This window comes from Dipteris shenzhenensis, chromosome 14, assembly GCF_047967505.1.
Source record: "Dipteris shenzhenensis isolate YYH24624 ecotype China chromosome 14, Dip_SZ_1.0, whole genome shotgun sequence".
NCBI classification, from domain to species: Eukaryota; Viridiplantae; Streptophyta; class Polypodiopsida; order Gleicheniales; family Dipteridaceae; genus Dipteris; species Dipteris shenzhenensis.
Window position 1 is genome coordinate 7636049 of NC_141609.1, and position 72089 is coordinate 7708137.

Here is a 72089-nt window from a genome sequence, read left to right on the forward strand (position 1 = left end):
TGTGTTTCCATGAATGTTAAATTTAACTCCATACTTTGCTTTATTAGCCAAATTCCAATATTTGCCATGTGATAATCCTGTAATAATGCGATATGCATTATTGCAAACACTTTTTCCATTTATAAGAGGCCTTATCTATTGTCGTGAACTTTGCCTTCTCTTATCAATTACAAGAAAGCAAGACAATCTCGTGAGTAGGTATTCATTTCTTTTGCTCCCTTTCCTTTGCCAAGCATGTTCTCTATAGCCCTTGATGTCATGTAAGTTAATGGATCACATACATCTACGCTTACAGTATGTAGATCGCATTGCTTTTAGCATAGCATCTTCATTCATTACTCTTATTCTCTTTGGTTGCTTTTCTAGATCTGCCTGGACTCGTTGTCGTTTCATGCATCTGTATGTCCATTTTGGGACCTTCTATCTATTTGGATTTGTGCAGTTCTCCTTGTAAGATTTATTTATCATGTTGTTTTTATGGGATGTTGCATACTTGATCTTATCACTTTAATAGTCAAATACTGGATAGTCCTTTGTTGATGTCATCCTTGCTTTTGATACATTCGTCAAACCATTTGTAACATTAACTGTTTCACAATCAAAGTCAAATACCGAATAGTCCTTTGATGATCTCATCCCTACTTTTGATACAATCATAGAACCACTTGTCACAGTGGCATTAGAGTGTCCAGAATGATCTTCAAACTCATCTATTCCTGAAAGAACATCACTCATTGATGCACTTTCTATGGATTTCATAACTCCATAGTCAGTGGTGGCAATAGAGTGTCCTGAATAATCTTCAAACTCATCTATTCTTGAGAGAACATCACTCATTGATGCACTTTCTATGGATTTCATAACTCCATAGTCTTGAAACTCCTCTACTCCAAAGAGAACATCACTGATTATATCATCGTGCATGATTTCCATAATTCCATTATTACTTGGTTTGACTCCAAGAACTTTATCAGTATCCATGAAGCCATCCATGCTTGAAAAGATATCACTTTTGACATCTTTACCCAAGTTCTCAATGTGCATGGACTCATCCACCCTGGATTAGGCATCACTTGTGAAATCTTTTTCTTTCTCAGTACCAATGAACTCATCAACTCCTGATAAGACATCAGTGCTATAGTTGAGTGCATTGGAATCATCCATCTCTGAAGGAATAGAGCTTGGTACATTGGCATATTCTTTCAATTATTTGATGTTGTAGTATACATTATGTTTATCATTAAAAACCACATGCCAAGTCTTTCCAATCTTTAAAAATTGCATGATCCATCTCAAATCCTTACCTACCTCATAGTAGGGACCATCCAATGAGATTGAGTTATCATCCATACCATCATCAGTAACTTTTTGAATTCTCATCTGCGCAAATGTCCAGTGTTCCACTTGTTCAAATCCCAAGACTTGACCTTCTGCTACATTCTTATGTGCAAATGATAACATTTGTAAAATATTTCCCACTCTAAAATCCAAAAATATGCACTTTGTATTTCTGATGATGTGTTGGATAAGTCTCATCTCTGTCCCATCCAATAAATGCTTTGTTGGAAGTAATATAGGGCATAATATCTCCAAGGATTTCCATATCCCCACACTTATGCTTTAGCTCAACATGTGCACTAAGAATCCTTGATACGATAACCGCCACCTTATCTTCGCCAAGTCTTCTAAAGTGATACGATAACCCCTAATCCCTAATCCCAAAACCCTAATCTGAAAATCCTAATTCTTAAACCCTGACCCTTAAACCCTAAACCCTAATACCTAAACCTAAATCATAAACCCCTAAATCCTAATTTGTAAACCCTAACCCCTAATCCCTAATCTCAAAACCCTAAACCTAAACCCTAACCCCTAATTCCTAAACCCTCAATCCTAATCCTAGACCTTTAACCCCTAAACCCTAAACCCTAAACCCTAAATCCTAAACCCTAACCTCAAAACCCTAAACCTAAACCCTAACCCCTAATTCCTAAACCCTCAATCGTAATCCTAGACCTCTAACCTCTAAACCTTAAACCCTAAACCCTAAATCCTACATCCTAAATCCTAAACCTTATCCTCCAAACCCTAATTCCCAAACCCTAACCCCTAATCCCTACATCCTAATCCCTAATCCCTAATCCCTAAATCTTAAACCTCTAAACCCTAAACCCTAAACCCCAATCCCTAAACCCTAACCCCTAATCCCTAAATCGTAAATGTTAATCTTGACCCTCTAAACCCTAAACCCTAACTAGTAAAAACTAATCCCTAATCTCTAAACCCTAAACCCTAAACCCTAACCCCCAAATCCTAAATCCTAATCCCTAAACCCAACTTGCAAACCCTAAACCCTAACCCCTAACCCCTAAACCCTAAACCCTAAACCGTAAAGCCTAACCCCCAAACCCTAAGCCCTAACTCACAAACCCTAAACCCTAAAGCCTAACCCCCAAACCACCAAACCCTAAACCTTAAATCCTATGAGTATTTTCAGTAATATCATTTATTTAAGTAATAGTTTTAATTAGGATTCATAAGTAGAAGTGGAATTGATAGTAAGAATGTGGGAATGGGAGTGGGAGGTGGGAGGGTGGGAGTGGGAGAAAGGGAGAGTGGGAGTGTGGAAGTGGGAGTGGGAGTGGGAGTGGGAGTGGGAGTAGGAGAGGGGAGCGTGGGAGTTGGAGAGGGAGTGGGATTGGGGGAGGTGGGGGTTGGGGTGGGGGTGGGGGTGGGAGGATGGGAGTGGGAGTAGGAGTGGGAGTGGGAGAGGGAGTGGGAATAGGGGAGGTGGGGGTTGGGGTAGGAGAATGGGAGTGGGAGTGGGAGAGGGAGTGGGAGGGGTGGGGTGGGAGGATGGGCATGGGAGTGGGAGAGGGAGTGGGAATGGGGGAGGTGGGGGTGGGAGGATGGGCGTGGGTGTGGGAGAGGGAGTGGGAATGGGGGAGGTGGGGGTGGGGGGGGGGTGAGAGGATGGGAGTGGGAGTGGGAGGGGTGGGCGTGGGAGTGGGAGAGGGAGTGGGAATGGGAGAGGTGGGGGTGGGAGAATGGGAGTGGGAAATTTCCCATTGAGGAAGCAAGAAAAATGCAGTCAAAGATAATCCTTGAATACTTTCAAGGTGTCATTGAACAAGGTTCAACTTCATTGTGGAGGGACCTAAGGTGCAAAAACCCACACATGAGAAAGGAAGTGATGAGACATGCCATGTAGACCTAGTTCATGGTAATACAAATGAGAGGAACTAGAGTGGATGAGACAAAACACATTGTAGCATTGGATGAGGGTCTTATACACGTGGATGCTTACAAGGGATCTACTTTTGAGACAAGAATTGAATTGGCTAAGACACGACATGCATCAGATGATACAGAACATGCACATGCATCTTAGAGAGGAATTGAATTGGCTAAGACATGACATGCATCAGATGAGAAAAGACATGCACATACATCTCTCATTCATGGTATTACTCACTTAGATGGTGTAACTCATGAAGTTGATGGAATAATAGAACAAGTGCAACCCTTGAGTATACTTGAAGTAGTATACTTGAAGTTGAGGCAATAAAAGAAGAAGTAGGGCGATCTAAAGCGGTTCACATAGAGCTCCTAAAAAATAAACCCCGACGTCAAATCAAAAGGCGAGTACTTCACGAGCTATAGTTCCAAGTCCTATAACTCGAAAAAGAGGTCGTTCATATACAAAGAAAGGGCAAAGAAGAGGAGGAAGAACACGAAGAGGATGCGGAGGATCTTGAAATGGAGTCAGATTCAGAAGTAGAAATGTTATCAATGAAGAACTTAAATCTTTGCTTGAACGAGGCTGTGATAGATGAGGATCCATGATATATATGGGGACGGAAGACTCAAGTTATACATGCTTCAATGGTGGTCAAAGCAAGCATCTTCACCAACAATAGGACCTTAGATATTGTCTATGCTGAAAAGATTTTTCAAGCTTTGAATTTTTCAAGCTTTGATTGATGGAAAAAAACCAGTTGTTTCTAATTCGGTACTCCGTCCAAGGGCATTTTGGCCAATCAGAGGAGATTCTAATCAATTCATTAATTTCTCTCAGCCTATAGATTTTGAGATGCAATTCACTAAGTTCCTTGAAAAACAAGTTCCCTCACTTCAAGAAGGACAGAGTTCAGTGAATGATCCAAAACGACATATAAAGGATGCCAAGAGAAATTTCTTAGCTCATTGTACATTTGAGGCAATAGATGGTCAGCACTATGCCTATGCTTGTAATGAGCATTCTAGAGAGGCATACAACAAAGGAGAAATTACTTATCCAACCTTCGCGAGTGTGCCTCAATTCCACTACTATTTTGCATGCATTTGTATCTTCAAGAACGAGAAAAAATATTTGATTGAGTCAGAAAGTCTTAATCATGACATTCATGCACTACGAAAGATCACCTCCACTTCAGAGATGTTGCTCAAAGCTAGGACCATATGGAGAACTTTTCATTCTCCTATGACCACTCTCAAAAGAGCTACAACTAAAGTGGAAGCGAATAATCTTGTTGACTTCTACACATGCTTGAGTGCCATTGTACCAAGGGAAAAGCAGGAAAGAATAGAGGTGATTACAAGCTTTAAGACAGTAAGGGACAAGTATCAAGACTACACAAGCATACTTTTTCATAGTGATGAAGTTTTTCATCAGATAAAAGACATGTGTCTTGCATGTGAGAAGGGAGATGTCACATATGAGGCTTCATAATTGATTAAAGACAAGGCAAAGAAGATTGAGAAAAAAGAGATGACGGCTCAGATGTGGATGCCTCTAAGAAACTTGGCAGACAAATATGCAAGTCTTGCTACATAGAAATTAATGTCCAAAGAATGGTTTTTTGGCAAAAAGGATAAAGATCATTGCATGGAAGGTTGCATCATCCAACAAGTCAAGTGTGATGCAGTAAAGAGTGCAATTGAATATTTGCTAGTAGAAAAAAATATTCCAATTAGCCAATGTAAAATTGATTATAGCATTGTGAGGCAAATGGCGTCAGCTTTACCGTCGGCTAAACAGAAGGCTTGGGCGCATAAATGGGTGAAGGTAGAGGATGATGGATCTGAAATTACTCCTTCTATGGCAAGTGACATTCCGGAAAATGTGTATGCATATGCACAAAAAGTCATCAATAAGCACACTCTCAGAAAGCAAAAACTTTGAATAAAGGCTTTTTTTTTCATATATGAGATCATTTTAGAGTGTGGAAAGAGTGTTGAGTGCAAGGGAGTTTCATTGAATGATTTTTTGTCCGACGACACTGCTTGGGAGAGGCCTCATCTTTTCTTTGTCTATGAAATATCACCGAATGACATTCGTCAACTCCTTGATAGAATATTACATACCACCATTGGTAGAGTGGGACTATGTAACATAGTCATATTTGCTGATAAAGATGACAAGGAAAAAATGTCTGCTACTACCCTAGAAAAACAATATGGCAATGAGCTTAAGATTTACAAAGGTATATACTCAAGAAAGAGGGACAAGAGAGAATGTGGTCTCAAGATACAGAGTCTTGAAACCTTTTTCTTGTGCATGAAGAGCCCTTACAATGATCACTCCTTACAGAACAACATAAGAGGGAATGCAAAGAGATTGCAACTAGTGCTGAAAGAGCATGAAGCTCCAAGTCCCCTCCATCGCAATGCAAATCACTATGAAAGGCCAGCAAAAAGTGCAGATCTTTTAGTCAGTATGATGGAATTTTTGCTGCCGTCCAGATGGGAAGTCACATTGTGTCGAATGGGACATTTGTTTGAAGCTCTTATCAAAAAAGGACACCATGTAAATATTATTAAGACTCCTACTTGCTTGGAATACCTTGATACGATAGCTTCTCTCACAATAAAGTATGATAAAAAAGGTCTGATCTCACATGAAGAGGATGCTGACATAGAGATGGCCATGTATGATGAGAGCAAGAAAGATGATGAAAATGCTGAAAGCTCTAGATATGATAGTAAGGACACCAGCGATAGTAAGGAAGCTGAAGGAGATGGATATGACACTGACCTTGCCTCAGAAGGTTACATAAAAAGACCACGAAGATATCTAGAGGTATGAAAACTTATCTTTAATTTTCTTTATTTATTTAAAAGCCTTTTTTTAATTATAATTAATTTAAATTTTTGAATCCCATAATTATTTTATCCATAGCTGGAGTAGAGAATATAGGAATGAGGAGGACATAGCTGGAGTAGAGAATAGCTGGAGGAGGATGGAGAGGACATAGCTGGAGTAGAGAATATAGGAAGCTCATCTCAAGAAAGCAAAGCTGCTTTGGCTATCCATCGGATGAGTCTAGAAAATAATCATACCTTGCAGCAAATGGAGAAGTCATTTCAAGTTAGGTTTCAAGTTCGAGAACAACCACTTACTTTTCTATTCGATGAAGAGGACATTTCAATCCTTTTAAACTTCAAGAAAGAGTTAATGGACAAGGTCATAATAGCCATCCTTAGGTTTGGCACAAACTTTTTCTTGACTTTATGCTTTTGTATTTCCATTGGATCAAATGAACTAATATTCTTTTCTTTTTATTGTAGTATGGTTTTAGAACAGCTTCCCCTATATATACAGAGATGTGCATATATGGTCGATCCTCTTGTCTCTAATGTACTTAGCGGAATAAGTAAAAGACCATAGATGATGTTTTTAAGTGGTTGCAACCTGTTGATTTGATTATGGCGCGAGTTATCTTTACTGCATATCACAACGAGTGAGTGTCAATCCCTGCTTAGATTATCTCTTACATTGTGGAGGATTATATCAAATAATTATTATTCTTAATTGATAATGCAGCTCGCATTGGAGCTTGGTGACTGTGGACATCTTAGCCAAGCAACGTTTCTTTGTCAATTCAATAGCATCTATCCATGGTAGTGTGTCAGAGTAAGTATAACCTACCTGTGTCACAATTATGTCAATGAGATGCATCCTATGCAATGTGCACATTCATTTATGTTATCTATTTTGATGTGTAGATCGGCTCGGAAGTTGGTAGGTGCTATAGATGCACTTATGCAAATGGAAGGTGACTTATGTAACATGCCCCGTAGCAAAGCAAAATGATGACCACAGTTATGGGTGGAGAGTCAGATATAACTGTTTCTTGCTCCTTGCTTAAATTTTTAATTTAAGCTACGGTGAAACCTCATTGTTGACATATACAGACTTGCATTTACACGCATTTATGTCATCTATCATTAAGGCATTTATTGATAACATGGTGGAGCATCCAGAGGAAACATTGGTTGCTACGCCCATAAGTTGTCCTAATGTAACCGCTATATTAGACGAAATGGGGAGCTCTTTTGAGGTCAGGGTTATCATTAGCAAGTGACCTCATGTTCTGACATTTGGTAACGAGGAAGTTACAATCCTCTCCGACCCTTTGAAAGAGGCTAATGAGACAAAGTCATGATGGCCATCCTCAGGTTTGATATGAACATCTCTTGGCTTGATACTTCAATCATTTGATTCAATTTGCTTCTAACATTTGTTTATTTATTGCTGCAGTACAGTTATATCTTACTATCAGTACAAAATCGTGTGTGTATGCTCGATTCTCTTCTTTCAGCTATACTTAGTGATACCAAGAAGATGGTAGATGATGTTTGTTCAATGCTACAACCTTTAGACTTAGTTGGCATGCTACTCGTCTTTATGCCATATTATGAGAAGTATCATCTCAATCTTTCTTTTACTCTTTTATTTGTAATATTGTGTCAATTAATACTGAATATTGTGATAAATCTCATCGCTCTTTATTGGTGATGTAGCTCACATTGGAGCCTGATAGTATGGGATCTTGATGACAACCATTGTTGGTCTGTTAATTCATTTACAAGCTTTCACAGGGTGTTCAAGTAAGTGTTTTTTTATCATATCATTATGAACATGCATCTTACTATTTACTAAACAAATTCACTTTGTCATATGTCATGATGGACAGGTCTACAAACAAGTTAATATCTGCGATTATGAAAATTAGGGAGCATCAAGACCAACCAAATTTCCAGACACACCTCGCAGTGGAGCAGAAAGACAAGTTTAATAATGGATGTAGAGTTGCCTACAACTTCATGTTGTTCCTCAATGTAATTTTTGAACATGTCTCAACAATAGAAGCATATACAAAGCTCGAGCTACAAGATTTTATGGCTAAGATTGTTCACTACCTAACTGCTACCATTGGGAAACAACATGATGGACTCAATGAAGAACCTAAGGGAGCCAAAGAAAAACAAGAGACAATTCAGTCTCCTTCTGCATCACAACCTCAAGTAGAAGCATTACAGTCTCCACTTGAATTAGAGACTCAATGCATTCTTCCTACACAAGAAGTAGAGACTCAATGTGCATCTACAACATCACATCTTGCAAAGGAGGAAGAGATTGAGTCTATCCCCATTGCACCAGAAGTAGAAACTCAATGTACACCATCCACACAAGAAGTAGAGGCTCAATGTACTCTTAGAGCATCACAACCTCAAGAGGACTCATCAGACTCTATTCAGTTGTAAAGCATGTAGAAACAAACATGAGTCCTTGAATATTTTTATCTTGTTTGTGTTGACTAATGAGTGTTTTTTTAACTTATGTTAAATGTTACAATACATTAGGATATTTACTTATGATATTTATTCTATTTGTATTATTATTGTATTAGCAATTCTAAAAAAATAAATTATATCTGCTCAGCCCTACCAGGCTTGTTGCAGAGAATACAAAACTATTACAAGCCACAGAGGCCGAGATTACACTAGAAGATCTCATCATTAGCATCTCTAATCTTCTCAACAATCGAATCTTCCACAGACTCCACGTCCATATCCTCAACATAATTACAATGAAGGAAGAAATTCAAGCAATCATGATGGACAGGCCACAGACATCGAGATCACACTAGAAGATCTCATCATTAGTATCTCTTATCTTCTCAACAATCCAATCTTCCACGGACTTCACTTCCGTATCCTCAACATAATTATAATGGATGGGCCACAGAGGCCGAGATCACACTAGAAGATCTCATCATTAGTGTCTCTTATCTTCTCAACAATCCAATCTTCCACGAACTCCACTTCCGTATCCTCAACATAATTACAACAATGAAGGAAGAAATTCAAGCAGTCACAGATTGTTTCTTTATAATCTCTTTGGGAGGCCTTTATTATTCTTTTAGCATCTCGATTAAATCGACCATACCGAGTGCTTCAATAACATAGGTTGCTTAAGAAGTCCAAGAGAACTTGTCGTGCTTTTATAATACATTGTAAAAGTCTTTCGTTCTCTGCTATCTTCTGAGTCTCCTCCCTCTCTGTCCACCTCTGTGCATCGAATTTCTCTCTCCATCCGTGTCAGTGGAGAGCCTTGTCAAATTCTTGCATCTCTCCTTGCTCCTTGGTCAGCAACCCATTGTTTGAGACAATCGATTCTAGACTCCACGTCTTCGACGATGCCAAGGACATCCATGGTGGGTGGAGAGATGATAAATTAAGAGTGATAAACGAAGAATGTTCTTGTAGAAGGACTAGGATGGACAAAAGAAGGGAGTCTAATTATATTATTCTTGTCTTCAATCACTTTATTTCATAGATTTAAACCGATTCAAAATCTATCATCTCATGTGTCTCTCACATTTACGGTCTTTTATTTTTTACTTCACTCAATGGACAATTCACCTCTCTAAATTTATTAAATCGGTTTTACTTTTTTCGAAGTCTAACTTATTATATACAATAAATATCTTATGATGAGAATCTAATAATTATATCATTCTTGTGTTCCATTACTTTATTTTATAGATTTCAATGTACTCAAAATCTATCATCTCACATGTCTCGCATTACGGTCTTCCATCAGCAAGTCTAACTTATTATATTTAAAAAATATCTCATGATGAGATTCTAATAATTATCATTCTTGTGTTCCATCATTTTATTTTATAGATTTCAATGAACTCACTGTCTTACATGTCTCGCATTACGGTCTTGCATCCCATCATTTTATTTTATAGATTTTAATGTACTCACTATCTTACATGTCTCACATGTCTCGCATTACGGTCTTGCATCTATTACTTCAGGCAATCTAGTCATCTCAGCCTCTATCAATTCTTTATTCTAAATCTTTCATCTCACATTATGAGTCTGCAGTTCTAAAAATCCCTTAGTAGTCGTTCATCTTCTATATCTCGCCCGCAGCAAACACTTCTTCCACTCTTACCTTACTCCTCTCCTCAAGCTTACTCCTTCCATCTTGCCCACAGCCTTACCTCCTCTCCTCAAGCATACTCCTTCCATCTTGCCTTACCTCCTCTAGTTACCTTCCTTGCTCTCGTTACCTTCCTCCTCTCTTTTCCATGGATCTTTTTGAAGTAATCGATTCCGTCGAGCAAGCCATTAGCAGCACCAAACTATGGATTGTTGAGAACCAGGAAAAGAGAGAGGTCCAGCTCCGTTAACCCAGTACAAGAAGGATGACTTTGCTTACCAGAAGGGCTTAGAGAAGGAGGAGAAAAGAAAAATAAGTATGGCTACTAGTGAAATAGATAAATTGCAGTCATATAGGAGAGAGCTTATAGACTTTTAAAGTGAGATATCTTCGCGTGTGGCTCGTTATGGAAGATTTCCACCCTAGGAAGTGCAAGCCATTCGGAATAAACAAAGTGTTATGCAGGAGAAAATTCATCAATCCTTACTTCTCTTCTGTAATTTTAACTACATCGATGAGGATGAGATGAGCTCAATGGGTTGAATTTAGGCTAGAGAGAGAAAATAGATTTGCCTTCCAGTGAGAGGCTTATTGTAACTTTTGGTGTTTTTCAACACCTTTATAAATATTGTGAGAGTTTGCTACTTCCACTTGTAACTTTTGAAAGTGTTTCACTATTATAAATATTAAGAGAGTTTACAATTGGTGAATCTTTTTTTTTTGTGTAACTTATCTCAAGCTTATTGTAACTTTTGGTGTTTGTCAACACCTTTATAAAAATTGTGAGAGTTTCCTTAATACTGTAACTTTTGAAGGTGTCTATTAACACCATTAAATATTAAGAGAGTTTACAACTGTTGAATCTTTTTTTTCATGTAGCTTATCTAGGCTGCATTAAATTTTATAATTTTAGTTTCATCTCCTTTAAAAATATATTAAAAAATGCTTGTTTTTATGTTTTTATATGTGCTTTGAAGATTGGGTTTTTCTTAAATTTTATCCAAAAACTAGTCCAAAAGTATATGTAAAAATGAATTTGTACATTGACAAGTCCAAAATTAATGAAATAAGTGTTCTTATCTTGTGGAAACACATTACAACAATCCGAGAGCTACTTGAGTGACACTTGCATATGGCTCATGCTTTGCATTGCTCTCACAAGGAGTAGCTTGGAGCGGAGGCTCCATTGGCATTCCTTCAAAATCCCCATGACACGTGAGTCACCGTCGAGACCACACATCTTTGGTGCTGCTCTGCCAGGGAGTTCAAGGTATGATTTTGCTTTGCACTTACTTTCTCTCATCATCAACCCATTGCTTATTGCTTCAAGCTTAACTAGGAGCATTGATAGTGGAGTTGTAGGAGAGAAATGAGTGAATAAGTGTGAGTTTTGGAAGGGAAAAGAAGAAGCTATCATTTTTTGTTAGAAAGCATTTAGGATCATTTGAAGCTTGTTGTGTTAATGTTTTTTAGTGTTTTGAATTGATAGGAAGATAGTTTAGAGGATTGCTAAGGTGTGTGTGATAGCAAACTCCAACAAAACACCCAAAAGTGATGCTTGAAGTGATTTTCGAAGTGGTTTTAGAAGGAGAACCTATCACTTTTTGCAAAACACCCCATTTGTCATTCAAAATGTTGTTGTTTTTTGCATTGACTGTGTAGACTAGGTAGTTTAGCATCCCCCTATCACAAAAAAAACTGAATAGAAACTTCAAGATCATCAAAAACCAATTGGCAAAACTGTGAGTTTCTATCCTGCTGAGTCGGTGCTATAGCTCTCCCCGTCAACTAGTGCCATAGTCCCCTATCCTATCGACTGACACATAGTAGTTACCTAACCTGTCGCCCTAATTAATTTTTGTCAGCCAGCTATCCCATCAGTCTGACAGGCATTGGCCTGGTGCCTTAAGGCCCTAAGCCAACGACCTAGAGGCATAGCTATGTAACCCAGCAACTAGTGCCATCCGTCTATCCCAATGACCGGAGCCATATTGATCATCCTGTCGACCTACAATCCCGTCGGGTCAGTGATTTATCTCTATCCTGTTGGGTCGGTGCTTTAGCTCTATCCTATCAGGTTGGTGTTTTAGCTCTATCCTACCGAGTCGATGCTTTATCTCTATCCCACCAGATCGATGATGTAGGCGTCTATCCCCTTATCTAGAGGGATAGCTCTGAGAACACAAAAATAAAAAAAAATCAAGGATATAAGTGTAATCTAGCACCTGAAAGTTGGGACCTTGAGCATTGGAAAATGATAAAATTTGCATGTAAATTGCATCGAAATAAACCCCATTTTGCAAAAAAAATGTTGGGATGTTGCCCTCGCACCCCGCTGGGATGGAGTCCATAGACCCTATCTTGGTGTGGTGCAAGGAAGCCGAGCTACCACCCCTTAACCTCGCATCGAGGTGGACTCAACCTAGAACTGGGGCATCAACTGCACAAACTAACACATGCACTTGAGATAGGGACGAATCCTAGGAGCTAACCTAGAGCACAAAGATAGTGCCTCAAACAACATTCATTCTAGCTACGTGTCGAGTGTCAACTATTTGGTCAGGATCCTCAATACTTAGTGCCCACTCAGTGCATGGACCATCCCAAGCTAAGTTGTACAGCTCTGAAGATTCAATGAGCTTTGACGAAGAGATGGGTGAAAATCCCAAACTTAGAGCATTTGTAGCTCCACACTTTAGTTCATTACATCCTCAATCATCTACTCCTTCCACAGCATCTCAAATATGGGACTCATTTGTAAACATGATACGAAGGTTTGGGCTATGTGACCCACCTGTAGAAATTACCAACCCATTTGTTGGGCAAACTAGGGCAATGATAGAGCATCAAGTGCCGGCCCAACCACCACTGATTTCATAAACATTACTCAAGGAACCAAGTCCCATGATACCTACTAGCAATCAACCCCCATCGTGCCAATTATTTGATGATAGACAGTCCTATGGGGATGTATACAGAGTAGTCACTCATTCATTTTTACACAACATAATTTTCTTATTTAGAGACATCCCTTTGTACCCCTGTTATTACCTTAAAAAAGTGTTGATTCCTTAAGAAACATCCCTCATAATCACTCTCAATGTAATAATACTATGCATAGATAATTACTTATTAACACATTTATATCATATGGCACTTGGGCTTATATATCACTCTCATAAAATACATGTAATATTTAATACTATATATGCAAGATTTTTCAAAATATAACTCCATAGATGTGCTCAAAGGGGGTGTTCCGATCAATTTGAGTGGTTGAATGACTATATTTGGACATTGGATATGAAAGTTATGTCACTTTTAAAAGTGCTATCCAAGGTAGTTTCGCCAGCGAAACTACCTTGGGAGACCTGCTTCAAAGGGGTTTTGCTGGCGAAACTACTTGGATGGCTTGCTTCAATGAGTTTTCTTTGAAGAAACCCTTTCATGAAGATAGGTTGAGAGAGGGTTTTCAATGTCACCCCCTATTAAGTAAAAGTTGTAAGAAGGATCATAAGGGAATTTTCATAGAGAAGTCTACTCTACATGTGGGTTTCTTCAAAAGCCACCCCATTATGCTCTCACCACTCCTAAAGATTCACCTAAAGATTTTTATATAAAATAGGCATTGCTATAATACTTTGCATATTTCTAAGTGAAACTATGTTTTCTTCTGATCGATTTTTGCCATATTTATTCATAGTTGGAAGCTTTTTTTTTCCTTTGCTCGGACGCTCGGAAGATTTCGCTCAAAAAATGCTCGTCCCCAATCCATGGAACCCTTCATAAGGACTATCGGTGTATGGGACAGGGCCCACCATTCCACAACCTCCGACTATATCACAAATGGTCCTTATAGATGAAGCTATGAGAATTCTAGTGCAAGCACTAGGAAGGGGGGCCACAACACCACCTCCAGCTTTTCTAGGAAGGCATACCAACCCCTCAAGGAGCAATCCTATCACAATCTCCAAGCTAATCACAAAGCTTGTAGGAGAAGGAGACCCAGTCTCCCATGTTGAGAGATTTGAACAAATTTGTGGGACCTTTGGTGACATCAGGGATCTAGACAAGGTCAATACTTTTGGCTTGAATCTTGATGGCAAGGCTAGACAATGGTTTAGAGCCTTAAACCCCGAGGAGAAAATAAATTGGGACACATTGTGTAAATCTTTCATTGTGGGGTTTGCCCCTAGTGGTCCCAAGTGGAGCCCGATTAACTAGCTTTATGAGAGCTTTATGAGGTGAAGTAGAAGGAGACTAGCTCATTAAGAGACTATATTTCTAGGATTAAGAATCTAAACTCAGAGGATGAGCAATGCTCAGCTCTTACCACGCTTCCTCATAGGGCTAGGGGATGCTAAGTTGCATGATCATCTATTTGCTATGAATCCCACATTGTTTGAGCTATGCAGCAAGATGGTGATATGCTTAGGGGATAACATGAGGGAGAATCCCCAAAAGGATAAATCCTTAGCTTCCTCTTATATGTCCCAGATAGAAAAGGCTTCAACCTCAAAAGCAACTAAGGATTAAAGCATGATGCCCAAGGTGCTAAACATGGAAGAGTTAGCCACCGATATATTGACCGAGTTGGGTCAACAATGGAAGGCAAAAACATTGAAAGAGAGTCCTAGCAACCCCCATCTATTTCCATAAAGAGATAACATATGGTGTGGGGTAACCATCCCACTAATGAGTTCCCTCGTTTTAGAACTAGGCCAGCACTCTATTGTGCCCATTGTGTTCATTGGAGGCATCACAACACATCCCAATGTCATTATCCTAGGGTGATTTTGCAACCCATGTATCAACAAAGGCCACATCTAACATTTCCTGCACCGCCCAATTCGTCCAATCAGGCACAATTGGCAATACAAGGAGCCACATCAGCCAATCAAGGGCAATTTAGTGCTCAAAATATTCAATTACCCCCCCCACCACCACGAATTACTCCCCTAAATCAAGTATTGGTGGAAGAGCTACCTAGTGATTAGGGAGACCCCAAACCTACCTTTAGTGGAAACGACTATCCCCAATATGGCAACAATGCAAATTGTTCTAGCATTATAAGTCACTACATTATACAAGACGACCAATACATTCCGCTCTACCAAACGGCTTCGATTTCTCAAACAATGGGAGATAGGAACACAACCCACTTTATGCCATGCATGTCAAGGGCCACACCTAGCCAATGAATGTCCATATAAGGGGAAATCTAATTAGCTAATCACATGTGCACTAACGCCTAATACACCACCGCCATCGTGCACTGGGTGTGGTGTGGACCATCTTTTTAAGGAATGCTCAATGAGAAGGCCATCTAAGTCCACAAGCCTTAACTTGTTAAGCATTGAGAGAGGCCAAGTGTCATCAATATCCTTGAATGTAATCACGAGGTTGCAAGATAAAGCCCTTAATAAAGAGATTTGCAAACAAGCCAAAAGGGATAAAGCTAGTCATAGCCTAAAAAGCTAGCACGTCAAAGCTAGCCCTTAATAAAGAGCTATGCAAACAAGCCAAAAGGGATAAAGCTAGCATGTCACAACCTAGGGAGGCAATTTAATCAGCACGAGTGAGCACCAAGGGTGCAACAAATATTGGTAAGGGACACAATAAGGTCATCATCCAAGATGAGTCAAATGAAGACATGGCCTCCCTAGCAACATTCTCCTCCTTTGGTAGTACTTTCTCAAATGGTAGCAACAATAAGCACCTACATGAGGCAAATGAGGGAACAATAAGGGCCTCAACCCATGGCCAAGCCACAACACCTAAGGGTCATGGTGGTGAATATATCAACCCATGGGTAGAAAAGCAATCTCTCACCATGGCATAGAAATTGGTACACAAGTGCCAAGAGAAAGGTGAGCAGAGGCTCAAGGCAAAGCAAGAGTGCTGATACAATTCATCCAAGACATGAGATAACCACTCGAGCCTCAAAATCCTTACAAATACCTGAAAGGGTAAATGAAGAAGGTGTGTCATGCTCTTCTACAGAGGGATCCACCTTAATGTAGCGGATGTTTGAAGAAGACCCCACCCTACAACACTTAAAAGAGGGTGATGATAGGCCCTTATAGGGTTTTGAGGAGCCAGATCAATCCGATTGGAGCCAATCATGCCATGAGATAGTGCTAGTTTAGCCTCATTTTTATCCACAAAGGTGAAGATGCCTATTGTGACATTTCTCCAAGGCAACCCAACCCTTTGGAGAGACCTTTGTGATTGGATCAAAATTAGCGAGATGCTATATTAGACTCTCTTTTAAAGCCTTACCTAGTTTTTTTCTATCTGGGTCATTGTAGCCAACATGCCAATGCTGCAGCCCAATTTAGTACCCAGGTGGGGTTAAGATTAAAAAACCAAGACATCTATAAAAAATGTCAGTCTCTACCAATCAAAATAAAATCAAATTTGTAAGAACATTAGAGTTATAATTTCCCTTGAGTCCCACCAAATTTGGACTTTCAAACTAGAATGCAAGTGGTATCCAAATTGACTTTATTTTTTAAAAATGATGTAAGAGTTGGTGAAAGCATAAAAACTTAAAAAGTATTAACATTGATATCAACATTTTAAAAATGAATATACAATGACAATATAAAAAAATTAGCCCCAAAATGGTTTTGATGATTTTTCAATTCTTTTTTCAATGCCTTCTTGGACAACTTTTTGATGCTTTTATCAACATGGAGTAGGGAAGGACCCAAATTTTGTATCTGTCAAAGGAGAGTTGCAAGGCTACTTACATAGGAAAGGGGGAGAGTAACCTTCACCCAATCATTAAAGCTAAGAAGCTATTAGGGTCAAGGTGTGAGGAACATCAAAGATCTACACACAATTAATGAGCGATTAATGCTATCATGTGTGGACTGGTTGCTAATGAATGCTACAATTGTTTGAGTTGCTAGTGAAAGGCAGGAACTTTTAGCATAGTACCCTTTGAGTACTAGCAAGGTGATCCAAAGAAAGGGCCAATGAGAAGAGGGATTACTGATGATAAAGGAGATTAATAAAATAAAGTATACTAGTGGAGATGGGGGTTAGGACTAACACCAAGCAAATCACACTATCCATTTTCCTATTTAAAATGAAGTAAGAGACTACATGTGCATTAGGACTAGGGTCACTCCTGCAAACTAGCTGTAGTTCTACAACTGGTATCCCAGGTAGACAAGAAAAAAGGAAGAAAATAGATGCATATGTTACACGTTTTTTATTCCAAAATGGAGCGAGAAAGGATATGTTTTATTAAGGTAAACATAACAGAAATCCCAACCTCAGGTAAGGAATAACATTGATTTTTTTGGTAACTAAGGCTAAAGCATAGTACAATGTCAAGAACTCTTACTTTGCACCCATCCAAGAGAGAGGGTGATATTGGAAAAAATAAACCTTACATCTTGGGACTACAAGTGGAGTGCAAGTATCATGGTCCTTGACTGCTTGTATCGTAGTAGCAAGTATGATCCAATAGTCAACCAAGAGATCTAGAGGCTTTAAAAAAACTACAAATTTGACATTTAGTGAATGGGGCCCTCTCACTCTTCTTAAATTTAATTGTATCGAGGATACTTTGAAAAAAACATAAAATCAACCATATGGAGGTGCTAGAAATGCTTATGGCTAAAACACTCTCATCATGCCACACTTGGTCACTAAATATTTTAAAGTACAAAATGATCTAGATAAATTGAAAGGAAAAGAAAATAGGACTGACATAAGTGAAGTATAGATTAATCAGTCATTAGATCACCCAAGTTATAAGGGAAGTTTTAACCTTTTTAAGGGAAAAATAATAGAAAGGAAAAATATAAAGATCCTACAGGAAAAATTGGCATTGCAAGAGGAAGGCGGGCTATAGGAACCCATAATAGGACAAAAGGAACCATGGGTAACCAATACCATATTAGTTGCCTAATACAACTTCCCATCCTATGATTATCTATTATGGATGTCTGAATTTTGAACATAATTATTAATTATTAAGGAGTTAAGGCTTACACTGCTTAAACAAAAAACCACAAAGAATGTAACTCCATATTTCCTATGAGAAAAATTGGCATTGGAAGAGGAAGGCAAGGCTATATAAATCCATAGTAGGACAAAAGAAACCATGGGTAATCAATGCCATATTAGTTGCCTATTATAGTGTCCCATCTGATAATTACCTCTTATGGAAATGTCTAAATACTGAACATAATCAAGGAGTTAAGACTTACATTTCTTAAACAAAAACTGACAATGAATATAACTCCATATCCCCTAGGAGAAGTAAAGGCGTCTCAAATTCGTACAATAGACTCAATTTATGAGACAACACTTTAGAAAAAGACTTTACAATTAGCATGATACCATAAAAAAATTTGCACAAGAGTTCTTCTTAGGATTAGATAATCACGCAAAGTTACAAGAATAGCACTTTGACTCTTAAGCATCACCAAATAGGTATTATCCATTTATAGAAGGAGCTTTAAAAGAAGCTAACTATAGAGGGAAACTATGAGTGTTACATTCATGCATAACTCTTAAGCACCATATGATGAGTTCCCCTTAGAGATCTACTTAAGGTGTCAATATAAAATTTTCCAGATAGATCACTTAAGTAGGGGGGAAAATCAAGTGAGGATATCGTGGAGGGGGGTGTTGAAGGGGTGTGGGGCTAGGGCTACAAATGCAAGGTGACCATTAATTGGTGACATTCATATTCACATACATAAAAGGTAATACAAAGTACACCATCACATTCTGCAAGTAAGCATAGGCTTAAGGCATAACAATACCCTAGCCCACGACTGGATAATGATGGATGACTTTCAATCAGATAGGATATGAAGCTTTTGTGAATTACCCTATTGGAGGTAAGGGGGCAAGTTGGTATACTTGTGAAGAGGTCCGTGGGGGCTAAGGGGCTCTTTAGGGATGGTGTTAAGAGGTACTTTTTCAACTTAACGTGGTAATGCATATGGCCCAAATGATTTGCTAGACCGTGGGAGTGTTGGAGAGAATTGAATGGTAGAGTCTTAGGTCATCGATGGGTGTTTGGTAGTGATTGGAATATAATTGGTAAGTAGGGGATGTGTGGTATTGAGCTTGATGTGTGGGAAGTGTTGTGTATGGATAAATGTTTAGTGGATTATACAAAATTGGGTCTTGAGGGCTTGGGTAACAACAGGAGGAAGGGAGAGGAGTTTAAAGCAAAGAGAATAGATTGATTCTATGTGTTCGTTGAAGAGGAATGGTGGATGTGTGCTCCACTGGGGAGGTGTTGTCTATTACATTCAAGAAATTTTGATCATACCCTTGTGGGGTGATCTTTCTCTTTACTAGTTGGGGTGGGGAGGACATTTGGGGTGTCTGGAGGAGTTTGATGATGGAGGAGTTTGTCGATTTAGGAGGTCGATGGGGTGTCTGGAGGAGTTTGACGATGTGCTAGATACGTATGTGAAATGGGATCTAGCTATAAGGGGTGTGAATGATGACAGCTAAAAGTTGGGAGGCTTGATTGGGTGCAACAAGGAGGAACATGATGATCAAAGGGTCTCCATTAGGGAGATGTTAAGGGCGGCCTTAGATTCATCTCCAAAAGATCCCTACATTGCCACATTCTTAGCCAAACTAGAGGAGGATTTGCAAGAAGAGGAGATGCATAGAACTGACGTAGATCTAAAGCCAACAGCTGTGGTTATCTCCAAGGGATTTCCATTAAATTTTCCTTCTAGTTTGTGAGAAAAAAGCAAGTGATTCAAACTATTGATCGGGTGATGGATGCTAAGGTAACTTAGTCACAAAATTTTGGCATATGGCCAAAGTGTTTAAAGATGAATTGGGTCATATAGATGGCTCTGCAAGGGTTTATAATGTTGAATTGAAGAGAAAGGTTCATGATGTGTTAAAGTAAGTGACCCCAATGGTCTCGGAGGTGCAGAGATTTAGTCTGGAAAGATCATTTGCTACAAAGGAGTTGTGGAAAACTTTTTAGGAAGCCATTTGCAAATCAATGTATTATTTCTCCTAGGAATATTGGCAGACCCAATCCACCACAAGACTGATCCATCTCCTCCACCCACAAGAAGGTTCTAGGCAACCTTCTACCTCTTACCAAATGGTTTATTAAACATGGATATGGGAAGGAATATGAATGACATGGTATGACAACTTATGTTCATGGTATCCACTAAAAATTGTGGGTTTTGGTTTGATTGGTGGTTTAATAGAGGTTTGGAAGTCATGTGGACATTTGATGCTATGGAAAGGGAGAGCGGGAGTGCCAGTTGATGCAAGCATGCATGAAAATTAGAGTTGGACTGTCATGGTGGTGAATGACGAACCTTTAACATGGAGTGATCTTCCTCATGCCACAGAAGTGCACAAAAGAACGGGGTATGCTCTTGGATGCAGTTGTGAGGGCCTATTGGCTGTCCATAATGTTTGTGAGAGAATAGTTTCACCTTAATGAAAGCGAGTCATCTTTGATTGTAGACGCATTGAACAATGTTCCAGAGGGATGGCCATCTAATTGTATTGCCGATATAGGGAAGTCCTGCTTACATAAGATCACGACATGGGTGGTGTGCAAGAAATTGATGGACGATCAATCGCTCTTTGCTACTTTGAATGAAAAGTGGAAACTTCAACGTACCCCAAAGGGGTGGAAGGCTCGTATTAGGGACATTTGCAAAGGGCACCAAGCTGGTAAGGCTTTGGAAGGTCTTGCATATGTGGTTGCTAGGATTGCAAAATTGATGAAGGTTAATCTCTGTTGCCCTTTGTGTGGGAGAACATCTTCTCTAGCCTTGTCTAGCTATGGGAAGGGTTTGGTGCAGATTGGCAAGTTCCATCCGGAGGGTGGGATTGATGGGGCAGTTTTCATCGAGCTCTAAATAAAAGATGGTTTTTTCATCGAGTTTAATTGTGTGCTGGCCTTATTTGCATGCTGTGATTTTCTTGGCTATAATGGGTCTACTAATTTAAAAAATTCATGATCTACTAATTCATACTTCAAATGACCATGGGATTTGTTCTAGCAAGTTTGTAATTTAGAGGTTCAATTGTCTATGCATTTCAAATTTACATTTGAGCTGCAAATCTTAATTGCTATGAGAAATTCACTCATAAAATTATTTGTTAAGCCTGCGTACATTAAACCCCCTAATCTAACGTAATTAAGCTAATCTAAATTAATCTAAATTAAACTAACTCTAACCTAGTTTAGCCTAAGTTATCCATTCCCCCTCCACCTCGCCTCAGCCCCATTGCTGCCCCCTAGCTCTTGGTCTGCCCTCCGTGTAGCCTAGGCATGCCCGTTTTTGTCCACCTCTCTCCCCCCCCCCCCTCTCTCTCTCTCTCTCTCTCTCTCTCCCCCCTTATTGCTCCATCACAGGCATCACCATTGGGTTAGAGAGATCTGGCAAGGGGAGAGAACCGCTGGACAGCAACTAATCGCATATGATGCTCGTGGAGTGTGGGAGAAACGAGATGATAGAATTCTAAAGCTTTCGATAATCGTTGCTGGCATCTCCTATTCGAGAATTACTCGATAAGGGAAGGTTAGGAGTCCCGAGTTTCCAAGTGGAATGGCCCGACTTTGCGGAGTTGGAGATTCTGCGGAGTGCCTTGGCTAGATCTGAGCAAGCGTAGCGCCTTGGCTAGATCTGAGCAAGCAGAGATCTTGAAAGGTGCAAAACATGCACAAAGAAAAGCAGCCGAAAGGGGAAGAATGGGAACGGAGAAGATGACGTTACTGAGGCAACGGGATTGAGTTTGGATGGGGCAGTGGGGATGCACAGGCGCAAGGTCGCACGGATTTATATACCCTGCATCAGGGCAGTGGTAGAAAATTCCCGAAGAGACACGCGTCATATTATCCTTCCCTCATTTATCCTTCCCCTTGCCCCCTTTGCCCCTCTCTCATGCTCTAATACTATTTTTCACTAACTGGGGGTCCCTATTTGGACTAGTCATAATGGGATGGTCTTTAATGAATGAGTTGGTATAGGATTGTTGGTCTTCTCAAGACTCTTGTGACTCACTTGGGGGTGATAGTTGGTAGAAAGTATACTTTGGTTGGTTCTCGTTTACTAGAGTTAAGTTCTTATAGATTGAGATGGTGTTCTGGTATAGCCACATGAATAAATATATACAAATCAAATTTGGACACTAACTCTTTTCTTTTTCCCACGCCTCCTAAGGCAGCGCTATCGAGTTCCCTTTACATACACTAGGAGATCATTCTACTCAACCCCATCCCCATCACGTATATTCTCAACCCGCTCGTAGTAATTCATGTGAATTCCTCCTGGAAAGACCAACACTAGTATGAGTGCAAAACAATGCTCGGCTCAGCATCTGGGAACCCCCTGCTCAGGCTCCGCTTCCCTCCTTTGCGGCTCTTGTGGTGCCGTCCGCTATTGCTCTCCCTCGCATCAGGTCCCCTCTCTCGCTCTCTTACTCGCGCCCACGTGGGAATTAAAAATAAGAGGGAGAGAGAGAGAGAGCACATTGTACTATGAGAGAGAGAGAGAGAGAGAGAGAGAGAGAGAGAATTAGTTCTCAATTACTGGCATACGTTTCTCAGCTTTTGCACTTGGTCGAGCACCAACAAGATTGCGAACGTTTCGAAGAGCAGATGAAGTCGGGAGCTGTTTTGCATGACTTTCCCTTCAGCTTCACTCATGAGTCGACTTTCCTGGTGAGTATAAAGGCTACCTTCATCTATTATTCTATTATTTTGCGTGACGGAATGTTTAATTTGTAGGAGGCCAAGAGAGATGACGTTGTATGAGGTTTGTTTCGATACAGAATCTTGGATCTACCTCACGAAAGTACTATAAAACAAGGAGGTGGTCAAGTCTGAAAGATCGCCTAAGCCTGATTCCTACGAAAACTTACAGGGCAAGAGAAATGATCGATTGACAATATTCTCTGCAGTCGTTCTTTGCAAATGTCAGGGACACGTTTTAAGTTAGCTCTTAAGTATTCCTGTCAAACTGCATCAGACGATGTCACGTTGCGTGAATCTGGATTAAGACTTCAAGCTCTTTGTTGCAAGTGAAAGGTTTCATCTTGCATGCATATTGATTAAGATTGAGTAGCCCGAAGTTGTATATTGCCCACAATGTGAAATATGAATAAGACACATAGGCAGTATGAATGTTGACTCAAGCATATTTAGAAAGTATTTAGAAACGTTGAAGACTGTTGGTGCAAGGCATAAGACAGCCTTCGAAGTCCACTCATGGAGGATATCTCATATCTACTTCTGTCGGGTCGTCTCTCACTGTGGTGGGGGTTGTGGCCTTCATGATCTTTGTATCTGGTTGGCCATATTAAAAGCAGTACCACGACTTTGCCGTCCCCTCTGATTAAAGCCGAGATATATTGCACCTCCATCATGCGTGCTCTAGCCGTCCCTGCATTGTACGTGATCTTTGTGGCTTTGGCTTCATTGCTCTTCTTGCTAATCCACTCTGTCCAGCTCGTCCTTGTCCACTCCACTGCGTGCTGACTTGAACGTGTAGAAGTTTGTGACATGCCGTTATGTCGATCTAGCTCTATCTCTCGTGTCACCGTCACCTTCTTTTGTCTGATATGTCTCAATAGTTTCTCTATGTTGTCGCATCTCAATTAAGTAGAGGCCAATGTAGACCTGATCATGAAAATGGATCAGTCAAGAAATTGGGCTAAATGCGTGTCCCTCCTTGAAAAGGCAACGATTTTGTCCACGAATCTCAAGGGCATTTACATAGAGAGTCAACCTCCCCCAGTGTGTTGGATGTATTGCAATGAAGATCGGACATGCGTTCGCATTAGGTGTTTGAACTCGTATCCACTTTGTGTCACACATGCGCATCTGAGATTTGAAAAGAATTGCCACACCCCAAAGCCTTAGACCCCCTATCTTTCCTCATTTGCTTCCTCTGGGCATACTCCCATGTGTATAGATGTTCACTAGGGTAGCCCTCTCTCAGGGGTCTCGTGTGTTTCAGTCTAAAAGACAACATCTCTACCAATGTAGCTCTTTGACAACCCCCCGGGGGCCAGATCAGACTATAGGGTGCCGTTGCAGCTCCACACAGCCATACACAATCTGTTCTATACCCCTACCCCATATGTCTGACACCATCGCGTGCTATTTTTATACCTTTCTCCTCTTTCTCCTTTTTCTCAATGATCACCTTACCGTCTTTGTCCATTTCCCTTCTTGGCTTGCTTCCATTGCTTGAATCATTCCCTCCCTTCTGTCCTCTCACTACAAGAGTGTGAGGTTAGCATCTAGGTATGTCCTAGTCCCCTTCAATGTTGTCCTCATTCCTATGAAGGTAGATCTGTCTGCTGCAGTTCTGAATTTGATCACCATTGGCCTTGTTGGTGCATCAGCTCTGCCCACTCTCCAGACTGCCTCGAAAGTCAGATTAATACCCATTTTGTTAAGAGAATGCTCATGGAGGGTGGAGGAGGCAAAGGCCTTGCAAGCACAAGAGCAAGCTGATGGAAAAACATAGAAGAGAAGAAGAAGAAAAGCCCATCAAGCTACTGCATCAGTAGCTTGATGACATTAGAATGGATGGGGACAAAGCGAAGAAAGAGCTAGCAGGGATGCAAAAAGTTCTTGAATATTAGAGAGACGATAAGGAGGCTCTTTACCAATAGCTCTACAAAATGTAAAACACAATGAACATCGATAAAGATGAAATGATAGAGCAACTGAAAAGGGAGAATGTAGAAACCAGAGCATTGATGCAGGAGCTGCGAGAGAGCTTCAAATCAAGGAAGGATGTAAATCCAGCAGAGAGCAGCCACCACGGTGGAGGACAATGAGAATGTGCAATATTGGAAGGATATGTACAAGTCCATGGAATCGTATTGCACTTGCGCTCTACAACAGCTTGCCATGGCTTTTGAAAGCTATGACAAGCAGTCCTTCGTCCTGTTTGAAACCCAACAGAGAGTGGATTGCACTAGGGCTCTGCAACAGCTTGCCATGGCTTTTGAAAGTTATGACAAGCAGTCCTCCGTCCTGTCCAGAACCCAACAAAGAGTGGATCTCTTGGAAGTTGCCTATAGAGAACTGCTACATAATGTCACCAGGTTCAAGAGTAGATGATAGCATCAGGTAGACCTGTTGCAGAGAGTGAGCATCAAGTGGAGGTGCACCACCCATCGGGGTGTCACCCATTGCCAGCCCTATGATGAGTACATCAAAGCTTTACTGTTCCTCCTCTTATCTTCCTCTAGAGCATCTGATATAAATTCTTTTGTAGGGTTTGAATGACCTTTTTGGACCACCTCTATAACATGCAACGGATTAACGATCATGTAATGCGCAGCGAGACCACCTTTAAACCTTTGTGCGGGGCGTATGCGTATACACCATAAGAGAGAGAGTGAGGTAAGGGCTAGAGATATGTAGTAGACACCAGATTGGGTCTCTATACCCATTGTGGGCCCCCTCTATGACCCTTCGATACGGAGAGTTGACCCACAAATGCCTGAGAAGCAACCCAAATCTCGACCAAGGCCACGCTGCCCACACGGAAGATGTGGACCACTGTGCAAGGCTATTGAAGAGGCTTGTGTTGTCTCCGGGCATGCAGCGGAGCTGCGTGAGTGTGAGAGATGAAGGGAAAACGGGTATATGAGCTATGGAGCTTGAGAGATCTATATGAAAGCTGAGAAAGATGGAGCTGTGAAAGAACTGGGAAAAGAGCTGAAAACTGTAAATAAAGTTGCTGAAACAGGAACCCTAAACCTCAACTCCGAGCTGGGATATGGTGCTGCGTGGACACATTTTCGGATGACCCTTAGGGACTGCTGAACTGATTGCTGTCTTGCAGGGGACTTCTAGAAGGGCTGAGGGCTGCACCGGGCTGGAGAACTGAAGGCTTTTAGCTTGGGAGCTGGATGAGAAATGAAGGCAGCAGCCCCCCCTTTATATAGGGGGAGAAGAAGCTGCTTCGGCTCAGTGACTTCAGCCACGTCGACACCTCGGGCTACTGCTCATCAGAGATATCGATGAGCGTTGGCCCAATATATGGCTTCAACCATGCCACGTGAAAGACATTATGCATCGTAATTGTAGCTTCATAGAGACATCGATGATCTTCTTAATGATGGGGAATGGTCCGAAACTTTTGAAGGATAACTTAGGGTATAGCTTGCCCACTTGTTTTAGCCTTTGCTTTATAATCCTTAGATAAACCCAATTACCCTCTTCATAATTGACATCTCGTCAGGACTTGGCTTTGGCTTGTGTGTGTTGCTTGAGCTTTGGCAAGGCGGTCTTTAACTGACTCCGTGATCTTGGCCATGGATTCTATAGTTTTGTTGGCTTCGAGGGACGTTGATATCATCTTGGTGAGGAGTGATGAGAACCTCCTGCGGAAAGGGGCTTAATACGAGGTACGCCCAATACTGAAGAAATAGGTATCGTTCAACATGACTAATGGAAGGTACTACTCCCACTTGGACTGCGCATCATGACAATACGATCTTAGTACATTAAAAGCCAACTGATTGTATACCTTTGATTGCCTGTCGATTTGCAGATCAAATGCGCTAGACATCTGGAGCTTGGTGCCAAAGTTTGCGAACAAAGCCCTCCATAGATGTGAGGAGAATTTGGAATCTCTGTCTGTGGTAATGGTCCGTGGCAATCCTCCAATCGGGTACCAATACTTGATCAATAAGCAAGCTACGTCTTCTGCACTGGCTGTCTGCTTGGACGGAATCAGCATACAAAATTTACTAAAACGATCAACAATGGCTAGACATTACGTATTTCGCGTACTTGCAGATGCAGAAAGGGATCCCACAAAATCCATTGTGATGTCCTAGAAAGGACCTTCGGGGATCGGTAAGGGTTGAAGCAATCCTGCCGCAGCCTTCTAATGGGACACTTTTACCTTTTGGCAGATTTGGCTTCTTTGCACATAGCTATATACATCCTTCCGCATTTTAGGCGTCATGAAGTAGAGCTTGCCGCTTGTCTTTAAGTGCACATAGTCTTTACTAATAGAATAAACATCCATGTTGAATTGAATAATGGTTAGGCGCAAGAGTCAAGGCAAACTAATAGTAAGTGCCAAACTCTGCGGAGTCCGCGTACTGTGTTTTCATAGAGTCAAGGTCTTTCCCTTTAATATCTAGTACAGTGGCCTTTTCTATGGTCTGATTGAAGGCTTTTTTGTTGAGAGCGTCGGCGATCGGGTTATTCTAGCCAGGGATATACTCAATCATACCCCCGAACTGCTAGAAGATTTGATTTCATCGGGATTGCCGATCGCTCCAGTGGGAGTTGGGCATTGTCTGCAACCACTTTAAGGCTTGGTGGTCTGTCTTGACTGTCAAGGTCCGTCCATAAAGGAATGGCTTTCAGTGTTTTAATGCCTGGATAATGCCGAGTAATTCTCTGTCGTAGATTGAGTAATTCTTTTTGGCAAGATTAAGCTTATTGCTGTAGTATGCCACGGGTCTTTCTTCTTGTTAGATTGCCCCGATGGCTACATTGCTGGCATCGGTGGCGACCAAGAATGGATCATCCCATGATGCAATCTTCATTATTGGAGCTGTTGTGGCCAACCATTGTAGGTCATGGAAGGCTTGCAAAGCTGTGCCGGTCACTGAGATCTTTTGCCGACCAGTCTTCACCCCTTTTAATAAGTTGGTTAAGGGTGTTGAGGTGGTGGAGAATCCGGGCATATGTGAACTGTAGGCTTGGCAAAGCTCTACAAAAGATCGGATCTCCTGGGCTATCGTGGGGATTGCTCAACTTGTGATAGCTTGAATTTTTTCAGGATCCAAGCGAATGCCATTGGTGTTGATGACGTAACCCAAATACTGGTAATCATGGTTCTTTAGCTGTGGGCTCTGTTGAGGGCTTTATTTCGCTCGTCGAGCATGCCCTTCTTCTTACCTTCAAAGACCACTGAGGTACGGTGTTCAAAGCAGGTAGAACTACGATCCTAGTTGTGGTAGGTGTGCTTGGAGTGCCAAAGAAGAGGCTATAATGGGGCCATTCAGCCCTCACAAAACATCTTCTTGAGTAGACTTCAGACAAGCAGCAAGGAGCAGACTTCTGCCCATCTTGGAGCCTATACCTTGGAGGACCAAGAGACCTGGAGAGGTTGAAGACTAAGGTAGAAGGGTTGCCCACGTAGGCTGATCTACAGGCAGCAAGGTGGAGAGGATCATTCTGGACAGAGAGTCTACTACGCTCGAGGTGGAGCATGCGGGCTCAAGTCTAGAGATATCCGGCAGATAGTAGAAGTACCTTGTGGTAAGATCAAAGGACCACGCTCTGGTGGGACTTTGGATCTCTCTCTCTTTTGTTGTGTCCATAGTTTTAGATGGAAATATATTGTTATGGTAGCTTCTATATCTGGCTGGATTATTGTCTATTGATGAGTCTGTACACGTATTTGATGCACATAAGTTAAAGAAGACACCCCACACACACTGTGTGAGCTCTTGGGCTATTCCACTAAGCGTACCCTCTGTTGGTCGATTTCGAATAGGGCCCCCCCGTGGAGCAAGAAGGATGCAAGGGAGCAGAGAGCAAAACGTAGTGTGCAATAGATAAGATAAGAAACTACAAGAGTGGAGGTGGTTTGTCTAAGTGACAAAATCACACTAACCCACTAACTGTGGTTAGGGGGAAAAACCTCTAGTGAGGGAAAAGTGCCCCTAACTTACTTATGGATTACATTGGTCACTGCCTAGAATATGTCAATAATTCTAACACCCCCCTGCAGTGCCAATGTGATGATGTACAAGGAAGTGATCAATCACCAAAAGGAGAGAAGTTCAGGGCATTGCGAAATGCCTCAAACTTCTCACATGGAAGTGCTTTGGTGAAGATGGCTGCAACATTGTCATGTGTTGACACATAGATCATATTGATCTCCCCTGCATGCAACTTCTCTCTAACATAATGATAATGAACCTCAATGTACTTCGTGCGAGCATGAAACACAGGATTCTTTGCCACTGCTATAGCACTTTGACTATCAGTGAGAATTGGAGAAGGACCCTCCAATGAGAGATAAAGATCAGCAAACAAACGATGCATTAAACACGTTCAACTGCCGCTGTGAAAGCTACCCTGTACTCAACTTCACATGAGGAAGTAGCCACAGTAGATTGTTTCTCACTCAACCAAGAAATGCAAGCTTTGCCAAAAAAGAAACAATTACCACTTGTCGACTGCCTAGTGTCATAGTCTCCAGCCCAATCTGAGTCGTTGCAAGTCACCCCCCCGGGGAAACATCAAGCCATAAGACTTTGTGCCTTGCAAGTAACGGAAGATGCGTTTTACAGCCTGCCAATGTGTTGTCTTTGGGCTGTGCATATACCTGCTCACCTGAGATACTGCATACTTAATATTGGGCCGTGTATTGCACAAATAAATGAGGCATCCAATAGCATGGCTGTAAAGTGTGGCATCCACTGATTCACTTGCATCATACATAGTAAGCTTCAGCCTTGGCTCCATGGGAGTGGCTGTAGGCTTACAATCTTGCATGTTGAACGTATCCAAGAGTTTGTGCTAGCTTTCGTCATGGTTGAGTCTACCCTTCACCTCTTGCGTGCCAACAGAAACTTGGTATGAAGACTTTGTATAAATGGATGCTCAAGTATGTGTGGGTGTGTGGATTTGTATGTGTGAGAGCATATTTTTATACTATGGTCTACACCCACTGTTGGGTGCTGATGATGTCAGTGGGGATGTCATAGTAGCTAGTCCTTGCTATGCGTGATGGAGTTTATGGTTTTCAATCTTATGAGTGACTATCGTGAGATTAAAACTGCACTATGTTGTGCTTTTAGAGGATGAGTTTGGGAATGTTCCTGGAGTCATCTAGGTGTATACTTGGATTGAGACACAACAATGCCACGCTTGTCTTGTACGAACTGGATTCCCAAATAGAAATTTAACATGCCCAAGTCTGTCATGTCAAATTCAGCTTTGAAATCTACAATTATTTCCTCATTTGACCCTGTGAGCAGCATGTCATCTACATAAATAATGATTACCAAATATCTCCCCCCATCCTTCTTGATGTAGAGGGTGCTTTTAGTGGGACTATTGTGTAGTCCCTTGCTTGCCAGGAAGGCATCTCCATGAGAGTTTTATTTTTCTGCTTAGCTTTGCCATTTTGCTGAGGGGTAAGTCTCACTGTAAGCTGATGCGTGATGCCTCTCTCCTTCAAAAATGCCTCAAATTCATGAGACATATACTCCCCCCCTCTGTCAGTGCGAAGTGTTTGCACCTTAAGTCCTGTCTCATTTTCAACCTTGGCCACAAAGTGTTTGAAATGCATAAACTCATCTGATTTTTTCTTCAAGCCATAGACCAAGTGTAATTTGTGTAGTCATCTATAAATGTGACATAATACAGATAACCACCAAAAGCAGGCGTCCTCATGGGGCCACAGACATCACTATGTATGAGCTGTAATTTTCAGACAGCTCGTATTGCACCATCCTTTTTAAAGGGAAATCTATGCATCTTACCGAGGATGCATCCTTCACAGGCATGAGGAGGAGGTGACTCCAAAGGAGGCAATGCATCAACCATAGCATGCTTCTGAAGTGTCATCAAGCTGCCGTAAGTTATGTGCCCATATCTGGCATGCCATAACTCCGCATTCTGCATGGCAGCAGTGGGAGTGTTTACTGCAATCTTTTCTCATAAACATCAAGCTGAAAAAGACCCCGATACAAAGTGCCAGACAACATTAAATTCTTTGTCTCGGACTGCACACTTAGCATCATCAAAGATTGAGCGAGGACACTGAAAGTAAATTCTTCTTTATACCAGGCACATAAAGAACATCAAGAATTCTGAAATCTGTGCCATCCGTGGAGGTAAGTATAATATCACCTACTCCACACACTGAATAAGAAGAATTGTTTGCACAAGTCACCCTCTTTCCAGCGGGTGGTGCATGTAGAGATGCAAAAAGACTCTTCTTAGAAGTGATGTGCTTGGATGCACCACTATTAAAATACCATGTGCTCAATGTCTCATTGACACTGAAAGTGCATGCATCCTTCGAAGGATCATAGCTGCAAGTCAGGAAAGCATATGAGTCATCCTCAAGAGTAGCTGTAGTGTCTAGACCAGCCACTTGAAAATCTGAAATGCAAGACAAAAAGGCATAATCCTCTTCCACAAGTTGGCTGTAACTGTGAGTGGAAGGGAGAGAGCAAAGTGTGAGAGCAGGAGCAGGAGAGAGAGAGAGCTGAAAACGATAGTTGCAATAGATGAGTGTAGTACAACTGAATAGAGTGATAGGCTTAGACAAAACCTTATCCTTCACTAACCGTAGTTAGTGAACTAACTGTGGTTAGGGGGAAAAACCTCTAAGTGAAAGAAAAGTGCCCCTAACCTACTTATTACATTACATTGGTCACTGCTAAATTATAACAATAATTCTAACACCCCCCTGCAGTGCCAATGTCATGTACAAGGAAATGATCAATCACCAAAAGGAGATAAGTTCAGGGCACTGCGAAATGCCTCAAACTTTTCACGTGGAAGTGCTTTGGTGAAAATGTCTGCAACATTGTCATGTGTTGACACATAGATCATACTGATCTCTCGTGCATGCAACTTCTCTCTGACGTAGTGATAGTGAACCTCAATGTGCTTCGTGCGAGCATGAAACATAGGATTCTTTGCCACTGCAAGAGCACTTTGACTATCAGTGAGAATTGGAGAATGACCCTCCAATGAAAGATGAAGATCAACAAATAAACGACGGAGCCAAACACATTCAACTGTCGCTGTGAAAGCTGCCCTGTACTCAGCTTCACATGAAGAGGTAGCCATTGTAGATTGTTTCTTGCTCAACCAAGAAATACAAGCTTTGCCCAAAAAGAAACAATTGCCACTTGTGGACTGGCTAGTGTCATAGTCTCCAGCCCAATCTGAGTCACTGTAGGCATGCATCTGCAAGTTACCCCCCCTGGGAAACATCAAGCCAAAAGACTTGGCACCTTGCAAATAACGGAAGATGCGTTTTACAGCCTGCCAATGCATAGTCTTTGGGCTGTGCATATATCTGCTCACCTGAGAAACTGCAAACTGAATATCAGGTCGTGTATTGCAGAGATAAATGAGGCATCCAATAGCCTGACTGTAGAGTGTGACATCAAATGATTCACCTGCTTCATGCATTGTAAGCTTCAGCCTCGGCTCCATGGGAGTAGCTATGGGCTTACAATCCTGCATGTTGAATCTGTCCAAGAGTTTCTGCACATACTTGGATTGAGACATGACGATGCCACTTTTCTCTTGAGTGAACTGGATCCCCAAATAAAAGTGTAGCAGCCCCAAATCTGACATGTCAAAAGTGGTCTGCAATTCAGCTTTAAAATCTGTAACATTATCTTCATTTGACCCTGTGAGCAGGAAGTCATCTACATACAGAATGATGACTAAAATATCCCCCCCATCCTTCTTGATGTAGAGGGTGCTCTCAGTTGGACTATTGTGCAGCCCCTCGCTGGTCAGAAAGGCATGAATTTTGGCATACCATGCACATGGGGCTTGTTTCAGCGCATACAAAGCTTTATTCAACTTGCATACCTGAAGTGCATTTCCTGAAATTTCAAAGCCTGGAGGTTGTTTGACATAAACCTCTTCCAACAAGTCTCCATTAAGGAAGGCTGTTTTTATGTCCAACTGATGAACATTCCATTGAAAATTTGCAGCCATGGCGATAACTGACCGGATCGTTGTCATTCTGGATGTAGGAGCAAAAGTCTCCTCATAGTCTATGCCCTTTTTCTGAGCATATCCTTTCGCAACCAGCCTTGCCTTGTACCGATGCCATCTGGCTTTCTTTTAACTTTGAAAACCCACCGTGTACCTATGGCATGTTTACTTGGTGGCAAATCGACAACTTCCCATGTCTGATTGTTTTGAATGGACTGCAACTCATCGTGCATGGCATTCATCCAATGCACATTATCCTGTGCCTCTTCAAATGTCTCAGGTTCCTCCTCATCAAGAAGAGTACCTGCATAAGCTGATTCAACTGAAAGTGCTCCCCTTCCATGCCTTACTGTACTCCGAGTTCTGCAAGGTAATGGAGCATCAGTTTTACTCTCCCTGAGAGTTTGTAACAGCCAATTTGGGACTGTTTTTGCTGCATGTATATCTGCAATTTTTTGCTGAACAACCTCTTCCACTGCTTGTGGAGGTGGTAAGACATATGGCCAAAGGTGGGTGGAATACTTTAGACCAAAAGAGATTCTCTTCCCTCAAAGAGTTGCCCGAGAGAGAGTCCCTGCCTTTCCATTCCAAGTGGGAAAGAATGTGTTTCCAATCAAGAAGCAGAGAAGAGACAAAAGGGCATCCTCTGATCTTGCCTTGGATAGAACCAAATAAAAATTCCCACTGAGTAGGCTGCCAATTCCCAAAAGCAGATGTATGAAGATGTAATAAGAGAGAGCGAATCATAAAAGCCCAAGGCTGATCTCCTTGTAGAAATTGCATCATCATTTTCCCCCTATGAGCAAGTAAATGCATTTGAATATTGAGAATGTTGAGACCTTCGTGCATCTTTGGAGAACAGAGACGATGCATGGAGAGTAATCTGAGACTTTTCTTGCCATGTTTTGAACGCCAGAAAATTTCCATGATAGCTGACATAAATGAAACTAAATCTGCCTTAGTGAACATAGTAAGAGGCAGATAAAATTGTATGTATGCTATCAAAATGGATTGTGTAATTCGCAGACGAACATGTAATGGCCAAGTTGCAAGCTTCCAATATTCAAGTTTTGCCCTCAACTTTACTAGCACCCAATCAGTTTGTTGTGAACGGGTGAGTCCCTAGCCTAAAGGATAACCAAGATGTCGAATGAATTGAGAAGCAGGGACAATTTCCCCAGGCCACAAAAGGTTGTGCCAGTCCTGTGCATGTAAAGGCAACACACAACTACACACACACAGACCAGCAGCCCCTCACACACACACACACACACTCCACATTACACACACACCTCAACAACGACACACACACACACACACACACGTGTGTGTGTGTGTGTTATTAGAAAGTTGTCAAAGGGCATTCAGATTTGTCAAGAGCAACAGGCTTGAAACTGTCCTATTAGGGAAGTTGGGAGCACAGTGTTGATTAGCGTGGAGGAAATATTAACAAGTCAACATCGAGCTACTCTTTTTAGTTTGCAGCATGGCGTGCTCTGATTGAGAAAAAAAGCGACCAAGCGTAGCCTTGTCAGCAATGGAAGCGTCAAAACGTTTGACTCTCGTTTTGTTCAATTAAAGTTGTATAGCTCAAGAAAGGCCTTGGACAGCTCCAAATTAAAGATTTATAGCTCAGAAAACTCCTTGCAGCAGTTGGAGCTATCAATAAGGTGCCATAGTTCTTCAAGGATCTCAAAGATTATGGAAGGTCCAAATACATTGACATTGAGTTTCGGTACATCCATGAAAAGGTTGAGACTAGCAAAGATTAACTATTTGTTGTTTCTTAGCGGATCAAAGACTTTGTAGGACGATTTGACAAAGTCATAGAGCTTCTTTGTATCATTGGCATTGGGCCATTCAATGAGGAGTAGTGTTAGAACTGTGTCGTTAATGTGCCTCATGATGTAGTATTACGTAGTTTGTGAATGGAAGGTTACTAGGCTTAGAGAGTTACTATTCATTAGTGCTTACAGTCACAAGTATATACTCTCGTTCTCTTAGTAGATGAATCATCATTAGGGTTACACTGCATTCCTCCTTTCTTCTATCTACTGTTCCATTAACTGCAAGCTTTTGGTCCACTCGTGATGTCTTACCCCCTCATTTCCTCCTAACTAGGCATATAATGCGTTATCAAGGCAATTATAAGTTGGGCTGTTACTTTCAAGTGAGGAATTAAGTCCTAAGGATGAGCATGATGTGTAATAGATAGGCCCTAGGGCTTGATTGTTTGAATATGCAAGTACATCCTATTTTACAAGTTGTCAATGCTAACTTAGCTTTGTCCACTGGTTGGGGGAAGGCGGGTGGGTGGGAGGAACTTTTTATTTTTTTGTTGGAAGGAAAAAGTTTGTGTTATATTTATCATCATAAGATTTCTACATGTTGAACCTTTACAAAACAACCTCATGAAGAGCAACAGGGTAGTCAGAGCTCATTTCTGAAACTCAAAATCCTGGATTATAAATTGCTTTGTCGAAATTCCATTTATAGATTAAAACTGCTTAATCCTTACTCTAGCTGGTATTGTAAGTGCCATTCTAATGTAGAGTGATTTTTTAAAGCAAACCATGCTGGGTGCCCATGCAGATTGACACAGGCACATTGACTCGATGTGCTTTTCTCGAAAGTCATGGTCTACATATACTGGGTTTATGGCAAGCTGAGTGCGAGTGCGGGCATGAAAAGTCTTCACTTTCGGGCTGGGGTCCAGTTTCTTGCCTAATTTTTTCTTGATAGGATAATAGAGGTTTGTGAAAGGTGTACATGTAATCTGTGAAGCATTAATTTTTTAGTATATAAAAATTTATGCAGTATATCTTTCTTATTTTTCCTTCTGGATAAATTGAGTTTTGTGATTTATGTATAAAATAGAAAGGGGTTGCTTGAAGAAGATACATACTCCTCTTTGGAAAATTATACTTTAGAAATGACATTATCAATATCTCCTCCTCCTCCATCATCATCCTCTCTCTCTCTCTCTCTCTCTCTCCTCCAAGTCCCCCTCAACTCCTTCAACCTCCATCAGGACTCGGTACTCTACAGTTGCAGCCATAACACCCTCTCCATATGCACGGAATTACCAACAAGAAGGCTCAAAATGACCCATCCTTGGGCAACAGGATCAGATTTTAAATCTGCAGCAGGCAGTGAGAGAGCGACGATTGGAACTGACAGAAGTAAAGGCTTGACTTCACATTCTGGAAGGGCCTGGTAAGCAGGCAGTAATTGATGAGGCTGTAAAATCTTGTAAGGATTCCCCCCCTACCCCGCAGCTACTCTCTACAGTCAAAGATCTCTGCTAAGAAGGAAGTGATTGTGGAAGTGGACACCAAAGCAAATAAGTCTGATATTCAAGCAGAGATTAAAGAACACAAAGCTAGATGTGATAATGCGCTGAAGATTAGAATAGGGGGACTCCCATAAGATTGGTACAAAGGACACATATAGTAAAATATTGACATAGATCAAAGCAAGCGTGCCCAACATTAAATGGGTGGATGATGATGAGCAGGATGATGATGACTCCAGGCCAGCTTCTATTATGCACTATAAAGGTCATGCAATCCTTACACTGAAGTCAAAAGATATGCGGAACAAGCTTCTTAAACAATCTTACAAGTTGAAGGGTACCAAAGTATGGATTGCAGAGGAGCTTACACAAGCTCAACTCAAGAATAAGGCAATTGAATTAGCTAAAGTCAGGGCTGCCAGAAAGGATGGAAAATGGGCAGTTTATCGTGAAGGTGAGGCCCTAATCAGAGAGTTTAAATCAAAACCAAAAGACTTTCAGTCTTAAACTGATGTATGGCTGTTTACTCTTTCAGACTAGATATAGATACTCTAAATAATGTGGGTTGCTTTTGCACTCCTTGGGAGCTGCCATGTACCCTCCCTAAAGCAGATGTACTAGAGGGTTTCTTGCTGTCCCATAGACCTTTTGGTCTCCAGTGGACGTTAATGGACTTTCTTTCTTTCTTTCTTTCTTTCTCTCGCTCTCACTCTCGCTCTCGCTCTTTACACAATGACACACTATAGCTCAGAGAAGGGTCTACCCATAGCACATGGGTATAACATGGAAGTCAATACGAGGATGGAGAGCGTACACATTGGGAAGTACATGCAAATTTTCAGCATTTTTTAAAGTCTTCGTGTGGGCTTTGATACCATGTTAGAAAACAAAGGTGGAGCTTGCTTAATACAGTCAACGCTCCTCGCAGCGGAAGATAATGAAAGCTTATGTCCAAAAACCACACAGCGCTAATTCAAATAATGTACAATTGCATAGAGAGCGATGCTGACAGTTATTGAACTATGCTTCAAGAAGTAGAAACACAAATACCCAAAGATGGACCAAAACATTGTTCAAAAGCTGTGCACGGTGTGCCACCATCTAGCTATAAGCTGCCCAGATGTGAAGCCTGTTAGAAATCGACCAACAGAGGGTACGCACAGCGGAAGACTGATAGAATTACCCAGGAGCTCACACAGTGTGGTGTGGGGTGTGGAATCACAAACTTCTTCTTAAACTTATGTGCATAGTATAGGTGTGTAGACTCATCAATAGACAATGAACCATCCAGATATAGAAGACACCAAAATAATATATTTCCATCCAAAGCTATGGACACAAAACAAAAGAGAGAGATCCAGAGTCCCACCAATGGTGCGGTCCTCTGATCTTACCACAAGGTCCTTCTCCTATGTGCCGGCTATCTCTAGACTCGAGCCCGCATGCTCCACCTCGAGCATAACTAGACTTTCTGTCAAGATCTCTTCCACCTTGCTGTCTGCAAACCAGCCTAAGTGGGCAGCCCTCTGAGTGAGCTAAGTCTGCAGGTCTCTAGCCAGAGGTTCACCTCCAAGATGAGGCCCAACTGCTGCTGCTGGTGCTGCTCCTTTCTGCTCCTCAAAGGCTGCTCCAAGTGATAACGAGTGACGGCTGGAGGCCCTCCATCTATAGGCCCTTCAAGGGCTGCAAAAAACCGACCAGGCAGGCTGCCTATGGCCAACCCAATCAGGCCGACCAGGCCCTGCCCTGGTCTGCTATAAATGTCCCTTTGGGGCGCACTTTTCAAGGGCCTTTGGCCCACACTTCAAGGCAGGGGCACAGCCCCTATGCAGGCCGACGTGTGCCCTGCCTTCCCACTGCCCTGTGGGCTATAAAACCAGGGCCATGCCCTTAAACCTTGTGGGGTCCAGCCCTCCCATAGTCTGCCCTTGTTCCAGGCCTGGTAGGCTGGCTACCAGCCTCCAAACAGGTTGACTTGGCTGCTGGATCCCCCCGCCATCTTGCGCCATGTGCCATCCATGATGCAGGCCATGTACCTGCCTCCATCCTTCCGCCATGCTGCACCATCTGTCCGGGATACCCTTCTCTTTTTTATTCTTGCCCACATGGCAGCCATGCTGCTGCTCATGTGTCAGTCTCTAAAACCCTAGGTTCACCCCCCCCCCCCATGCTCTCCTCATATGGGGGCTTACAGATGGGGAGGTGACCTATAGTCGACTATTATATCAATATCAGCATCATCATCGACATCATCATAATCATCATCATCATCAACAGGAGCAGGACATCAGCATGGATGAGGCAGTGGAAGTGAAGGCATGAGGTCAGCAATACAGCGCTGTCGTCCCCCAAGGGTGCAGTCTTGGTACGTCTCCTGGTCGTACCTCTGCGTCTAACCAGGGCTACTGTGACCCCCATCGATCGGGCTCCGACCCTAAACAAGAAAATGATGTCCCCAAGTATGATGTGTGAGTCAATCCTCTGTCTGAACTGTCGGGTTACGGTCATGTCGAGGTCTCGTCTCGTGGGGGTCTATGTGATCTGGCTGAAAGAGCTTCGTGATAGAGCTTTGAGAGGTATTAGTCGAGGAAGAAGTCTGCTCCTGTCTCTGTGCTTGGAGTATCCTTTCGTGGTGTCTGAGTACCTCATGAATGAAACAAGCCAAACATTGCTGGTCTCGTTAGGAGAGGAAACGGGCCAAAACCCCATAACTCTCTCTCAAGAGGCAGTAGAAACACCCTCGGATCTCATAGTAAACAGGACACCTGAAGATGAAATGCTCCTCTGTATCAACCTCCTGCATGTCACATAGTGTGCATATGCGCCTCTCCCTAGGTAATCGCTATGCTCTGCCGCTCTCGATACAAAGTCTGTGTGAAGAGACCCAGAACTGCTGCCCAAGAGAGATCCTCAGCGAGTGGGGTAGGTGAATCTGCGTGTATCCTGGTGGATCAATGAAACCCTCCGCTGGGATATGTAAGAAGTGATCTCCGTAGAAGCCCAGCTTCACTGGAAGATCACTCGGGCCCAACCAAGTCCGGAATGTGTGTAGTTGTAGTAGATCCTCACGGATAACCTGGTTGACTTCGTGTGATAGGAGGGGAGAGAAAGGAGCATCCATGCTGTACTGGAATGGAGGTAGTCTGTCCATGTGGAGCTCTAGTCTTGCAAACCATCTCTCTGTGCGTGCATACCAGCACCTCTAGTCTCCCCCTGTTGCAAGTGCCATAGAAGAGTGCTAGCCATGGTATCCTGCTACGCCTAGATGTGTAATCCCCATACTCCCTGACTCGGTATAGATACGTAATGACCTGAAATGCAGCATCTAGTTGTAATGGGGGTGACCCAAACTCCACCCAAATGATCTGGTGAGGGACGGATGGCTTACCACGGATCATCCGTGATGACATGAGAACCTGTAGCCGCTCCACCTTGGCCCACTCTGTATCCGACAAGTTTGGCCTCAGCATGGATTGCCATACATCATTGCTGGACCGACCAAGGAGTCAAAAAGCAACCCTTTGGTCCGTGGATCTTAAAAGTGAGAGCGGAAGCATTGCCTCTCTAGTCTAGCCAATGAAGCATATCCTTTGCTCAGGCGTTTATGCATCGCGGGTCTCATCGTGAAGATGGGTCCGAAAAAGACGACCCCAAGATAAGTGTATGATGAAACTACCTCAACAGAGGACCCATCAAATGCGAACTGCTTCTTGCGCATGACGGTTCGAGATGTATTGAAGATCATAACCTTGGTTTTACCCAAGTTGACCTTCAAATCATGAGACTCACAAAAGGACTGTAGTGTGTCAAGGTGTCTCTGGAGCCCCTCTGTTGAGGAAGACAAGAGAGCCACATCATTTGCGTAAAGCAATATCCGGATTAGTGTGCCCGCGAGAGAGCAACCTACCCCTCCCTGTGTTTGCATCACTGTCTCGAGCTCGTCGATGTAGAGGCCAAACAAGGTAGATGATAATGGACGCCCTTATTTGACTCCGATAGTGCTCATGATCTCGTCTGTTCATCCAAATCTTGTCCGAACTCTGCCTGAAACTCGCTCATAAAGTGCCATGACAGAAAAATGATCTCTTGGTCGTAATCCAAATCTTGTAGGCGTCGTATGAGGCGGGCTCTCAGAACGGTGTGAAATGCATTGCGGAAATCCACAAAGCAACAATAAACCCTCTGCTTTCGTGCCCTCGCCTCCTCGATGATACATGTGAGCGCGAGAATATGGTCCATGGTCCCATGATCCCGCCTGAAACTGGCCTGTCCCGCTGCTCTAAGTCCTCGACACTTCGTAAAGCTGTTGACAAGTACCGATGCATAAATCTTGGACATGACATGTCCGATCTCATAATGATCTTGTAGTCTCCGGGCTCATGGGATCCCCTGCCTTGTGGATGGGTGAGATAGTGTTAATGGTCCAGGTGCGTGGAAACCCCAAGCAAATAGCTTCATTAAATAGCTTGGCTAAGATCGAGGCTAGGAGGTTAATCCCATATGCAATGAACTCAGTGCATAATCCCTCATGATCCTTCGCTCGGCCATTATGAAGTTTCATTACGGCATCCTTTACCCCTTCCTAGTGAAGAGGGTGCAGGATGTGGGGCGTGGCATATGTGATAGGTTAGGGAGTAGTTGATTTGGGACTAGAGAGGTAGTGCTTCCGCTCACATTTCCAAGACCCGCTGACCAAGGGCTTACTTTTTGACTTTCTGGGTCCATAGTTGGGGGCTAGATCTATTGGATATAGAGTGGGCTCAGGTAGAGCGCCTACAGATTCTTATGCTATCACGGAGGATTCACAGTAAGCCGTCTGTGCCTCGCCATATCATTCAGGCTGAGTTTGGGTCATTCCCACTACAACTTGATGCAGCCTTTCAGGTCATCACCTACCTATATCGAGTTAGGTGGTACAGAGATTACACTTCTAGGCGTAGTAGACTACTGTGGCTAGTATTGTAGGCGACCACAGATGTTGGTTTGCACGCGATTGGATTCCACATCGACAGACTCCACCCCTTCCAGAATAGCATTTATGTGCCTTTCCCCCCCCTCCTGTCTCATGAGGTCAAGGTTCTTTTGTAGCTACACTTTCAGGACCTTGTTGGGACCGAGCGAGCTTCCAGTGCAGCTCAGCTTCTATAGGGATCATTGTTTACAGGTCACAGCAGAGGGTTTTATCGACCCACCTGGATATACACTGTTCCACCTACCCCCCTCACTGAGGATCTCTATTGGGAAGTTTCGGGTCTCTTCACATAGACTTCGCATAGAGAGTGGCATGGTTGAGGGTTTGCCCAGGGAGAGGCGCATATGCACATTATGTGACACACAGGAGATTGAGTGGAGGAGCATTTCATTTTCAGATGCCTAGTATACTATGAGATTCGAGGACGCTTTTATTGCCTCTTCAGAGACAGTTCTGGGATATTGTTCCGATTTCTCTCCTTTCCAAACCAGAGATGCCTACCTGCCTTCATTCACAAGGCAGTTAGACACCTTGAGCGTCTACTTCGATCACAGAGACAGGAGCAAACCTCCTTGATAGACTCTCAGAGCTCGAGCACTGATTTCTTCCAGCCAGACCATGTGGGCTCCCATACCACGTGGCCCTGTCATGATCGTGACATAGAACTAGCGACACAATAGCTCAGACAGAGGGTTGAGGCACATATTACACTTGGGGATATCCCTTCCCTGTTCAGAGTTGGGGCTCCACTGATAGGGGTCACTATAGCCCTTATCAAGCGTAGAGCTACGACCAGGAGACGACACAGGACCACGTCTGGGGGCAGCCGCTAGCACTCTATCTCCCACTTGAAAAGCCCTCACTACCTCTTCCCCCTTGTTGATGCTCTGATGATTAGGATGTTAGTGTTGTGTAGACGATCATCATTCTATTATGACTATGTAGCACTCAGCGCTTATCATTTTGCATTCTGCATTGGAGTGGATGCTTGTTTAGTAGCTCCACCCACACAGCTTGTTATATCAGGATTTTTCACAATCTCATAGACCCATTGGGCTTTCGAAGACTTTAATACTCTCTCTCTCTCTCTCTCTCTCTCTCTCTCTCACTCACACACACACACACACACACACACACACACACACATGAACACACGCGCGTGCATGGCGTGCACATACACATTTTCTTGTAAGAAAACCATTTCATTAAGAAGAATATACATTCATAGCTGTTCCAAAGTGGAACAGCTACTACTACTCTCTCTCTCTCTCTCTCCCTCACACACACACACACACACACACACACATTTGAATGCGTGCTCGCTTGCGCGACCATGCTTCTGTATAAATGTCATAAGTACATATATGTGTGCGTGCATAGACTTTGGGTCGATATGAAATCGCAGGTGGTAGCTTGTAGCTCTTCATTTTACCTGTTTTGCGGCCTCCCTGACATTACGTTCCTAGATGTTCTCTATGTCATCTGAACTCCAGTGACCTGCTTTGCTATCCTCACTTGGTTGATGTGTGTAATAGTCTCCTTATATTTTAATCCAGTTTTTCTACAGCTTTCCCTTTTAGTAATCTATATAGTGTCATCCATTTGAGTTCATTTTTAATGTTTCTGCAAGGTCTCTTGCATGGTATGTTTGGTTTTGTACCAATTGCCAAGCATTTTGATAATTTAATAGGTCTCTTCCATGGTTTGTTTGTTTTTTTCCCTGAGAGGGATCCTGTGCTGATACCTGTTTTATTTGGCATTTCCAATATACTAGGTATTAATGCAGCTAACAAGATTTGTGGTTGGCATCTTCCCCCAAGCATGTGCCCTTGTAAAGGTGATATTTCTTCCACAATTTGTAGCAAGTGTCCTTGTTTCCCTTGTTAAACTGATTTGGAATCTGGATGCTGTTTTGAGGTTATGACTAAGGCATAAGTCTATACTGACGAAGAGTGGAGAAAAAGCATTATGTGGACTTACTAAAGCAGGATTCTTCCTTGGCATTCATGAAAAGTTAGAATAATTTTTTGAGGCTGATGTGGGAGTAAAACACGAAAGCTAAGCTCTCCGAGCCACTTTCAGGTGCCAGCATGGCAGTCAGCCGTTTGGAAAGTTGGGCTGATTATTATGCCTGGCGCGAACTTCCTTTGGTCTCACCAGTGGCAATATTACTTCACTGGGTAAGCTCCACCTTGATGCTGTAAGGCTTATGTGTTAAGACACATGTTTTTACCGAGACTTCTCCTGCATGCCAAGCTATTTGATTTCTTCAAGGAAATTCTCTGCTCCTAGATTCAAGCTTCCTGGTCAAATTCAGGAATGTTGAATCCAATTTAAGCAGGCCCTATCTTTAGGTTGTCATGGCATACAACACTGTAAAATCAAATTTAATACAGTTTTACTTTGCTTCGGATCTTTGAAACGTATGTAAAGTTTTTTTATGCCTAATATACCCACTGTTCTTGCACTCTTTGCAGCCACTCACTTTGTATTATTCTCTAAATCTCATCGCTGTGAGGACACCTAATTATTCTTTGAGGAGCAGAGGATCTTTCCGAATTCATTATCTAGGTGAGGAGCATTCTCGTTGGTGCAAGCCTTATTTTTGGCAATCAAACTCTTGTTATTGTACATTTTGTTTGGGTGAGACGTACTTTTGCTAGCCACAGTTTGTCCTGTTATATATTTCCTATCTATATTTTGCTCTTCCAAGTCGCCTCTGTGTAATTCAGAAATGATCGAAGTACATTTCTGTGCAGGTCCGGAGAGGGAGCTTGACCAGTTGGAAGTATTTGGTGAACTTTGTGCCCTCTTGCCCATTCAGCATATACATATTGACTTTATTGGACCAGCTGTTCCAAATTCAAGGTCAGAGAGTTTTTTTAAAATATTTTCGAAGTTGCCTGCAACTCAATGGAAAAGTTAAAAATATCAATATCTACAGGACCAGGCTATTTTTAATACTTTTGCCCCAATTATCTTATGGTGGGTCTGCACAGAGATGGACAGCAAGTAGAGCTCAGGGGTTTTGCAGAATGCTCTGATTCTAACTGCAAATGCAAATCACAAGTAGACAAAGCAAACAGCAAGTGTCATGTGAGTATAAGACTCTGGAAAGGGTTATACCACAAGGTGTACAAACAGATGGCTAAGGTATCAATTGCAAGACTTTTTCTTGTCAGTATGTGTGAAGTTTGTGACAGTGGAGAGAACACACAATGTTGGAAAAAGCTTGAGAAAGCTGAAATAATCACACTTTGAAGTACAAAGGACTGCGGGTTTTGTAGAAAACCGTAAACCCTAGACCTAGATTAAGTCCTAGAGCAACGCCTAGCAAAGTGCAACATGTACGATGCAAAAAGTTATTGCTGCAGCAACCTATGGGGGACCCTAGGCTCCTTCATTACATTGGAGCTAGATGCTAGATATAAACCTGTCAACTCATCTTGGACCCTATACACTGGTTACACAAGTATAACCTTGTGTAGACTCGATATTACAACCCATGAGGGCATTACCCAATCCATGGTGGGCATAGCCCAACATTTGCCCCATAATGGAAAATGATTGTACGAGTCTGACTTGGTTGCATAATCAAGAATCATCATCCCGGTATGCAGAAACAAGTTATCTTGTATACCAAGGAGATGCATGCATAGGAAAAATTTCTCCTTTTGTAAAGTCTTGGTGAACATGTTTGTTGGATTGTGCTGATGGAGATGGGGGCCAAGAACAACAACGTAAAGAAGCGCGAACTGAAGTTGCAAGAATGAGAAGTGAAAGAGTAGAAGGGTTGTCAACACAACAAATCCCTAGGGCAACCACTAACTATGGCTAGGGAAAAAAACCTTAGATAAGGAAAAAGGAAAAACTGCCCTTAACCCTTTTAACTAATTATTACATTCGGCCTTAATATACTAATATTCCAACACCCCCTTGCAGTGACAATGTTGTGATGTACAAGGTATGATCTCATGTATCAAACAAAAGTCCAAAACTTTGTGGAAAGTTTCAAAGGGAGTAGATGGCTGCAAACTACCACAAAGATCTGCCATCAATTTCCTGAGTTATACGCATTCTATTGTAGTTGTGAAGGCTTCCTTGTACCCAGCGTTGCATGATAATGTTGCCACAGTGGATTGGTTCTTGCTCAGCCAAGAAATGCATGAACTGCCAGTAAAGAAACAATTGCCACTGGTGGAGTGTCTGATATCATAGACCAATCTGAATCACTGAAAGCATGCTGTCACCCCCTAGCATAGTAGACCAAGAGATTGAGGACCCTGTGAACACGCTTTACAGCACTTACAGTGCTTTGTCTTTGGGACGTGCATATACTTGCACTACTGGGATACACTGAATGGAATATCTGGACAAGTATTGCCAATTGTATGTAACAGCATCAAACGGTTCACTTGCATCATGCATGGACAACCTCAGCCCTAGCTCCATGGGAGTAGAAATGGCTTGCAGTCCTGAAAATTGAACCTCTGTAATAGTCCCTAAATAATTTTTGACTGTTTGACAATGCCTTCATTTGGCTGCATAAACTAAATGCCCAAATAATAGTAACAGCCCCAGATGATACATCTCAAATGAAGCTTCAAGAATCTGCAATTCTCTCTTCACTTGTGCCTATGAGCAGCATGTATCATTCACATATAGGATGATAATCAACAAATCCTTCTTGTTGTTCTTGACATTAAGGGTATTCTCAGTCAGACTATTCTGTCCATCCTGACTGGTCAAATATGTATGAATCTTCTCATACCAAGCCTTGGGGGTTTGTTTCAGCCCATAAAGTGCCTGTGCCTTATGCAGCTTGCATGCTTGACCAAGCACCTGAAAGCCAACACACAAACTCACATAGAATTCTTTATGCAACTCCCATTGAGGAGGGTGGTTTTGATATCCAATTTATGTACTTTCTACCCAAAATGAACAGCCAATGGAACAACACATCTGAAGGTGGAAGTGGGGCCCCATTTGTCATCATAATCTATCCCCTTTTGCTGAGAATAGCCTTTGGACACCAACCTTGCCTTGTACCTATCAATGGTACTATCAGATTCCCTCTTTTATCTTGTACACCCACTTTGTCCCAATAGCTTTCTTTCCTATGGGCAAATCCACCAGTTCCCATGTATTGTTTTTCTGGATGGAATCTGATTCTGACTTCATGGCTCTCATCCAATGCTCACTGTCTTGAGCATCCTCAAAACTGTCAAGCTCATTGCAGTGAACTCATCCAATCTTTTTCTCCAAAGCATCCCAAGCTTGCGTGGAAGTGGTGGAGGAACAAATTTGAGGTAATAATAAACCTTTTGATAGAGAAGGGAATGAGAAACATAGCCTGGGCATCTCTGGCATCCCATCTCCTCTGATCATGAGTGGGAGCAGCAGGTGCACCAGAGCTTGCTGCCTACAACGTGGATTACCTCCTTGCTGAGGTGTAGCAGAATAATTGTTTATAGCAAGCAATGAATTGAATGTCTGGTCAACTTACTTTCTCGAAAGTGGTCTGCCAATGCAGGAACCACTGCAGCAGTACTTGACAAGTGGCTGCTACTACCCAAACATAGGTATTTTTTCCCAATCTGGTCGGCCAGAATTTGTACAGCAGCAGCACGTCACAAAATAGTGGTGATTTTCCTATGAGAGAAGTGGCCTTACAAAAAATAGTCACAGCAGTCCACAAGCAGGTCCTGGACTGTGGACAGAGAAAAAGCCTCCGAATCAGGTCGACTAGTCAAGAAAAGCTGCCCACTTCCAAGATACAGAGGGATTCTGCATCCAATCCAGCTTCCAATATGTTGCTGAGGGATGCGACCACACTTCAATGTACCATCTTGGTGGTCATGGAAGATTCCCAACCTCTCTTATTCCCAATCAACCAATTTAGAAGAAAAGATAGACTGGGAGAGGTCGCTTGTTTAGGCTAACGCTCCACATGCAATGGAAGCTCAAAACAGAGAGATAGCTCAAGGACTCATACAGTGGTATATTCAAATCCAACGTCCTTTACTCAGTGTGTACTATGTAGATGTGTAGACAGTAAATAGGCAATGCACAAGAGAGAAGCAAAAGGATGCTCAAGTATGTGTGGGTGTGTGGATTTGTATGTGTGAGAGCATACTTTTATACTATGGTCTACACCCACTGTTGGGCGTTGATGACGTTAGTGGGGATGTCATAGTAGCTAGTCCCTGCTATGCGTGATGGCGTTTATGGTTTTCAATCTTATGAGTGACTATCCTGAGATTGAAACTGCACTATGTTGTGTTTTTAGAGGATGAGTTTGGGCATGTTCCTGGATTCATCTAGGTGTTTGCACAAGAGAGAAGCAAAATATATATCTGTCCAATGTGGACCAAAGCATATACAAAAGAGGGGTTCAGTGTGCCACCCTCTATGTGCCACCCTCTATCAGCTGAGTGCTGACTAGATGTGGACCCCTGCACACTCAAAAGACTATTCTCCTAACTCCTTGGCACCTGCAATACTCTTCGCCTACGTCGCTCACCTAGAGCTTATGTGGGCCTTGTATGATGTGCCCCGCAATCACACCTCCCTGCTGCTCCTCTGGACAGCCAATTGTAAGGCAGTTCTTGCTGTGGATCCTTGACCTCCCTGCTGCTTTGAAGGCAGCTCAAACAAACTGAGGCACAAGTCTCCTCCTTGATCCTGTTTTCCTTTGCTGCTCCTGTTCACCACGATCCAGCTCTTCTATGCTCAGTAGATCTGCTTCTTCGTGTGCTTCTGCCCCATGATGGTCTCTTGCTGCATTCAGTTGCTCCTGTGCATCCACATATCAGCTGGTGATCTTCTCCTTGAATTGGACTTGAATGCCCAAAATGTGAACTCATTAATTGGATGGAATGCCCAAGGGAATGGGCCCTTTTTGTAGGCTGGAAACCCAGCCAACCAGCCGACTGGGGTCTGTGAACTGACTGACCAGTTCACAGCCTGGCTTGACCAATTCCAGCTGCTGTTTGCTGCCCTGCCTGGCCATGTGGCAGCCTGCCACTAGCCGGCCACTGTCCAACTGTACTCCAGGGCCTTTTGTACCTGTTGACTGGTCCAAAAACCTGTCTCAGACCTGCCGTGTGGCAGATCTTCTCCTGCTCCTGAGGTTGTCCCCTGATTTGACTCTGACCAGTTCCGTACAGCCACCTACAGATGCTCCTGTCCGCTGTGGATCTAGATTCTAGGCGCCATTGCCCCGGCCCGTATCTGATCCTCCCCGCACTGTCTTTCCATGCCCCACCTGCTGCTGTGCGCCACGCAGGCTGTCACATCCATGGCGGGTCGGTTCCAGACCATGTACCAGGCTGTACCATTGTTGAGCACCCTCCAGAGCCTGTCACGTGTCATTTCGGCAGTTCCAGGTAGACTTCCATGTGTTGCTGATCCTCCGGATCTGCTCTAGACTTCTCCAGACAGCCAGATACTTCTCCTTGTGCTGCCCACATGGCAGCCTACATGCTGCCCATGTGTCAGCCCTGTTTTGTTGTTATACTTGATGTTCTTGCGGCCCAGATGACAGCCCATGTGGCAGCCTTACATTCTCTGTTAGTTCGCCCATGTGGCAGACTTTCTTACTGCCCATTTCGCACTTAAGCCTTGCTGGTCCACCTCCCCCGTGCTTTCCTCATTTGGGGGCTCACAAATGGGGAGGTGAGACGTAAACTCCAACAAATTGGTCATATTTCCACAAATATTTTGAGAGGGGGAAATTCAATAAACAAATAATGCATACTATGTGCTTGGGCCCTAGCTTGGGTCCTACTTGAATTTGCTGTCTCTCTGATTTAGATTTCAGATCAGTAGATGAAATTGGTGTTTTATGATAAAGGTTCATTTTGGAGAAAGCCAGCCCCGTGAATTTGTTTGCAAGAGGAGTGAGGCATGGGAATTTGTACAAGCTGTATATAGATGTGCCAACAGCAAATGCATAGAATTCTTTTGATGACGACATGAATTTTTCATAACACAGGAGATATGAGAGCTTGTGAATGTTGCATTAATGGTCTATGGGCTTTGCCACATGTTTCTGCTAAAGTTAAAAACATAGGTGTTAGGTGTTTCAAGTATGAAATGCTACAGATGGTTCAGGTTTGATTACTAAGTACCCAAACTTTAAGAAATGTTAGAAAAGTTTTTTGCCAAAAAACAGCATAACATAAAAATATATAATTACAAAATATCTATAATTAAATACTGAGGATGTTAAATACTTAGTATACACTATTCTAGTACAAACTACAATGCACTCACATTGTGCACAAGGTGATAGTTGAACATTTTAAAAACATGCAATACACGTTGCACAAAGTTTGTACGGATTAGAGTCTCGACTTTGAGCTCTCAATACTCATTGACATTTAAATCATTGGTTAAACTTTAGTTCTCCAATTTTTAAAAACATGTACCACCTCACAAGCCCAAATTGGCAATTGCACAATAGCACTTTGGGAGCTGCTATTATCTTAATCATAGACAGATACCAATCCGGAGTCTAGATATGTAGCAGGTGACAAGTCAAGAAATTAAAGTCTCAAACTGAAAAATAACTAGTGTCAAGATGTGTCACAAGTCATCTTCCCCGAGATGAGTCACTGCATCTTAAGTGCCTACTACCCTTAGTGATAGCGTTACTCCCACCATCATAGTTTGGACTTATCGTGTATAGGACCTTCTTTACATCAATAACACCGATAATTTATTAGCATACATCAAATTCTTAATTCATTAATCTCTGTTTGTGAGGCTTTGGTCCAAGTAAGGAATATTACTTGATCAAGCTTTGTGAACTTCATCTCCCTTACATTGTTTGATCAACGTCTGTGACCAGCATTTGGAATGGATTCCAAGCTTGAGGGCCTCCTCTCTCAATCTTGCAATTTCAAATTAACTCCCAAAACACATGCATTACAAAAGTGTGATACCACTGTCCATCAATGTAAGCTTCAATTAGATATCTTTCTTTGCACATAATGTTGCATTGGGCACACAAGCTGCTGTTCAGTTGTCTTCTGACTCACTAATTGTATATTTTCCAGGATTCTCCCCCTGATTTCATTTTTGCGCCTAATGCGGGGATTGCAGCATTTCCAAGCTGGCTTCCAACCACGGTTTGTGCTTATATTCACTTATTGGTTGTTTCTGCTAATTTCATTTCCTTTGCGGTGTTTCCTTTATGGTGTTCGAACTCAAGAATGCAGAGTTGCCACAGGAAGGTAACTCAATATTTTTGAGCTCTTGACATTCTGAAAGGGATAGCATTCCATGTAAAAACATGAACTCAAGGAAATTGCTTTATATATTAAGTCTCTTTGTGGCTGACTTTTTAATATGGGGCATTCTTAGGAGTTGATAGGTGCGATCAAAGTGCCTGCTGTGTTCACTGATTTGTGTGAAGAGGCTGCAATTCTTGCCTCCAATTGTATAAAGGAGGTCCTTCAATTTGCAGTAACAATCCCTGTAAGATTTAGTGTGCCTTTTCCTCTGAAGCTTGTCCAATATGCTAAAGAAACCCACACTCCAGGGTTTTTCAGATAAAGCCATGTTAATAATCTGAGTTTTCTGGTTTACAGGTGCAAGTGAATCCATTTCGTCAGCCAATCACTCCTTCCAACAAAGTTCTTGAGCTGCCAACTTATTCAAACTGTTATATTTTTGGAATAAATTGAGTGTTTGTGGATATATACTTGGAAGTATATTGATATCACTTTCTAAGGAAAGTTAAGTCTCCTTGTCAAATTTCCGCTTTTGATGCAATTTTAATAAATGTAGAGTAGTTAACGACCTGGTATTTTTTCTTGCCTCTTTATATCTTCTTTGCCACCTGCTAAAAGATTTATACCTAATTAGCTATTTTTTTAGTGAGGATTTTTCCAAACCATCTAACTGATAATGTGTGTTTCCCTTGTGCCTAATATTTTCAATTTGTCCAGGTGTTTTTAAAGTCCTGTACTAGGATCTCATTGCACAATTTCAAACATGTGTGTCATGGGGTTTAGTTCAATTCTGTACATAAAGGTGAATGTCAATAGATGGATTTAAAGTAGACTGTCTTTTGAAGTTTAAAAACAAAGACTATTCAATCCGAATCAGAAATTTAGGTTTTCTTTGCTTTATAAATGTAAGCTTGCATTGTATTCAGTCTATCCCTCATTAACATGTTGGTCACTCATTCATTTTTTGGTGCCGTTGTAGATGCTGTCCAGCAGGCTCACGCTTCCTTATTTCACTTTGGCCCTGTTTTTGTATGGACGTGCTATGCAGTTTCTTTTGCCTCTCTCTTCTACTTTCTTTGATATTTTCTCTTCCTCTTTTGTGAGGTCAGTGACTTGGTAGGCTTCATCCTTGTTTTCAGACATGTTGGAACACTATTTGTGAGTCCGAAAGGACAACAGTTTTAAGACAATGGTAAGTTCCAAAGGGCGAGTGTTGAAGAGAACTTCCAAAACTCCTCAATGGGCAGCACACAATTTTACTATTGGGTAGATTTGAGGATTTCCAGCTACTGGCAAATAAGACTTTCAAAAATTTGAAGAATAGTAAATTTAGGGACAGCTCCAAGCTTGCTTACTTTGTGTCCAACCCATGTCCCTTAAGAAACAAAGAGAGCATCTTTAAAGGAGTTTCTCTCTATCTTAGTGATGTATAACCACTTTCTTGTGGCAGTATCTCCATTGATGCAAGAATGATTTATCTTGCGCGTTGTACAAGATAGCGTGACTATGGGTTTAATTAGTATGTCGTGAGCTATTTTGAGGATTGGAATTAGATAAAGGAAAGCTCCTTGAGAAGGTGCACGAAAGAAATTAATAAAAAGGATGTCATAACTTTCCTCTAGTCAAGACTCTGTGCTCAGGATGAGAGCACTTATCAACCAATTGAGTGATAATCAGATGACTCTACAATGTGGATATGGTGGTTAAGTGCTTTTGTAGTTGAACCCACGATTAATGGGGAACATGAACCCCATAAAAAACTACGAGTTTCAAAGGGCTATTGCTATAAAGAAGAGCATGATAAGAAAAAGAAGACTAGAGGTATGACTATGAAGCAAAAGAAGAAACCTTGCCAAGAATTCTCCCCTAACTAAAGAAAGCTCTCTAGAAGCTAGGCATTTGAAGAATTCTCCCCTAACTAAAGAAGAAACCTTGCCAAGAATTCTCCCCTAACTAAAGAAAGCTCTCTAGAAGCTAGGCATTTGAAGAAAACTTGGTCCAACAAAATATAGTGCAACAAATGTTCTTAGCTTGGTAATAATGAGATGGAATGTCGAGCAAAGATTTGTAACATTTGTGTGAAACAAGGCCATGAATGCTGGTTCAATATGGTGCTTGTAAAAAAGCTAAACAATCTTAAAGATTGATACCAACAAAGTGGGAATCAAAGAAGAGATTAGTGTTGTGATCAAGGGAACTCCCACCATGAAAAGGGTCAAGGCAATAGCTGTCAAAGCAAAATAGTGAGTCTAGAAGATACGATTGTGCCCTTGTGAAACTAGAATGCTTGAGCCTACTCAAGCAAGTGTTAATGTGATAGTTCAAGCTCAAGGGGGGAGACTTGGTGATGGTACTTCAATATTAATTCTTTTGCTTTGTGTCAAAATATGAATCCTTCACAAGGTCTCCATTGCTTGTGGGACTCTTAGAAGGTTGTTGCGGGGAAAAAAAACGGTAATTCAATTGGTAGGGAGATAGCAAAATATGTTGCCTCATTAGATGCTTAGGAATCGTGGAGTGGATTATTACCTTTCTAATTTACTTATGGGTTGCCATTAGATGGGCAATGTAGCTAGAGGATGCCCATCAAATGGATTCTCCCTACTAGAGATAACATAATTTGGAGGGTAATGGCTTCTCAATATCCGCAATGAAAACTCTTTTTTAAAAGTAATAGCTTAGGATAATTTTGATGCATTTTACTCCTTAAGTAGGAATGGACTCTTATCACACATTCCAGTTTCTCTCTTCGTGAAAGGCCCAATAGCTTTGGCTATTCTCCTATGTTTTTTTCCTAACCTTCCATTACCAAGTCAATCCATTAAACCTTTATTCTTAGTATCATTGTTTATTTGTTAATGTAACCTTGTTCTTTGGTCGATTTAAAATTAATCTAGATGTGTTTTTGTTCGTTCTAATCTCTTTGCGGGTTCGCATGTCATTGGATTACTCAATAATGTTCACACTCACTTTAGTAGTAGTACAATCTAAGAAAAGAGTAATTTTTGGCAAAACATCTTGTAGTTCTCTTTTTCTCACTTAGGTATTCCTACATGCTCTTCTTGAATATATGCATTAAAGCCAAAAGACATGCGACTTATCAATATTTACAATAAGAAAGACTATAACATATGGCAAGTCAGCTTGTTGAGTTGAGGTATGGGAGAACCAAGATCCATCAAATGTCTTCACCTAGACTACCAAAGCTTGCTTGCATGCAACTATTTAAACTATCTCCACATGAAGGAAAATTATAATACCCTACATTTACTCATTGACCTAGTGGATGAGATGGCTTAGCAGGGGCAAAAGGTTCATGAAGCTTCATACCCATCAACACCTTCAACACCCTTAGCACTTCATTGATAGAGTTTTTTTTTGTGGAAAGGTTCATGAAGGTGTTGAAAGGGTATGTAAGCCAAAAGGCAAGACTAGAAGGACACATGACAAAAGGATGGCTAGCACACGATTCAATGTTGTATGTTATTAAGTTTTTAATGCAATTGAATCCAACCTCAACTTTGGGACAATATAGAGATGATACAAGGGTGGAAAGAGGTCACACAAGGGAAAGGGAGCCAAAGAAGATGAGTGTATTCTTGAAACTAAAAGTTACTTTTATTTGTACAATTGTGGAGAAATGAAGAAATGGGAAGATGGATTGGAAAGTGCAAAGAGGGAGAAAGAAAACTAAAAGTTAATATCTTTTGTCTATACAATTGCAGAGAAATGAAGAAATCGGAAGATGGATTGGAAAATACAAAGAGGTAGAAAGACAACACACAAAGGCTTTCAAAAAAAGCAACAGGAGGCGAGCTTATGCAATTGAGTTATTTGCAATGTTGACTAAATGCACTACAAATGGTGGAAGGTTAACTCATGGACATGAATCAATGGGACGAAGAGCATTTGCACAAGTTTGTGAGCTCTAACTATAGAAACAAGCTATTTTTGTGTGCATTCTTTTTGTATCTTCATTTTCTAGATCATTAATACGTGTTCCCAATAACAAAGTGCTAATTTTCTTTACCACTTTATACTAATAATTCAATGAAACGTGGTTGACTTTTTGATTGATATAAAATGCAACTTTCAATTGTTAAATCATGGCAAACGGTTCACAAGGTAGTCGAGCGAGTACCAAGGAAGAAAACCTCATTATAGATAATATTTATGATGCTGGAACGATACAAGGCATTATCCAAGTGAATTCTAGAGAACCCCAAGTCTCATTGCGAGTACCAAGGAATAAAAACTCATTGCAGATAAGATTTATGATGTTGGAACTATATAAGGCATTATCTAAGTGAATTCTAGAGAACCCAAAGTCTCTATCTTTGATGTCAAATTGCTCAAGGTCATGTGTAGAGGTGCTTAAGCTACAATAAGGTAGGATTGGAATGGTTTTTTTGCCATTAGATACATTTGTTATGCCCAAGCATTGTGAGAGAGCAAGTACTCTTATATGGATGCATTCATTCATCTAGAGGTATCATGAGCAAGTAAGCCACAAGTGTATCATGGAGTCATCTCAAGTTGCTTTTCAAGTGGATTGCATCAATGATAAGTGATAATATGCAATTCAAATTGCACCTAGGAAGTGCCATGTGTTTGAAATTGTCGAAGTGAAGCAAGTGATACAAGACAAGGAAATAGATGGTATGGAAGCCAACAGTTCTAATATAGATCCTACAAATGTTGTTAAGAATGAGGATAATTTGAGCCCATCCCAAGGTTTCTTGAACAACTATGACGTAGTAGACCTTCATTTACATTTAGAGGATGCATGCAACTTGGCTATGGATGATTAAGAAGATGAATAACACACTTGAGAGGACACCCATCAAGAATCATCCTACCCCAACGTCCCTTCGACCCTAGGGATATACACACTCAACATCCCACTGGTTCTTTATATTTTTACTACTTCCATAAGTTTGGATGGCATTTGACCTATGGGATATTGGAGACATCTAACAGATAATTGCGTTGGGGTAATTCCCTTGCATAAAGAATATTTTCCTTTTCTTATATCCTATTCTTCTCTAGATCACACCCATTCAAGTGCCTAAAGACTCATCAAGATTTAATAGTATTGATATCCCCTTCAATATAATACAATCTAGGTACACATGATTTAATCACCATGTTTCTCCAAAGCTCGCCTCATGTGCATCTCTACAATTGTTCCTTTCATTGTAAATCCTCCTAAACAGATAAGACATGTCATTTTGTATAATATCATGTCTTACATTGTTCTCTCTCAATGGTATCAGCCTATGTGGCGGCTAAGGCAAACCAATCAACAACCTCTTCCTCAACATTTGAATTAATAATGCCCATACCTATGAAAAATGATGTCTTAGGGACATCCTCTTCTTTGATTCACACTCTGATCTTAAGTCAAATTTAGTAAAATATTTTTCTACTTGCAATTGATCAAAGATCTTATCAATGCAAGGCATAGGATACTTATTTTTTATTGTGATTTTATTCAAAGCTCAGTAATCTATACACAATCACATAGTATCATCCTTTTTCTTTAACAATAAAATTGGTGAAGACAAAGTTGAGCTATTTGGTTGAATTTGGCCCTTCCTAAGATATTCTTCCATTTGGCTATGTCTATATGGTGGTTTACAAACATGGGTGGATCTAGGATGACTCCATCATGATCACAAGTAGTTATCACATCATCCCTAATTGCAAAGATTCAAAATGGTTAAGAACAAAGATGGACAAGAGGTTCTAGAGAAGTTGTATTTCATATTAATTTTCCAAAATGAAACATATGATTCACTTGAACCATGTTATGCCTATAGAGCTTCTTTGTAGCAATCCCAAACTATTTTGATGCTATATTGGTACTTTTTTATGATTCTAAATGGGTCTTCTAGCCTTTTTTAAAACGGTTTTTTCTAATCAATTACTTTTATTTCAATGCTAAGTAAGCCCATTTTAGCAAAAATTTTCAATTCCTAAGCTAAACATGTCAACGATTAGTATCCACATTGGTGTGTATTGTAGTTCTTTCCTAAACGCACTCACAACTCCAAATGACATTTTCATTTTTTATATGATTCCTTATCCATACCTTTGGATCCAATGCACATATTCAAGAATGAGCGCGGAAGTCTATGGAAACATATGGTAGGTGTTAAAGATAATTGAAAGGTTTGAGAGGACTTGAAGGTGATAGAGATAAAGAAGAGCATGTTCCAACCATATATTGAATGTGAAGACTAAGATTTCAAGGGCACCACCCAAATTGGATACATTCATTCCTCAAAGGGTTTGTTTAGTTTAGTAGATGAAAAAGTAAGTGGTCTAAACTCACACATTTGGAAACAAAATGCTGCATGTAATGTAATTTTGCATCTGATGTGCATACATGCTATGGTACATGTCAATAGCATCCACTGCAACCATGTTCATGTTATAGTGTGTGCTATCAATATAGCATTGTGCGGGTACTTAATAGAGTAGGTCAAGAACGTTTTTTTTGTGTGAAGTATGTAGGAAACATGCTCCAATAAAACATGTTCATTGCCTTTTCATATGCATTGTTGCAATTTTTCCAAATCCTCTTAGGGGATTATAGATTAATATCATCAAAGAGATTTGTCAAATCATTAATTAAGCTAAGAGCTTAGATCTTTCAGACACTCAAAGCGTTATTTTGCCCACTTGGTGGAGCAAGTGGCATATAGAAGAACTGTGCACACTAATGGATATCCTTGGAAGCATTCATGAAAGTGTCGAAGTGTTTGTGAGAGAACAGGGACAACCAAAAAGCAACATGGAAGAAGTAAAATAATCAATATTTTACGTCATAAAGTTCCTATTGTAATTAAAATCCATCTATGAGTTTGGGATGCAAAAGTCAAAAGAACATTTCACAAGGGGAGGGAAGACAATAGATTGTAAGATAAAAAGAGGTAAAAAAGAAATAAGAGGAAGATAGAAATAATATGAAAAGAAGCAATAACGAAGAACCTTATCTATATGAGTTATATACATTATCAATAAAATGCACAATAATATAAAAAATCATTATTGTAATATCAACACTTTAGAATCAAACAAAGGTGAAGCTTTTATGTCCATAGTTATAATGCATGGTTACCATAACTATACCGAAACCCCAAGAAGGGTACCCACTTACTTGAAATTCATTCATAAAGTCCAAGGTCTCGTGTTTCTAAACACAACCTATCTAATAGTTATAAATAATTTCAACAAGATTAGAGGTGCAACCACAGGCTCAAGATCTGCTAAGATCTTGTAGGCAGTGTCCAATAGAATTATCAGGCACCACTACCAAATAATTGATCGATCTTCCCCTGTTGGGATCAAAACAAATGCAACCACAATTGAGAAAATGGGAGAGCAATCTAGAGTTGAAGATCTCTTGGATGGCCAACAATAGGGGAGTGTGAATGCATTCCCAAAAGCACCTAAAGAAAAATGGTGTCTATCCATGCTCACTAGGGCATTCTACAATGGGAGGGGCTTGAGGGCCTTGAAGAGGTGCTCATTTACGAACAACACATCTAACTGCCTACTCATACTTGAGGACTCCCTGGAGTTGTTGGTATGGCAAGGCTAATAGATCATATGCAACTAATAGGTGTTGTAGTATGCCATAATGGACATATGTATGTGAATGGTAAAGTGCAACAAATAATGTTGCTATGAAGTGCCATGATGGGCACTAGCATGAGATGATTTCCAAGGAAAGACCATGATTGGCACTAGATAATGGACGTGATATGATGTCCAAGGAAAGGCCATGATTAGCACTGGATGATAGGCATAGGCTATGAGAACACTATAGACATGATGTTATATGCTAATGAGTAATTTGACCATACAAACTCTTTTATATGCTCTAAATAGATAAAGTGAATGAGGAATGATACATAAGATAAATTTGGGCCATGTTAAAGGCATAGTCCATGATGGAACATGCAATGGCCATAAGAAGGCATAGTGCATGATGGGACATGCAATGGCCATTCCTTAGAGGTAGCCATATGATTAGTCCCAAGAGAGGGTAAGGACATGTAATAAGGAGCTATAAGATCAAGAAGTCTATTGATTCAAACCCTAACCAAGGGCTAGAAGAGAATCATTTGTTAATGTTGCACTAACTATGTGCCAAGGCTCTAGGAGACATCAAAGCCAAGCTTGCGAATGGACACTTATGAGATATGGGAACTATCCATAATACACAAAATTGTGGATAGGTACCTATAAGAGTTATAAAAAATGTGTAAGGCACAAGGTGTGGAAACATCTATCATTAAGGAACCAAAAACATTAATTAAGGTAGCTCAATGGATTGAATTTCAGAATCATAGACTTAAAGGAATACCTGACCGAGATGTTTAGTGTCTCTTAGGACTCAGATGAGGTTGTGGTTTGCTTGACTATTTGGCATGGCCTATATTTGGCATGTTACACCTACAAATTTTAGCTCTATGCAAAGTTGAGGGGGAGCATTGAGGGGGACCATTTGAGGGGGACCTTGGGAGAGCATTGAGGGGGACCATTTGAATTTCTCCTCTGTGTATATACTAGTGACAACACTTTTCACATAGCTTCCTTTTGTGTTTGTCAATGTAGAATCTCGTTGGATTGGCAAGCCCAATTCCGAAACCAGGTGAGATGGAGGAACCTATTACTATGGAATTGGACATACAGGATGTGTTCAAGTAAGAGCAAGAGTTAAGAGAAAGGATGAGCCATGTCACACGTATCCAGGAAGATGTTATTGACATAGTGTTCTTTGGGGCTAATGAAATTTCAAAGCCAATAAAGATTAAAACCTTGTTGTATGAAGAGCTTTAGATTGCATTAGTTGCATTACTAAGACAAAATTCAATGATGTCTTCACTTGGGACTACTCAGCCATGTGGGGGCTTGATCCAAAGATTTATCATCATCACGACATCTTCCAAGACATAGAGCTACCGCATGAATCCACATGTTGCAAAATGGGTTGAGGCAAAACTCAAGCGCCTACTACAAGTGGGATTGCTATGAGTACAGTCCTGCAGCCAAGGCAATTGAGAGTCAGTTGGAAATAGCAACCTTCTTATCGAAAAGTGGTGGAAAGTTTTAAGAATCATCTATTTCACTAAGGCTAAAGTCTTTGTGAACTATTTGTTCCACAGAGAAGTGTTAGATATCAATGCTTCACTCTCGTGTAACTACACGGGAACCAGCTAACTGTACTTGTAAGCCCCCCATATGAGGAGAAGGCATTTGAGTAGCTCAATTATCCGGTAGGTCCTGGTTTGGACACCAGATGGAAGCTATGTGTGGACTGATGGCTGGACGGCTTCAGATAGAGTTGGCACACTGCCAACTAGGCTACATGCAAGTGCGGGAAGGCATCCCATGACTGATCGCACTGAGGGTAGACGGAGCATTTCTCGGGGCAGCCCACTCTCGGGTTGCAGGCCCATTTGGAGCCCCAGATGATCCCGGATGGGTGAACAAGGACCATAGGTTAGTTGCTCTATTCTGTGCCACGGTTCTAACGTGTGGTCGATGGCCTATTTCGAGACGACCTCCAGTCGGCTATTTTGGGTCGACTGGGTCAGTCTCCCAATTGGGTCTAACCGACTACAACTGGTGGCTATATAAGAGCAAGCTCGTGAAGCCCATTATTATCACTGGCTATAGCAACCCTAATTCTTTAGCATCCAGCCTCCGTCCTCTACTGTTTCCAGCATGCCATCGAAGCTTCTCACACAGGAGTGCACGGTTGGGAGGCAGCGCCATCTATTGTATTAGTTTTATAGTAATCAAAATTTTGATTCTCCATACTATCTGCTTTTCTCTCTTGCATACGAGATCCTGCTATCTGTTGAGCACAGACGTTGTATTGTTTTCTTACATGGTATCAGAGCTTGGGCTCTAGCAAGAAGATTTAGTAGTATGTTTCTGTTTGCGAGCAGATTGTGAGAAATGGCCTAGCCCGCAAGACTGTGAATCCCACCGTTTGGTGAAAGCGAAAAGTTGGACGGCACTAACTATCCACTCTGGAAGTTCAAGATGAAGACCATCCTAAGCGCATATGAGCTTTGGGATACTGCTATTGGGGTGGATGTGAAGCCGATTGCGAGACTGAATCTAGCCAACGTAGTACAACAGATAGTACCAACTGCGGATCAGATTCTCGCGTGGACAAGAAGAAATGCACATGCACTGTGTTCTATTGTCTGCAATGTAAGTGATTCTATCATGGCGTTAATTCAACATGTCACCATAGCGGAGGAGGCATGGACGGTCTTGAAAAATCAGTACGAGACCACGAATCAGATGCGGATTCAGAATCTGGAGACTCAACTCGCGAACGAGAAAGTGTCTGTCTGAAACGGCAGAGAAGTTCATCACCAGGGTGAAGAATTTGCACGATCAGATGACTGCGATTCGCATCACCATCACCAGCAAGAATCTAGCACGAAGGTGCATATGGATTCTCCCACCAAAGAGTATGACGGTCTTGTTACAACGCTGAATACGTAGAACATAAATCTGCCCCTCAACTTTGAGGATTTCAGTGCAATGCTTCTGGAGGAGGAGATGCGTCAAAGGCGAGGACTGCAGAAGATTCGGCTTTCTCGGCTGGATCAAAGAAAGGTAAGGGTAAGGACTCTGGTAACCCATCTTCTTCTGATGATAAAAAGAGAAAGAAGAAGATCAAGTGCTTCTATTGCAACAAGGCAGGGCGCAAGCAGAATGAGTGCTGGAAGAAGATTGCAGATGAGAAGAATGGAGTAAAGAAAGAGTCCAGCAATAGCGTGCAGGCAGTACTAGTAGAGCTGTTCATAGCAATTGAGGAGATTTGCATAGAGGCAATCCATGTACCTGCAAAATGAGAATCTTGGATTATTGACAATGGTGCATCGCCCCACATGACCAGTCGGAAGGATTGGTATGCCTCTCTACATCTGGTAGGGAATGACCAAATTTGTATATCTATAGAGAAGGAGGCAGGTGTATGTGATCGTAGTCCTTTATGTGGACGACCTTGTCATAATAGGGAATCATGAAGAGAAGATCTCGCGAACAAAGCATTTGCTAGGAAGAGAGTTTGAAATGATAGGGACTGATGCATTTCTGTTTGGGGATTGAAGTTTGGCAAGAGCCAAAATAGATCTTCATATGGCATCCCAAAGACCTCATTTTATAGGTAGAGAGGGCAGTATGAGCAAGGTGTGCATAGAGCCATCCGTTGAAACAAAGGGCTCTTAAGGAAAGCTTGGGACCACACTCAAATTGGAAGAGCAATTATGAGAGACTTTGTGGAGAATAATGCTGGGCAAATGCCACACAAAAGCTGAACAGGAGAAGATGGGTCGAGAAACACACAATTAGTAATTTCAGACATGTACAAGCAAGTAGACATCTTCAATGAAGTGAATACAACCATGAGACAACTAGGATTTAAGCAGATGTCTATGTCCACATTCAATCAAATATGGACTACAAAATTCAAGCATGTAAGTCTTGCAAAGACTAGTGAGTTCTCCAAGTGTAGTACTTTTTCAGAGATCAAAGAATAGCTAGGGGCAACAAAATGTATACAAGAATGTGATAAACTCTTGAGGCAACATCGATGTCACATGCTACAACAACAAAGTTGTAGAAACCTCTACTATGCATGGCGCTTGGCATCACAATTGAATCCACACAAAAATTTGTGCATCATACATGACAAGATGGATCAACAAAAGACATCAATACGAAGATCGAGGGTGTGATCAAAAGAGATGGACAAATGCCCTCAATTGTTAGTTTCACTAACAGGAATTATTACACATGGACATGGGGAAGGGCATTATGGTCACTTTGCTTTGGGATTATGGCCTCATGATCCAAACTTCACTATTGCATCATTGTCCATGTGTTTACAAAACTTAGAGAGGTTGGAGAGACTGTAGAGGAGTGGGGTAGAAGAGATTCATCATGGCACAAAGAGTGAGAGCACAAGTGAGGCAAAATCCATTGTGTTAGAAAGAAGGAATGACCTCCATTTTATAGAAAGAGAGGATGGTGTAGGCACCTCCCCTATATCAGTGGCAATCAGCCCCTACATCAGTGGGACTGGCCTAAATCAAAGGAAGCTCCCATGTGGGGGCCTTTGGCTTACATCATCACTTAGGTCACACACTAGACACATATAGCACTAGATGTGCCTCTAGAACACATACACACACACACATGTGACTCCCCTAGATGCACACATGCACCATAGAGCAAGCCCTTGATAACAGTTATCCCAACATACCCCCCTCAAGGGTTTGCCTCTTGCAATGTCAAGGATACATCTAGTCTCATTGTTTCTCATGCCATCTCATGGTGGTCACACATGGCCATCTCATGGTGGTCAAGGATAAATCTATGTCTAGGATCTCATGCTATCAAAGGTACCCAAGGGTCAAGGTTCACAAAAATGGGATAGACCAAACACATGTCACATGGCCTACATCATATGGTGACCAGAGGTGATTTACAAAAGACAAAACATATAGCATTCTTTTTGGAATACTACTTCAGGTAGAGAACCTCAAAATTTGACCAAGTGATGATAAACAAAAATTCAAAGACAAGTTGATCAAAAGGCAAAGTCCTCTTTTTCTCATTGCAAAACTTTTTGGAGTGATTATTCTTTCCACAATATGAGCAAGGGTTGATTCTATAACAATCCTTCTCAAGGTGATTGTTTTTCCCACAGTGTTTACAAGCCTTGTACTTGCTCTTTGAATACCTCATTGCAAGTGCCTCTATATGCATTTTGCCCACTCTTGAATTGTTCTTCCTTTCCTCTTCTTGTAAGGCACTAATGATGCCTTCTAATGAGGGTTGAGGTAGATTCTTCAAAGTAGTAATCACATAGTCAAAATCTTGAGCCATGCTCTTTAAAAGCACTACCATAGCATCATCCTCAGTGACAAGGGAATTAATTGAAGCTAGTTGTGTCATAATACTTCTCATAGTGTTGACATGGGCAGCAACATTATCTCCCTCCATTCTAAGTTCAAAGAACTTAATTTTTAGATTTAATTTGGAAGTATGAGAGCTAGCACCAAACAATATATCTAACTTGTGCCATGCTTCACAAGGGGATTCCAAATCTGAGATGTGGTGTACATAGTCATCACCCAAACCTAATGTAATGATGGCATAGGGTTTCTCAATTCTCTTTGCATCTACAGGTGTTGTAGAAGTAGAGTCTGTGGCTTTTCTTTTACCTTTTGTTGTAGTTGATTCACCTTCTTGAGAGGTTTGAGTTCCTTCATTGACTAAGTCCCATCTATTCTCCTTCATAAGCATAAACTTTATCTTCATCTACCAAGTATGGAATCCTTGGCCATTGAACTTTTATAAGTAGCCATGAGAGGGTCTTACCTTTATCAGGTAGTGTCTACTCTCTTACAAAATGACTAATCTTGTGGAACAAAGAAATCTCCCTCACCATACAAATGTAGATTGCTAGAGTCCAGATGGCCAAATTCGCATTGTGGTGGGTTTGTGCATTTTTGGACACCCCATGATGTCCTAACCAACTTTGCCTTCTGCGCCATGGTCAAATTCCTCCTTTATTTGCCAAAAATGGATATCAAAATGGCCGAAGTTGTCAAACTCCTTCATCTACCTCTTCAAAATCTATATTTCTTCATAGGAAATCATGAAGTGCATCAATCCTTTACAAGGTGATATAGTAGCCAACCTAAAAATTAAAATAAAAGATACATGGACATAGCCAACCTTCATGACTAAGAAAACATAGAAAATGAAAATTTTAGATTCCTCTTCAAAATATATATTTTCTCATGTAATGCATCAAATTATTTCAAGGTGATTTAGTGATATGAAATCAAATATTTCATTGGCATAGCCAACCTAAAACGTGGCTCCAAAGGCAAGATAAACAAAGAAAATGAAAATTTACAAGGTGATATAGTGGAAGATCAAAGTCCTCTGGATTAAATTCAAAATTACATTGGCATAGCCAACCTACAAGGTTCCTCCAAAACATAAGAAATTATATAGAGAATATATTGCCTAAGGGTCTTACCAAAGCTATGCTACAAGGAACATAAGTTGTCATATTGACCAACCGTCATTTGCTAAGTTACTTTGTAAATATTTTCTTTTCCATGTTTATCTATGTTGAAGTTGATGCATCTATAAAGACACATGGATTTCAATTAGGTAGATGAAGGAATTTAACAATTTGGGCCATTCCAATATCCATTTTTGGCAAATGTTGAAGGAATTTGACCGCGGCACTAAAGACAAAGTTGGTTGGGATGTCATGGGGTGTCCAAAAATGCAAAAACGCCCAAATTCATGCCGTGGTGGGTTTTTGCATTTTTGGACACCCCATGATGTCCCGACCAACTTTGCCTTCTCCGCCGCGGTTAAATTCCTCCTACATTTGCCAGAAATTGACATTGAAATGGCCAAAGTTGTCAAATTTCTTCCTCTACCCCTTCAAAATCTATATTTCTTCGTAGAAAATTATAAAATGCATTAATTCTTTACAAGGTGATGTAGGAAAATCTCAAATTTTGGTTTTTAAACACTCCATCTAATCAATGTGGTGCCATGGTCAAATCCCTTCACATATGTATTGGAATGGCCAAACTTGGCAAACAACATTTTATTGACTTGTAAGTTACATCAAAATGTGATATAACTTTTGTGTGCAAGGTTTTCAAACACTCCATCTAATCAATGTGGTGCCATGGTCGAATCCCGTCTACATATGTATTGGAATGGCCAAGCTTGGTAAACAACATTTTATTGACTTGTAAGTTACATCAAAATGTGATATAACTTTTGTGTGCAAGCTGATATAAAAAAAGATGCAATATTAAAAACAACAGATAATTAAAATAGACATAACAAAAGATTCACCATTTGGCCATACATACATGAATTTTTTTTGCTTTACATAGAAGAATATTATTAGAAATAGGTGTTTGTATTTCATATTGTATTACAAAGAGGCTTCATAGCCTATTTCTCTTCTTCTTCAACTATAATACACGAATAATAGGGTCTTTGAATCCTCGACTAAGTCCTTAGAAAGACCGCTACGCTATTTGGAATCTCACATTCAACTCATAAGTTCTTATAATCTCATGTACAACACATTGGAATGGATCACGTAGGTTACCTTGGGTCAATATTGTGAATTCTCCATGCCTTCTTGTTCTAAATGGATAGATTCTTAATTCCTACTTGCTACTACACATATGAAGAAACATCATTTTATAAATTTAAATTTAAATAGATGTAATGCATCATGTGAATTCTTCTTCTTCAATAAACTTTTGGACTTGAAGACATACTTTAGCAGCATCACAAGCTCCAGGCATCTCGTTTGCATCACCATTCCCTTCAAGTCCTGCATCACCTCCAAAACAACTTGCTCATGCATGACTTTGTGTCTTTTGATATGAAGAGTCCCATATCATCCATGCCCACCATTCTCATATCATCCTCTAAGGGAACCTTAGCAGAAGCAATGCACCACTAAGGATAATCCAAAGTAAGAAATTACTTTGAAACACTACGAAATTAACCTGTTATCTCATATTCTCCTCTTTAGAGCACCTACTGAGGTTCAAGATGCTTCTTTTCTTGAAAAAAACAATCATGTATCACATATTGATCCTACAACTATACGGTCACATGGTAACATGGGAGATCTCCTCAAATGGTGCTATCAATACTCGCAGACTTTACAGAGACTGTGATAGGCCATGATAGAAGGTAGGTGAGGTTTGAGGAGGGATGAGAAAGACCATGAATGATTACGAGGGAGGAGAAGCAAGTGGAGGACTAGGTGTGAGGATGAAGGTAGACGAATACACATGAGTAGGAGGAGTAGAAGCAACCGGAGTAGGCATGAGCATGAGGAGGCAAGAGGAGCTTGCATGAGTAAGAGGAAGGAGGAGTAGGCATGAGCATGAGGGAAGATGAGAATGGATGAGCATGCGGGAGGAGGAGAAGCAGGAAAAAGCAGCAGGGGGGGAGGAGGAGGATGCATGTGGGAGGAGGAAAAAGCAGCAAGGGGAGGAGGAGGATCCATGTGGGAGGAGGGAGGAGGAGGCATGTGGACAAAGGGAGGAGGGGGGGGGAGGGAGGTAGTGGGAGGGAGGAGGAGGAGGAGGAGGAGGAGGAGGAATGGGACATGTGGAAGAGGAGGATGGAGGAGGGAGACAAGGAGGAGGATGGGGGGAGGAGGAGGCAATTCAAATTCAAAAATCAAAATTCAAAAGTTTGGCTTTGGAGGATGGGGGAAGGAGGGAGAGAGAGAGGGAATTCAAATTCGAAATTCAAAATTTTGACTTTGGGAAAAGTGCCCCCTCCTTGGTGTAAGAGGTGGCCCCCTCCTAGGTATAAGAGGTGGGATTAACTGGGCTTAACCCACCTAGGTAGGGGGGGTTAGGACTCCCTTGGACCCCACAAGAGGACTTGCATTAGGCCTAATCCATTTCTTAACCCATTTCTTATGAGGCCCTTTTGAGACCCCAATTCTCCCTTGATGATGAAATCGATTACTTCAAAAACATCCATGGAAATGAGAGAAGGAAGGTAACTAGAGGAGGTAAGGCAAGATGGAAGGAGTATGCTTAAGGAGAGGAGGTAAGGCTACGGGCAAGATGGAAGGAGTAAGCTTGAGGAGAGGAGTAAGGTAAGAAGAGCAAAGTGGAAGAAGTGTTTGCTGCGGGCGAGATATAGAAGACAAACTACAACTAAGGGATTTATAGAACTGCAGACTCATAATGTGAGATGAAAGATTTAGAATAAAGAATTGGTAGAGGCTGAGATGACTAGATTGTCTGAAGTAACAGATGCAAGACAGTAATGCGAGACATGTGAGACATGTAAGATAGTGAGTACATTAAAATCTATAAAATAAAATGATGGGGTGCAAGAGCATAATGCGAGACATGTGAGATAGTGAGTACATTGAAATCTATAAAATAAAGTGTGAAACATAAGAATGATATAATTATTAGAATCTCATCATGAGATATTTTTTTAATATAATAAGTTAGACTTGCTAATGCAAGACCATAATGCGAGACATGTGAGATGATAGATTTTGAGTACATTAAAATCTATAAAATAAAGAGATGGAACACAAGAATGATATAATTATTAGATTTTCATCATAAGATATTTATTATATATAATAAGTTAGACTTTGAAAAAAGTAAAATCGATTTAATAAATTTAGAGAGGTGAGTTGTCCATTGAGTGAAGTAAAAAATAAAAGACCATAAATGTGAGAGACACATGAGATGATAGATTTTGAATCGGTTTAAATCTATGAAATAAAGTGATTCAAGACAAGAATAATATAATTAGACTCCCTTCTTTCGTCCATTCTAGTCAGACGTGGAGTCTAGAATCGAGAGTCTCAAACAATGGGTTGCTGGCCAAGGAGCAAGTAGAGATGCAAGAATTCAACAAGGCTGTCCACTGACATGGATGGAGAATGAGGAATTCGATGCACAGAGGCAGACAGAGAGGGAGGAGACTCAGAAGATAGGAGAGAGCGAAAGACTTTTACAATGTATTATAAAAGCACAACAAGATCTCTTGGACTTCTTAAGCAACCTATGTTATCAAAGCACTCGGTATGGCCGATTTGATCGAGATGCTGAAAGAACAATAAAGGCCTCCCAAAGAGATTATAAAGAAACAATGTGTGACTACTTGAATTTCTTCCTTCATTGTAATTATGTTGAGGATACGGAAGTGGAGTCCATGGAAGATTGGATTGTTGAGAAGATAAGAGATACTAATGATAAGATCTTCTAATGTGATCTCGGCCTCTGTGGCTTGTCCATCATGACTGCTTGAATTTCTTCCTTCATTGTCATTATGTTGAGGATATGGACGTGGAGTTTGTGGAAGATTGGATTGTTGAGAAGATAAGAGATACTAATGATAAGATCTTCTAGTGTGATCTCGGCCTCTGTGGCTTGTAATAGTTTTGTATTCTCTACAACAAGCCTGGTAGGGGTAAGCAGATCATATTAGAATTGCTAATACAATTTATTTTTTTAGAATTCCTAATACAATAATAATACAAGTTGAATAAATATCATAAGTAAATATCCTAATGTATTGTAACATTTAACATAAGTTAGAAAAACACTATCATTAGTCAACACAAACAAGATAAAAATATTCAAGGACTCATGTTTCTTTCTACATGCTTTACAACTGAATAGAGTTTGATGAGTCCTCTTGAGGTTGTGATGCTCTAAGAGTACATTGAGTCTCTACTTGTGTGAATGGTGTGCATTGAGTTTCTACTTCTGGTGCAATCGGGATAGACTCAATCTCTTCCTCCTTTGTAAGATGTGATGTTGTAGATGCACATTGAATCTCTACTTCTTGTGCAGAAAGAATGCATTGAGTCTCTAATTCAAGTGGAGATTGTAATGCTTCTACTTGAGGCTATGATGCAGAAGGAGACTGAATTGTCTCTTGTTTTTCTTTGGCTCCCTCAGTTTCTTCATTGAGTCCATCATGTTGTTTCCCAATGGTAGCAGTTAGGTAGTGAACAGTCTTAGCCATAAAATCTTGTAGCTTGAGCTTTGTATATGCTTCTATTGAGACATGTTCAAAAATTTCATTGAGGAACAACATGAAGCTGTAGGCACCACCCACTACTAAACTTGTCTTTCTACTCCATTGCAAGGCGTGTCTAGAAATTTGGTAAGATGCATGTTCATAATGATATGATAAAAGAACACTAACTTGAACACCACTTGAAAGCTTGTAAATGAATTGACAAACCAACAATGATTGTCATCAAGATCCCATACTATCAGGCTCCAATGTGAGCTCCATCACCAATAAAGAGCGATGAGATTTATCACAATATTAAGTATTAATTGACACAATATAACAAATAAAAGAGTAAAAGAAAGATTGAGATGATACTTCTCATAATATGGCATAAAGATGACGAGCATGCCATCCAAGTCTAACGGTTGTAGCATTGAACAGACATCATCTACCGTCTTCTTGGTATCACTAAGTACAACTGAAAGGAGAGAATCGAGCATACACACGTGACTTTGTATTGATCTAGGAAAGTGAGATATAACCGTATTGCAGTAATAAATAAACAAATGTTAGAAGCAAATTGAATCAAATGATTGAAGTATCAAGCCAAGAGATGTTCATATCAAACCTAAGGATGGCCATCATGACTTTGTCACATTAGCCTCTTTCTTGCTACCAAATGTCAGAACATGAGGTCGCTTGCTAATGATAACCCTGACCTCAAAAGAGCTCCCCATTTCGTCCTATACATTGGTTACATTAGGACAAATTATGGGTGTAGCAACCAATGTTTCCTCTGGATGCTCCATCACGTTATCAATGATAAGTTACTCTATCTCTATCTAGTTTATGCTTGGAATTTGAGGCCACAACAAGTATCTGCACAATGCATTGCAAAAGCTGAAGAACTACTCTCACTAATGGGACTTCACGGAGGCAATGTGAAGCTTAAGTACGACAAGAAACAATCAAGAAAGACACAAAATCTTCCTGCTAAAGTATCCATGGGTGGAGGAAAGGCAAGGAGGTTCTTGTCCAACCACAATGTTGATAAAGAAAAACATACATTGGCTTAAAGCACCCTAGGTTGGGAGTACTGGAAAGATTTGTTGAGTGCACCACAAATCAAGCTTCACATCCGCGAATTGCTACTTTGAGAGCAAAACCGTGGACAAAGTTTGATGCATTTAGAAAGTTGCTTAGACAAGGTCAAACAGATTAGCTTTATTATGAGAGATTCAGAACAACGTTGGGAGAATTCATATCATTGATGGTAGAAGCATGGGGGGAGTCACATATTACACATAACATGGTAATCCTCCTTAGGTTGAAATTTTGTGCTTTAAACTTGAGTCAGTTTATGTTTCTAATACAATGTTTTTTCTTACAGCATATTCTTTATGCAAATGCACCATGGTTTGTGGAGCAATGGGGCCCTCTGTCCATTTGGAATACTCAAGGAATGGAGAAATCACACTACAGAGCAAAGGCATCATACTTCAAGAATACAAGGCATGGGGGTGGTATCGCACGAAGCAATATAGCACTACATGAGATGTTCGATTGGTTTTATAGATGTCTAGAGGCCAGGACTCTCAAGCGCAATAAGGTAGAGGTCTCAAGTCTCACAAAAGCGGTTCAACATGTCAAGAAGACAAGGAGATGTGCTGCTTGGAAGTCCTCAATAGGGAGCCAAGGGGTTGCACTTTGGTTGCAAACGTAGAGTTAGACAAGGTAGGCGTTGGGTCCTAAGAGAGCCCCAAATGTAAAATGTTTGATGAATAAAGTTAACACTATTTTGAGTCAATTATAGATTCCAAAATTCACAAATTTGTTTGGAAATTGTAGAATTGCATGTGCGACATGGCAGGGTGGAGGGGTGAGTGGGTTGGGAGGGAGGGTGATGAAGATTAAGTATTACCGAACTTCATAGCTGAAGTATGCTGGAGAGATACTGAAGGCATTTGGCATGGCTGAGTGCAAGACAGTTGGCACTCCTATGAAGGTTGATGTGAAGCTCTCAAACGAGGATTCATCACCACTAGTGGACAAAGCAAAGTACAGAAGGCTTGTGGGCAGTTTGATTTACTTGTGCAACACACGGCCGGACATTAGTTTTGCGACTGGTGTACGAAGCAGGTTTTCCAATAAGCCTCAAGAGAACCATTGGAGAGCAGGGATGCAGGTGCTGAAATACATCAAAGGCACACTTGATTATGGCATCACCTATACCAAGGGCAACACCTTGATCAGATTCTGTGACTTGGATTAGCAGGAGACATGGACAATAGGAGATCAGTGATAGGTTACTGTTTCGCACTTGGATCTAGAGCTGTGTCATGGGTCAGCAAGAAGCAACCCACAGTTGCTCTTTCTTCTACCGAGGCTGAGTACAAATCAGCATGTTTTGCTTCTTGTGAGACAGTGTGGTTGAGGAGGATTTTAGGGGACATGGGTGCAGTGCAGAACAAGCCTACACAGTTATCATGTGACAATCAGAGTTACATGGCAATTGCAAAGAACCCTGTGTTCCACGCTCGCACAAAACACATTGAGATTCAATATCACTTTGTATGCGAGCTCATCATGGATGGAGAGGTCGACTTGGTGTATTGTCCGACTATAGAGAATGCTGCGAACATCTTCACGAAGGCTCTTGGAAGAGACTTGCTAGAGAGGCATCTTCATCGACTTGGCATTGGGCCAAAAAAGTAAGTTCACTTGCGGGTGGACATTGAGGGGGGTGTTAGATATCAATGCTCCACTCTTGTGTAACTATGCGGGAACCAACTAACTCTACTTGTAAGCCCCCCATATGAGGAGAAGGCATTTGAGTAGCTCGGTTATCTGGTAGGTCCTGGTTTGGACACCAGATGGGGGCTATGTGTGGCTTGATGGCTTCAGATAGAGTTGGCACACTACCAACTAGGCTACATGCAAGTGTGGGAAGGCATCCCATGACTAGCCGCACTGAGGGTAGATGGAGCATT

The 72089-nt window shown here is 41.3% G+C and overlaps 1 protein-coding gene across 3 annotated transcripts; it reads left to right on the forward strand.

Annotated features, from left to right (window-relative positions):
• Window positions 1–22477: 22477 nt before the first annotated feature.
• LOC147894139 (zinc ion binding protein) lies at window positions 22478–51041 on the forward strand. Of its 3 annotated transcripts, none has more exons than XM_087384999.1 (11): window positions 22478–22678; window positions 22827–22940; window positions 35565–35682; window positions 43014–43076; window positions 43322–43419; window positions 43717–43810; window positions 43999–44107; window positions 44239–44392; window positions 50302–50373; window positions 50609–50722; window positions 50836–51041. In XM_087384999.1, exons 1-11 carry the CDS (start codon window positions 22568–22570, stop codon window positions 50929–50931), a joined length of 1143 nt encoding a protein of 380 aa, XP_087241125.1. In that variant the 5' UTR covers window positions 22478–22567; the 3' UTR covers window positions 50932–51041. The 3 variants fall into 3 exon arrangements, with proteins under 3 accessions (XP_087241125.1, XP_087241126.1, XP_087241127.1); XM_087385000.1 differs by having other exon boundaries at window positions 44239–44335; XM_087385001.1 differs by lacking the exons at window positions 50609–50722; window positions 50836–51041 and adding an exon at window positions 50094–50201 and having other exon boundaries at window positions 50302–50344.
• The last annotated feature ends 21048 nt before the right edge of the window (window positions 51042–72089 follow it).

Coding starts and splice junctions, on each gene's coding strand:
- LOC147894139 (XM_087384999.1), top strand. CDS start 22,568: ATGAGTGCAAAACAATGCTCGGCTCAGCATCTGGGAACCCCCTGCTCA. Junction 43,420..43,716: donor TGGCAATATTACTTCACTGG/GTAAGCTCCACC, acceptor CACTCTTTGCAG/CCACTCACTTTGTATTATTC. Junction 43,811..43,998: donor TTTCCGAATTCATTATCTAG/GTGAGGAGCATT, acceptor ATTTCTGTGCAG/GTCCGGAGAGGGAGCTTGAC.